Source organism: Onychostoma macrolepis, chromosome 13 (assembly GCF_012432095.1).
Source record: "Onychostoma macrolepis isolate SWU-2019 chromosome 13, ASM1243209v1, whole genome shotgun sequence".
Lineage (NCBI taxonomy): Eukaryota > Metazoa > Chordata > Actinopteri > Cypriniformes > Cyprinidae > Onychostoma > Onychostoma macrolepis.
The window spans coordinates 7,476,217-7,548,305 of NC_081167.1; the positions used below are offsets into that span (position 1 = coordinate 7,476,217).

General features: G+C 36.8%; 4 protein-coding genes and 2 long non-coding RNA genes across 7 annotated transcripts; 2 read left to right on the top strand and 4 right to left on the bottom strand.

Annotated features, from left to right (window-relative positions):
* Positions 1–2,432: 2,432 nt before the first annotated feature.
* On the bottom strand, positions 2,433–6,400 carry LOC131551723 (cytochrome c oxidase subunit 7A-related protein, mitochondrial-like). Its single transcript, XM_058794807.1, has 3 exons — positions 6,225–6,400; positions 5,020–5,154; positions 2,433–3,037 (listed from the first exon to the last, which is right to left on the bottom strand). Exons 1-3 carry the CDS (start codon positions 6,294–6,296, stop codon positions 2,894–2,896), a joined length of 351 nt encoding a protein of 116 aa, XP_058650790.1. The 5' UTR covers positions 6,297–6,400; the 3' UTR covers positions 2,433–2,893.
* A 3,863-nt stretch (positions 6,401–10,263) lies between these two features.
* On the bottom strand, positions 10,264–18,439 carry LOC131551740 (potassium voltage-gated channel subfamily G member 3-like). 2 transcript variants are annotated; one of them, XM_058794833.1, is made up of 2 exons: positions 17,349–18,439; positions 10,264–14,131 (listed from the first exon to the last, which is right to left on the bottom strand). In XM_058794833.1, the coding sequence occupies exons 1-2, from the start codon at positions 17,954–17,956 to the stop codon at positions 13,486–13,488; spliced, it is 1,254 nt and encodes a 417-aa protein (XP_058650816.1). In that variant the 5' UTR covers positions 17,957–18,439; the 3' UTR covers positions 10,264–13,485. The 2 variants fall into 2 exon arrangements, with proteins under 2 accessions (XP_058650816.1, XP_058650815.1); XM_058794832.1 differs by having other exon boundaries at positions 17,319–18,439.
* A 20,425-nt stretch (positions 18,440–38,864) lies between these two features.
* On the bottom strand, positions 38,865–43,674 carry LOC131552626 (uncharacterized). The gene is made up of 3 exons (XR_009274021.1): positions 43,227–43,674; positions 40,919–41,036; positions 38,865–40,666 (listed from the first exon to the last, which is right to left on the bottom strand). It is a non-coding gene; the product is annotated as an uncharacterized LOC131552626 (long non-coding RNA).
* Positions 43,675–43,792: 118 nt separating this feature from the next.
* Positions 43,793–45,104, top strand: LOC131552640 (uncharacterized). Its single transcript, XM_058796547.1, has 2 exons — positions 43,793–44,106; positions 44,494–45,104. Exons 1-2 carry the CDS (start codon positions 44,004–44,006, stop codon positions 45,102–45,104), a joined length of 714 nt encoding a protein of 237 aa, XP_058652530.1. The 5' UTR covers positions 43,793–44,003.
* A 271-nt stretch (positions 45,105–45,375) lies between these two features.
* Positions 45,376–48,137, bottom strand: LOC131552641 (uncharacterized). Its single transcript, XR_009274024.1, has 3 exons — positions 48,076–48,137; positions 45,762–45,879; positions 45,376–45,508 (listed from the first exon to the last, which is right to left on the bottom strand). It is a non-coding gene; the product is annotated as an uncharacterized LOC131552641 (long non-coding RNA).
* Positions 48,138–48,851: 714 nt separating this feature from the next.
* LOC131552591 (serine/threonine-protein kinase pim-2-like) lies at positions 48,852–52,884 on the top strand. Its single transcript, XM_058796459.1, has 9 exons — positions 48,852–48,954; positions 49,410–49,778; positions 49,902–50,090; positions 50,543–50,637; positions 50,809–50,859; positions 51,087–51,468; positions 51,570–51,749; positions 52,317–52,467; positions 52,691–52,884. The coding sequence occupies exons 1-8, from the start codon at positions 48,852–48,854 to the stop codon at positions 52,421–52,423; spliced, it is 1,476 nt and encodes a 491-aa protein (XP_058652442.1). The 3' UTR covers positions 52,424–52,467; positions 52,691–52,884.
* Positions 52,885–72,089: the final 19,205 nt, after the last annotated feature.

Below are 72,089 nucleotides of genomic sequence, written 5' to 3' on the forward strand. Positions count from 1 at the left end.
TTTTTTATTTTTTTTTATTTTTGTCATTTTTATTAGGCTGAGTATCTTACACAATAAAGGAAAGTTTAAAAAAAAAAAGAAAAAGAAAAAAAGCATAATAGATGTACTTTAAGGTACCTGAATTATGAAAGAACTCTCATTTAAATCCACTAAATGTCATCCCTGGTTTTTATACTGTTGCATGTGTTAAATTCTGCAATGTACTTAAAATATTGGACACTTTTTATACTGCACTGCATTCCAACCTCGTCAGTCACCAAACACATTTATTTTGGAGAGTACTTACTCAAAGTCCTCAGTGGTTAAACTGTGTTGGTGATTGTCACATAAGAGTCTCCACAGGGACTTTCTGTGCTAAGCACTTCTGCACTTACACTGGCTGAGAGCTTCTCCAAAAACTACACACAGGAGACAAATTATCATTAGGTAATAGCGTTCCCTCTGGGTGTCCATCAGGAGCCAATCATTTCTGTGAGGGAACAAATGAGAAGGTCTTGAATCGACTGGAACAGATAGTCTGTACTTAACAGGAGGTACAGACCTGCTTTTGCCATTTCTGCCTTTATTTATAGTACAGAACAAAGAATGAAGTGGGCAACCATGCCATAAGTCAAAATGCTGGCTATGAGGCTATCGGCTCAGACAGGAGATATAGATTTTTTAATGACAGGCCTGTAAAACAGCTCAATCTTAGGAATAAGATCCTCAGAATAATCTAAGTTTTCAGTGGCGTTTAGCTGATGCTATAACACTTATTGACAGCCTTAGCCACTAAGCTGATAACAGAACAACTTGATTTTCTCATAATCTTGACATTGACAACTTTTCTCATGGTCTTGTCATACCAAATGTTGTTCTCTTAAGATCAAGTTCCAGTCCTGTTCACAAGGTGCTTCAAAATATAGACCAAACCTGTTGGACTTTCTCTTCTCTGGAACAGCTTCCTGAGAGCACATGCTTTTAATGAATCGACCCCAAGGACACATTTTATTAAAAACCGTAAATTCTTTTCACACAATGCATCACAAGGTTGCTATTTAATAAATACACCGGGGAGCAGAAATGCAGTGATTACTAAAATAAGTCAGCTGATGGGCTTTTCAATTAGTGTGTGTCAGTTTCACCTGCATTAGCTTTCCATTGTGTAGGTGAGGTCAGCGTAGTTGTTTGTTGGGGCTTTTGGTTATCACCAGGCTAGTTATCACACCCAGTCGGTTGCTATGAGAACCGCTGTTGCTGTAATCCTTCAGTAAATAAATGATCATGTCTCATAGGCATTAACAAATATGCAATTATGCTGTATGGGTCGATAGCAAACAGATAAGATGGCATAAACAACGCTAATGACGCTGTTGTCTGGAAGTTCCAGACTGTCGGTCTAATGGCAACAAAGGCCTGTGTGACCAGGGCACTGTGTTCTGTCCAGCTGTAATCACTATCTGGAGAGATGGGTCCATCATGCCAGTCTTAGCTGTGTGATTACCCTGTGGCCTTCAGTAACTGCAGGCGGCGGCAATGTTGAGCACCAGCTCTCTGTGCACCGCACCATTATTCAAACAGAGATAAGAGATGGCCAGCTGACATACATGTTAGGAGAATGGATATATTGAAAATGGCTAAATGAGAAATGCAACCTTTAACATTTGTTCGTATAGAGATTATCCTTATTTGTAATGCGATTTTTGAAGGTTTAGAACTTGAAAGTGTCCAGATGTTTTACATGTTTTCGTCCCATTACTTTCCCAGTTGTTTATCATGCCTACACACACTCATTTTAGAGAGATGACCGCCATGAAAATAATTTCTAGAAAAAGTTATTTTTTTTACAGAAGTGTCTTATGGTCACCAAGACTGCATTCCATTGATTTTAAAATAAATATATATATATATTTTTTTTTTGCTGCTTAACACTCTTCAATGAAAGTTTGAATTCAGCCCAGTTTGTATGTTAAGTAGTTTGGGCTAAATTTAAATGGCATATTAAGGATTCTGGGTTTTAACCAAACCTTAAGCACAATGTTTGACGAAAAATCAATACAGCACTGCTACAGTAGAGGATGAATCCAAGACTGAAGCTCATTTCACATTTTACAAAAACAAAACAATAATGGGCATTATGCAGCACTGTTAGATTGCAGTATATTGCAATCTAAATGTCAAGAATCAATAGAAATGTTAATTCTCTATTTACCTGACCCAAAATGCATCTAAATGTGACTGATAACATTGTAGCCCAAGGAACTAATCTAATATCAGTGAATTATAGGTTTTGAAATGCTTTTATGTATCGATTAACACTAATAACACTTGCAATCCCATCAGACTCATATCCTGTATGATGAGACGGAGCCGAAGACCACAGGATGTTGTTGCTAATAATCGAAAGCCATCCGGACTGTTCCAGCTCAAAGATGACACACAAGGAGGGTTCATTGTTCACTTTTTACAAATAAAATATTTATTCTGCTAGGTACAAATTGCAAGGACTTCATTTACAGGCTGACAAGCTTGCTGTTATTTACTTAAAAGATACAAAGGGATGCAAATAGATCAGTACATCAGTGTGTGCATTATTTTAATTTCCCTGATTGTTAAAAACAGACCATTAACTGTCTAGAAAGAGGGACCCATCAAACGACAATGAGAAGATAATGATTGACCAAACCAAATACCATAAACTCTCATGTAATAAATGTACATATGCAATGAAATCAGATGGCGCTTCTCAGATTGATCAAGACTTGTGTAACCAGTGAGTGAAATCTAAATACTGGGGTAAATAAAATAATTCTGTCACAGTCTTTTAGAGCAAAATGACAAAAGTCTATGTCATCACTCCAACCATAATAATTACAATATATTTAATAATTACAGAGGGCACAAGCAGGGCGGGTCACTCTGGTTTTCGGGGCTGGGCAGCGATATAGAGGGCCATTAAACAGTAGAGGGTGCCGCCAATCGTCAAGCCCATCGTGGTCCTATACAGCATTTTGTCCATGACTCCACGCTTCAGGTGAACCGGTGCTCCATCAGCTTTCTGTAACAGGTCATATTGTTTAATACACCAAAAAAAAGCTTTTTGCTGCTTGTTCACTTCAGAAATACAACACTGAGTACTATTGGCCAGAACAAGACCTGCATAAATCCAGAACCAGATTGAGATTTTGGCAATTGATTCAGTCTAGGACTTGGCTGACAATAACGATTAATCGATTCTGATCAATCTTCATTTTGATGAACAAAACCTCTCTAAACATAGCTTGTTGTGTGCCTCCTGTCCAATAGTTGCAGTAAACTTTGTGCTTTGTTAATTTTCACAAAATAATATAAAATAAATAAATATAAAAATAAATATCATTTTGATAGTCTTTTCATCATCTCAGTTTAAGTAGCAGCACGGAGATGAACCGATCATCTTTTCCTGTTTATGACTAGTTATAGTAAGAAAAATATGAAAAAACAAAGGTTTGTTGAAATAAACAGTACAAATGACTGAAATCATGTCTCATGTATCGCTCTGTATTTCAACCTTGGAAAAACATCAATTAAATAAGTAAACAATGTCATGTAATGTTACATTTACCTCAGAAAACACATTCAATATCCATAATCTCGTTAAAAATCTAGATGAGCATTTTGCTAAACATATGCACTATATCAGCGTTTCCCAATTTCAGATAACCAGCTCGTTAGAAGAGATCTACGTGCGTGAACTGTGTTCCGATTGATATGATCCCTACACAGTGTTCATTGCTCCCTGAGAAGGGGAAATCTGTTGAAGTTTAATTCACTTCAGAACATTAACTCATGGATTTGCGCTGTGCAGCGTCTTTACACACAAACGAGTGGACATCATATACGTCTGTAAATAAATACAATTTAAATTCACGTCTCGCAAACTTTAATGCCCTTTGAATGGAACATACAATCGTTTCGAACTGGAATCATTGTGGAATATCCGGTGATGTCCACTTCGTACGTGATAAGAGATGCATACGAAATATGCAGAGCAGGGGGTGGGGGGCGCAAGGCCTGGGATTGGGAAACGCTGCATTATATTTTTCATTAACCTATTAGTGACATCGCATTTATTGAACGTTTAAATATACCTATAATGAAAACAAGTTATGACAGCCACCTTTTAATGTTTATAACGACAGATTAGAGTAGATTTAAATATCATTCAAAAAAAGTTTATGAAAACTTTACAAAATAATGTATTCATACAACTCATTTTTTATACGTGTAGATTATTATATCTAAAAATAAACACCAGTTGAATTTGAATGTTAATTTGAACCTTTAATATTAGTGTGCCAACTGCAGAGTTTATCTCCAACTTGCTTTAACACACCTGCCTTGAAGTTTCAAGTACACCTAGCAAGACCTTGATTAGCTGGTTCAGGTGTGTTTGATTAGAGTTGGTTTAGATTTTTTTTTTTTTTTAACATCAATGTATATAGTTTATTAATTTAGAAATCTTTTTTATTCTACAGACTCAGTTAAGGACTGAGAGTGTCTGTATAATGTGATGGGAGAAGTTTAGTTTTATTTATATATATATATATATATATATGAGCAGTATAAACTATATATTTGTGCAGCTATCAGTGTGGAGGACTGCTTTAGTATTAAACTACTAAATTACATATGGCAGCAAAAACTTATTTATAACAACAATGCAACTTCTTGCATTAATGAGTGTCTAAAGACACATCTGCCCTTTTACCATGAACCTGAATGTGGCTTTTCCAAATACAATTTAGAGTTTGAATTTATAATGTTAGTTATACTATTCTGAGTCTTTTGTTTAACTCATGTGTTGCAAAATGTGAAGGTGTTTTGGGACAGATGCCAGATAACTGATCATGTTGTTTTGGTTTGTGTCCAAGATTCAAAAAAAAAAAAAAAAAAGAAAATTGTCAAAGGAGAAGAATTTTTTCTGACATGAAATATCTAAATCGCTGGATTGAAAAAAAATTCACAAATCAAAACAAATAATAAAAATCAGTGCAATACCTGGAAAATATTCTGCAGCTCAGGGACTTTGTTGATTCCCATGTAGTGAGCCACTGACCCGGTCTCTGAAACAACCTTGGTTGGTACAGCAAAGATCATGGGAGGAGCTTGAGAGGGAACCGTGGGCTTCAGCCCCTGTCAGGACAAACACAATGATGTATGAGCTGCAGAGACATTACGGCACCAAACAATGACTACTGCCATTATTTACTCGTTTTAACATCAGTCCAAACCCCTATGCTGGCACCGTCTTCCTCTGAACTCAAAAGGACACCCACACCTCACAAAGGTCACTCGTAGTGAACCACATCATTATCCGATTCCGAAAAGGACCCAAGAATCACCATAAAACAGAATCATCTAAACCTGGATACACTAACATAACACCCAAAAACTAGTCAATTAATTACCTTTCATGACTATCTAACGCTCTTATAGTGTTCCACCCTCTTTGGAGCTTAAAGTTACGGTCAATATGAATTGTTGTATTAGGGAAAAGAGCTGCATGAGGATTGTTCAAAATGTTTCCTTGTCTGTTTGATGGAAGAATAACAGCATGTAAGAAAATAATGAACGACAACTGTTCTTTGATCCAAGTTACAGACTGAATAGACAAGGTCATGGTGGAAGACTGAACTAAACAACCTCTTAACCTTGGTCTAAAACAGGGCTGGGCAACTTAGGTCCTGGAGGGCCGGTGTCCTGCAGAGTTTAGCTCACACCTGAAGAAGCTAACCAGTGTCTTCAAGATCACTAGAAAGTTACAGGCAGGTGTGTTTGAATAGGGTTGGAGCCCTGGTCTAAAAGAACGAAGCACTTAACTCTACAGCTGTCCTTGACATTAAACAAACGGTACTTAACTTTTTCATTAGTTGGTATAATTTCTGTTCTGTTCCCTTTCAACAGCTGGCTTTCAGGAGCTCAGAGGAATCGTGTGATATGAAGCTATAAAATCCGGCTGAGGCCATATTGCAGCTCTAGTGTCGGTCTTTAATCACTCGGATTCATTAACGTTAATGACAAACTTAGACTGCATTACTTTTTAACAAAGGCAACAGTGATAGTAAATCAAGGGTAGCTGAGAGTGTTTATCAGCACAATAAAAAGGCAGACTTGCGCGATGGCTGAGTGTCTGTGAAGCGCTTCCTGTGAAGGTCACTCCAGATTCTCGCTTCTCATAAAACAGCAGCGGAAGGTTTGAGTACCTGCGGGCTGTAAGCGGACGCTGCAGTCGCTCCCGTTAATTTCCCAGTGACTCCGCTGACCTTATAGTACATTTTTGTTGATAATACTGTGAATCACACCGCAGACAGGATCGCTTCCCACCACCTGCTCTCTGTGTCCGAGAGTGAGAGGACCCCGCCGGAAATTACGTCACTTAGCAGACCGGTTCTTGCCCGATTAAAAAAGCGTCAACCCTACCTTCAGCCAAGTTCAGACAAAATGCTATTATTAAATTGTGAATAAAATAATTTTCACTACCGCTCAAAAGTTTGAGTAAATCGTAAAAAATATTTCCCAACAATACTGTTTTACTGCATGTTTGATCAAATAAGCTTAAAGCAACCAAGCAAGCATAAAAGAAAAAAAAAAAGGAAAAATAATCAGACATGAAACTTTTAAACAGAAGTGTACATAGCCAAAACACCAGCTATTCAGTTTAATGCATAAAGGGGATTAGCATTTTTGTTACCTTCAGAAATTTACCCTTCTTCTTCTTTCTCTCCACTATAGCCTATAATAAGGTCTTAACATTATTTAGAAACACAAATTACACTTCTTAATATAATTTAGACATTTTTGTCTTCTCTTAATATGGCTGCTCAAAAAATACAGTGTCAAAAATGTCAAGTTTACATAGAATATCGAGCTTATTATGAAACAGAATTTTGTGTTTATTTGGAAGAGCAAAAAGCAAGAGGTCTTGCTTTCCCAGCGCGCGCACACACATCTTTCTGTGTATCTGCATTATTCAGCGAGCGGCTGTGCAACACATTCAGTTAAAACACATATTATGTTGCTTCTCTAATTTTACATGCAAGTAGGCCTATAGCCGAAATCACAGCACAGCTATTGTCTTTATCTTATGTGTAGGCTAGCCTATTTTATTTTATTTTATATATTTTTTATTTATTTTTATTTTATCAGACAACGGCTCGATTATAAATCATAATAACATCTTGAAAGGGAGAGCTATGTAGTCTTAATGGGTCGCCTTTCAGGCACTATTTCATATTCATTCCATTGTCTGACAACAGAAACAGTAAAATATATAAATGAAAACAGTTTTATTGAGAATTTATCTGCATCAAAATACAGTAGGCTATGTGGACACATAAAGGCAAACAAATGTAGGCTAATAATAAATAATAAATGTGTATTTTGCACGTTCAGAAGAAGTGAGCTGCCCTTTCATGTGAAAATGTAAACAGGTTTAGTTACATTTCTAGTCTTCATGCTCTATGTTAACTGGTTTCACTAATAATAAACATATATTGCATAAAGCATCCATATTTGTCCATGCCCATGTTGATTAGAGTATTAAAAACTTGAAAAGTATTCATTTAATAGGGTAGACTGAGAACATTTGAGACATGTGTACAGTTGAAACACCTTAAATAACTTGCGTACACAAGAACCCCAAGCCGTGATTTTTGCTCCACACATGTGTATTAGTGTTCTCTTTGAAATGTGTGTGTCTTTCCACTCCGAAGATATCGGCAATTTTTTTTTTTTTTCCAAGGTGAGATTTTCATTTCACCATGTCCCTTCCACAGTGAATAGCTTATTATTCTTTTATGATTGTTAAACGTGACATATATCATTGCAAACGTTACTCTGTGCTCTAAAAATAGACATATTTCATGACATTGTGCCATGCAAGGTCTTTTCATAATCTAGAGAAATGTGCGAGCATGTCAGTGGGGTACGGTTGAGACACAGTCTATCAACTGTACCCGGATTGGTGTCCTATTGCTTCACATGATGTTTAGTTGTAAAGTGTTATAGATAATAGGATAAAAGTCACATTTACACATATGCTACACAAATTCTGTTAACAAAAATGATATTTGTGATATTTCAACTATTATTAATGGACATATTTTCTAACATGAATGTTAAAAGGATTACATAGCATTTTAAGAAATATATAAGGTGGGTACAGTTGAGACACCCTTTATAGGTTGCTATATACTGTATACAGTAACAGTCCAATCATAGAAAATAAAATGCATAAAGAGGCTGTTTGTGTACTGGTATTACCTGCATTATGGGGACCAAATGTCCCTACAAGTATAGTAATACCAGTAAATTCACTTTATGGGAATATTTTTTAGGTCCCCATGATGAAACAAGCTTATAAATCATACAGAATGATTGAAAATGTAAGAATGCAGAAAGTTTCGAGCGTAGGTTTAGGGGTATAGGGTTATAGGTTATACAGGTATGTATATTATTTTTACTGTTTACATTTTGTACTGTTTGCCAAATATTTTTGTAGTGTTAAATATTTGTTCCTGTTGTTTAACTGAATCTGAATTAAATAAACTGTAATTATTTAAAACTGTAATTTTGTAATTTATTTACAGTAATTTATAGCCAGCTTTAGAGCATTAAGAATGGGTGTCTCAACTCTACCATGCTACTGTTTCAACTGTACACCATATGGGTACAGTTGAGAAAAAAATGCACCTCATGTTTATGAGCTAATTGTGAAAAATGTAAACTACTTATGGCTATTATCAATCTATGATATTTTAGTACACAAGCACAAGAAATATCATGTGAAAAATCACTTCATTTCAGCATATAGTTTTTGTGTAGTGATGAAAAAGCAGAAAGTGTCTCTATTGTACTCAGTCTACCCTACATTTAACAGATAAAAATGTGCGATTAAAGGGATAGTTCACCCCAAAATGAAAATGTAATGTTTATCTGCTTACTCCATGTCACGTGTTTGTTCCATTTTGCCCATATTTGGTGTTTCCTGTTCCTGTCCTCGTTCTGTGTATATATACACTGTGTCATATAATTGCAGTTAATGGGATTCACGGCTTTGAGAGAAAAAAAAACATACACAGACAAAACCCTGCGGCTCATGACGATAAAAACACGAAATGATAGGTCTGTGCAAGAAACTGAACAAATGGACCATGGACACTCCTAATTGAGATTGTAGATAGAGTGTCAATGGTCCATTTGAGAGATAGGTGGCGGTAATTCACTTATAAGTCTGCGATCTGCCATAAAGCAAGAAGACGCGTCATGCGCCGGTTGTGAACGCACTCAGGACAGTTGGACAGTGCGGCGGATCAGAGGTAAAAAAAAGATATACTGTTCAGTTTCTTGCACAGACCGATCATTTCGTGTCTAAAGACCTCAATGTATCGTCACGAGCCGCAGGGTTTAATTTGGTTTTGTCTGTGTATGTTTTTATTTTTTGACAGACTGCAACGGTTTGAGTTAAAAATCTTTGTTTGTATTCTACTGAAGAAACAAAGTCACCTACATCTTGGATGCCCTTGGAGTAAGCAGATAAACATCAGATTTTCATTTTTGGGTGAACTATCCCTTTAAGTTGCAATTAATCACAAGTTAACTCATGACAATCATGCGATTAATCGCGATTAAATATTGTAATTAATTGACAGCCCTAAAATAAACAAATAAATAAGACCACAAAACAGTACTTTATTTTTGTACTATTTATTAATATTCAGTGTTAATGAATTTCATCAAGACCCGCTTTAGCTAACACAGAGGCAAATTCTAGTTTATTCAAAATAGACTTTCTATTTAAAAAATACATTGAAAGCTTACAGTACTAGTGAATGCAGAAAAAAAAGAGGAAAAAATAGCCTAACTGTTGTTTACAGCAGGATTTCAAACACTCTTCTATAACTAAACATTACTGGGGTATAAAAATCCCTACAAAAAGCTCAAGCCATGTGAAATAAGCCCAAGCTATTATATCAGTGATACACAACATATGATCATAATGCACAACTGTCTTTACAACTCTAAATGTTAAAAATAAAAAATAACTAACAAGTTTAAATGGGTTGTGTCAGAACTGTGTATGTCAAAAGCTTATTTATGCAGAGTTAACACAATAGAGAAATATTAAAAGTATTACAGTAAACATATATATACAGCGGGTAAAATAAGTATTGAACACGTCACCATTTTCTCAGTAAATATATTTCTAAAGGTGCTGTTGACTTGAAATTTTAACCAAATCTCGGTAACAACCCAAATAATCCATACATATAAAGAAATCAAAACAAATAAGTTCAGAAATTAAGTTATATGTAATAAAGTGGAATGACACAATGAAAAATTATTGAACACATGAAGAAAGCGGGGTGCAAAAAGGCATGGAAAGCCAAGACACCAGCTGAAATCTAACAGTAATTAGAAAGCAATCCTGCCCCTAGTCGGTGGAAATTAGTATTAGCTGGTTCAGTCCCAACACCTCCAGTACCAGGATGATGAAGATGAAACGAGGGTGGACATTTCAGCAAGACAATGATCCCAAACACAGCCAAGGAAACTCTCAACTGGTTTCAGAGAAAGAAAATAAAGCTGCTAGAATGGCCCAGCCAATCACCTGACTTGAATCCAATAGAAAATAAGAACTAAAGATCAGAATTCATAGAAGAGGCCACAGAACCTTCAAGATTTGAAGACTCTGTGGAAGAATGGGTCAAAATCACACCTGAGCAATGCACGTGACTAGTCTTAGACGAGCTATCATTACCAACAAAGGCTTTTGTACAAAGTATTCAATAAATTTCAGTAGTTTAATACATTTTCTCTGTCCCATTCCATTTTACTGTGTCATTCCATTTTATTTCACATAACTTATTTGTTTTGTTTTTTTCTTTGTATTTATGGATTACTTGGGTTATTACAGACATCTGGTGAAAATTCCATGTCAACAGCACCTTTAGAAATATATTTACTGGGAAAAATGGTGACGTGTTCAGTACTTATTTTACCCGCTGTATGTCCATTGAGACCACTTTTGGCAGCACTGTTTTGCAAGTGTCATATGATGGTGTACAGTGTCAGATATGAAAATTATAAAAACTGTTACACGTTCCTCCAGGAGATCTCGTGTTGCTGTTGTGAGATTTTAGTAGGGACTGAAGTGAAACGGATCACATCCTACAGACAAACTGATAGATCTGTTGGTTTAAGAGATGTTATTATCCACATGTTCATGGCTTTTAGCTGTCATGAGCTTTTCATTAGAGCACTGATGTATTTGCATGTAAAGTAAACAGGTTCCCTTATGTTTACCATGATTAATGAAGCAGGCAATAGAGATAAGCAGTGGGATGAAAGTGTATTAAGAACAAATGAGTGGCAGCTGACACCTGCGGCTTGCAATTCATTTCAGGCATTTTGCTTATTTTCACTTTCACATTAATTTCTGGGTGTTGTTGTGTGTACATGTGAGCCAAGGGAGTCTGTGTCTGAAGTGATCTGTAGGCACACTAGAGAACACCTCAGCATGATCACTTCAGGAGGTTTAATTAATGAGGAAATCTTAGCACATTTTGGTCTGACACATTTTTCTTCCAGAATGCATCTATTTCCAATCACACAAACTTCCGTTTATTAATTCACAAAAGCCAGTGCTGCAGTCGGTGACTGCTGGTTTCCATCCATAAATTGCTGTGAGGAATATGAATAAAGATGACGATGATTAGTGAGAATGCGGTAATTACAGAGGAGAGAGGCACCGCACCTTGCACAAGAGGAATTATTCTTAGAAAAGGTGAAATTTTGTTGCTCACTTCTTTAAACAGGCATTTTGGCAATCTTATGTCAATTTTTTGTTCCGTTTAAAAAAAAATTATAATAATAAAATCTAATGGGACAGGATAAAATTCTGTAGTTTGCAGCCAAGTATGAAAATGAGGCAGATTTCTAAAATATAAAATGTTTTCTTTTAAAGTCAACATGGATCCGTTTTACTTCTGTGCTCTGAATATTTACATGTGTAACAGAACAGCATATTCAGTGAGGAAAAATGTAGGATAGGACTTTGTTATATCAGGTATTAGGAACTGACTGAATGGTGAAAAGTGTATATTACGTACCATGATGGACTAGGTGGTTGGAAGGGAGGAGTTAAAAACAAAACAGGTCATTTCAAATGATTAAATTAAGACTTTTTTAATCTGGAATAATATGCACAGTTCAATGTGCCCCAAGAAAATAAACAGGGTCAATTTTCACGATGACTTTTCCTTAATTGTTGACTTCCATTCAACAATTTAAACAGGCCAACATTATTTGCATGTTATTTGACATCAAATAACTCTTTTGTTACAATTTTACACACAGTTGTTTTTTGTTCCTTTAGCAGCAGCCCTCCTGTGATCCATGATGTGTCGAGACAAAAACCCAGATAGCAGCACAATCGCTGAATGTTCCCCTAAGAACATTAAGGAACATAAGAGCCACAACAACATAGAGACAGCAGTGAGTCGGGGAGAAGTGGGTGGCATGGGTGACTCCATGGGAGGAGATGGCCTTGAGGTAGCTGTGTCAATAAAGATCTCCAGAACCTTCCAGAACCTCGCTTTCTGTGCAACCCCAAGGGTGCACAAGCCTCAAGGCATCTCACTCCTGTGTGAAAACTGGCAGGGCGGTAGAGGACATTCAAAGGTAGAGGATTCGGGGAGAACTCTACACGCTCTGCGTGGTGTCATCCAAAACACCCAACTCTCCATGACAGCACTCTCTCTCCATGGCCCGTTATGTTCCTCTCAGTATAGCTGCCCACACAGCTCTCACTTTATCCTTGTAATTCTCAGTCTATTCCGCTCATTATGTCCCACCACCTCTGGAGGTTTGCTGTCACACTGAATTAGGTCTACACAACAATTTAGCCTGGAAAGAGTATTCAGAAAGTGGAACAGATTGATTAAAATTCATGTTTTTGTAATCTATTGTCAGTAAAAAAAGAGAGGCTCTCAATATTTGAAATGCTGGAAAAGTGGTACTGCTTTAAAACTTCATTGCTTATAAATGAAGGCATCTTCAAAGAGACAGGTTCCTGGGCGACAAGATGATTAAATTATTTATCTCGTATCTTCTTGCCAACACTGTGGGCTGCCTAAGTGGCATTCAAAAGCTAAATCCTTTGGAGGAACGCCACATGTATAAGGTAACGCGCAGATCTCTGAGAGAGCGAGGGCTTGTTGAGTCTTTTCAAGGCCTCTGAAATTTTCCCTCCAGCAGTGTGTACCTGTCAAGGACACCTGGCCTCTGTGATACCGTCACCATGGTAGCCTCCTCCAGCCCCTTGAGTAGCAGATACAGCGCTGAGAGAGCCTGTTCTGGAGATGAATACGGCAGATGGAAATGCCTCGGGAGATCTTTGCACTATAGCCATTGATTTCTCTAGCAGAAAGCGGTCCCGTTATTGGCCACAGCCAAACCTCAGAGTTAATTGAGGAACTCGGCGGATAGGCTTCGTGTGCAGCGAGCCGAGCGGAACTTGAGTTCGTGGTAGCATTGCACAAAGCTGTGGTAGATGAAGGTGATCGGAAGAGCCAGCAGCACTATTCCGCTCACGACGCACAGGCCACCAAGCACACGTCCCGGCACAGTGATGGGGTACATGTCTCCATAGCCGACAGTGGTCATGGAGATAATAACCCACCAGCAGGCAGCAGGAATGCTAGCGTATTCCTCGTTCCCGGACTCTAGATCCAGGCCGTGCTCTAGAAGTTGCGCCAGCGCTCCGAATATGGCCATGGCCACGCAAATGAAGACCAGGAGCATGACCATCTCACGGTAGCAGCGCTTCAACGTTAACCCTAAAGTCTGGAGCCCTAGGAAGTGACGCGCTAGCTTGATGACCCAGAAGATTCGCATCATGCGCAGCACGCGCAGTGTCACGCCGGCCCTCTGCAGCTGAGAGTTTTCTCCGGTGAGAACCGTCATGGTGACAGAGATGTAATAGGGGGTAATGGCCAGCAGGTCTATGATGTTCAGCGGACGTCGCACAAACTCACACTTGTCTCGGGACACAATGAAGCGCACGATGCACTCTGCCGTGAACCATCCGATGCACACCGCCTCAATGATCCTGGACAGGTGCGCGGTGATGGGGAAAGAACAGAAAGACAGTTTGAGAGAGAAAGAACGGGATAAGGAACATAGTCTCATTAACCACATCAGATGTTTAGTTCAAGGTGCCAAAGTTTGAAAAAATTCAAAGCCATTTTAAAGCTTTCACTGAGACTCATCATCTTGTTTGCTAAGCTGTTGAATGATTTACACATTGCTATTGCTGCTCGCTCACAGATCCTTTGAAAAGCTGACTGGAATTTTCTGAGGCAACAAGTAGTAAGGTCAAAAAGCCAGCAATCGCTTTAGGAATGAGCTGACTTCCTTCAGAATTCCCTCTGTTCAAGAACGCAAGATTGCGCCTACAACTTTAATAATGGCTTAGAATTAATGAACTGATGAAATTACACTAGCAAATAAAGAAATGAACAGCTCTTTTATTGTCTTGTGAGCCAAACTAATTGCTAATTGAAACAAATGCACAGTAAATTTATATTTTCATTATGTGAAACTGAAATATTACTCTTGAAGCATTTTGAAATGCACTCTGCTACTTAATCCATGCAGCCGCTTGGAATCCTATAAGGCCTAGCAACACCGTTTATGGAGTAATGCCAATATTGATCACAATATTTTTATTCCTCTCAGAGTCTAATGATAACAGTAATGATGTCTGATGAAAGCCAGACAGTAACATGGATTGAATTGTGTTCAAAGAACGCTAGTAATTGTTAGTGACTGAGTAAAAAAAGAACACTAATATTAAGAAGATATGTCAATGCTCATTGTCTTTATCTGTTTTGGCATTTTGTTCAAACGGTTGCTGGGGCTTAAAGGGTTGGATAAATAAATAAAGGCAAACCATTCCAGTTCAGAGCCCTGTCAATTTCTCTTTGTTTCAAAAACAAAATCAACATGATTTCAAATTTGATTCTGAAGATGAGATTAGAATTTGTGAGCTGAGAACTGGAGGAACAAATCTGGCAACAGATAGCGAAGTTTATTTCTCTTTGGTTCTCTGAGAGAGAAACAAGTTGCTGTTTCAAATCCACTTGACAAGTTGGACATAGAAACTGTTTTTCCATTTTAGACAAATCCAGATTTTGTCTTTTATCAACATCTGTTATACTGAAATTACGTGTGTAGCCTATTTCTGTTCCCATGTTTCAAAACCCCAAAATAGATGCACAAAATGTCCCATTTTACATCAAGTGGAGTGAAACTCTAGTTTATATGCAACAAAATTGCCTGACGTTTTCACATCAGACATGCTTTTCTGACAGAAGTCAACTTTGAGCTGGAATAGAAGCACAGCGGAGAAAGAAATGGAGACATTGACAGTTGTCCCCAAAGACATAATCACTCATACTAATGACAGCTGAAAAAACAAACCTGATTTTTCAGCAACATAGACCATGTTATATTTTGTACACACAAACACACACAGTATGGAAGTTTGCTCCTCAGGTACCAGTACCTTCAGAACAGTCCACGTGGCAGTTATGAATACGGAACAGACAAACACAGAGGTTAAAAGGATATTAAAAGCAAAGAAATTTGCGAACATACAAATTTTGACACTGTTTGTTGCATGTTTTGAACTATGTAAATGACTAGTGGCACCAGTATTCGACTCACCTTTTGCTCTTTTATTTATTAGTTTTATTGTCATCTATAACAATAATTAGCTTTATGTTTAAAACAGCCTTAAATAGGGCCAGAAAAAAACAGTCCAGCTTAAATGATTTCAAATAGCTGACATGTTTTGCTGTTTTGAATCCATTCCTCCACATGACCTACAAACTGCTGGCTCTCAACCTTCAATCAGCACCTTGGAGAGAGACAGCTCAACCTTCCTCACAATAATGCGCTTTCCAGCTTCGCTTCAGTTTTAGCTACGCGCACTGTTACCAATCTCACAATCAGTGAAAATCGAGGAGCTCTTAACTTCGAGACGCTTGAGTAGGCTATTGGTTGACTAGACTATGAAACTTTATGACGACTTGTCATGCTGAAAGATAAAAGACAAACATTTAAGAAATATGATAACATGACAATATACACATGATACAGAAGACTGTAGACAAGTGTGGCTGCAGACGCGTATATTTATAGGCATTGCTTTATGAGAAATAGGCGCACATACACACTTGATGTGTTCTTGTATTAAAACAGCTGGACAAACAGCTTGCATTAAAACAACTGAGACATGTTTTTAGAAGTTGAATTGATTTTGACTGCTCATGAGACACCACGCAGTGGACATCATCTGACTCCTTTTTAGGCTAGAACAATTAAAAATAGTGCAGACCGAACACAGCCTAGAATAAAATTCATAAAATAACTGGAATTAATTAGGTGATTCCAGATATTTCAAGAACAATGTTCTTGATTAAAATAGAAGAAATATGTTGTTTTTGTTTGCTAAGCTTGCACACTACACATTTCCTCAGCACACAAGTAACCAAATGTCCATGTTGTGGTCAGGAGTGGATAAAGAGTAACTTAGGAGAAAAGCATCTGAAAGTAAACGATTTGTCATATAATTATTAATCCATACAAAACACCAACTGCTTCTAATGACCTATATAAAACAATAAATTATTTTAAAAAATAATAATTTAGTCAGGACTGTGAGAGCATAAATTTATGGAAAATTTCAAGGCAGTGGGATGGAAAATCAGAAGAGAAAATGTCTAAGTGAGTGCTCAGTGGTGGATTATTATAAGCAGGTTAGACGGCATCTGTGATTCATTTCACTGTTCTTTTTTTCTCAGCATCCCATGTGATGAACTTTACATTTTTAAGACACTGTGCTATGTTAAAGTTATAGACACTACATTTTTATTTATATTGTATTGTGGGCCCCCTTTATTTCAGGGCTTGGGGTAACATTTCAACATTTTTTTCCCCCATGAACTAAAGTAGGCCTATTCAGTAGTAAAGTTATTTAGATAAAATGAGAAGCATTTGGCTGGTCATGTGATTAAGAGTTAAAATTGTTAATTGCACCTTTAAAAGACATTCAACGTTTAAGAACAAGTCGAGAAGCCTATGCGAGCGGTTTCATTTCCTCTGCGTGGCGTCTAGCTGTTTTTGAACACAAGAACGCATCCTGTGTCAACGACCCCCCATGTGGGATATTTTTACAGCTGAAATCTCACAAAAAAGTTAGGAAGTTTATTCAAGAAAGAAGACATAAATACCCGGATGGATGCTCTAAAGAGTCTGTGTACCTGTGCTCTTCCTCTATGTTGCTCTCGGCAGTTTTCCAGTCAGGAAGAGTGCTCGCGCAAAGTATTACCATGGACACAATGACAAAAATCACCGACACGGACGCCAAAATTTGCGCGGCCAGGGAGGAGGTGGGCTCCTCGAAAGTCCTGCGCATTCGCTCCAGCCACTTTGAGTCCCGCTTCTCGTTTGACGATGCATCCGTCCTCAATTCATCGGCCGTTCTCTGGTGCTCCTCGGTGAAGTGAGTGTACGTGTCGGACATGCGCTCGTCGAGTCTCCGCTGGCAGCAGAACTCCAGATGAGAGCTTTCCAAACCCCAGTAGATCATCTCGTTGTAAAACGACAGCTCGCACATATGCGGGACGAAGCGCAGTTTGCCGTACTTCACGTACAGCATAATGAAGCCGAAAGCTTCTGAATGTCTGTCAAAGAAGAACTCGTTCCTCTCTCTATCGTAATCATCGCACACTTCCAGCACTTCTCTCTCCGAGGCGCAACTGTGGAGACGACTCACTCTCCTCAAAGGGAAATCCTTGATTACGTCCTTTGGAAAAGCATACTTGGTGCCACCCACGTTTATGATACAGACGCTTTTGCCGAACTTCATTTTTGCGAACTTTTAAATCCTAGAGTGCAGATGAAAGTCATGTTCAGTGGGTAGCGTCAAATACTCCCAGATTTAGCTTCAAAGTTCACGCTTCACCCTTCTTCAAGTGTCCACCACGAGGCGTGGGAAGCGGCTGGAGATAACGCCGTCTCTCTTGGCATCCTCGGTTTGGAGAAAACTTGCGCGCTCGCGGTGCGCTTGTACCTGCGCGGCGGCTGCGCCCCCCCGATCTCCACTCCACACACGCGGCATCACGAGGGGACTTCGGTTTCCGCGATGCACCGAATAAATCCAACCTGCGACTGATGCACCGGGCGCGAACAGTGATGTTATGCGTGCGCGCACACGCATGCACGCACACACATAGCTCCAGAAGTACTCTCAGGTCTCTCCTCTCGATATTCTGCTGTCTATCCACAGATTCCAGGAGACACTTATCTGTCGTTAAGAGTCTACTTCAGTATCTAACTACTTACACATTCATCTTGCACAATCTTCATAATGTCCTAGTTCTAGTTCTTCTAATCATTTTGAAAGAGAACATAGATCTTAACATTACTACCTTAAAATGACATAGGAAAGATGGTTAATACATAGTAAAATGTAAAGACACTTCAAGCATCATTCGTGGTTTCTCAGATCACTGGAGTGACTAAACCTTCTGGAGAACCTCCAAGTAGGCTACGTTTTAAATGTGCCTCACATATCCTATTGTGCTCAACTTCATAATTCATATTTCAAGTGCATTAACAGATTTCCCTTATGATACAATTCCTAGAACTGTTGACAGTCTCGCAGTATGACTCCCCATTTAATTTATGAGAGAATGGGCAGAATTCCCTGTGCAAATCACATTTGTACGTATTTTAAAAGTTAGTTTCTTGTTACTTTTGGTAACAGTGTTTTACAATGGAATGTTTATGATAGATTTAATTTAGTTTAGTTAATGTATTATTTTATTCTTGTGCATTACACATGATGTTTTGTCCAACACACTCTAATGACAATTATGTCCTCATTCCTGTGTTTTCATACTGCTTGGCTGCTTTCTTCTCTCTAATGGTTAGGCTTAGGGGTGAAACAAGTTGAAAAGCCACATTGCTAAAGAAACAAGTTCTGATTATCAAAAGTCATCTTTTCGCTAGTATGTGACATCAATTTTGTAAGGTTACTTGTTCATATATAATCTTTGAAAACTGATGTGACAGTATTGCGAAAGGCTGAAAATTATTTTCCACAGACAGACAGACAGATAGATATATATATATATATATATAGATAGATAGATAGATGCATGCAGATCCTTCAAACCTTGAGCATGCTGTTCTCTGAGAAAAAGAGTAAAGCAGAACGAAAAGGCATGACAGCTAGAGGGCGCCTCTTCTCTTTATTTATTGAGTAAGGTCCCTGCTTACATTGTGAGTGACATTTACTTTTGCAGGCCTTCGACCTGTGCATGAACATGAATATAGGGGATATTATCCCTCATTCAGTTCAGTATTTTGATACAGACATCAGATTATGAACTATGTGCAGAACACTATTCAATTTCGAAGCAATGATTAAAGACTGATAATTACAGTTCCTGCCATGGGTTTTAATTACCCATAGCAAATAGAAAGTCCTGATTATAAATCTACTTTAATTAAAAAGCGATTTAGTGGGAGAGAGCTCGGAAAAACAGGTTTTAGTATGGTCTTGTGCTAAATGAGGTCCTCATCCAAAGAGAATAAAATATTATAAAAACAATGCCTTCCTGCTCCCGGGCAGAAAAAAACAACACCACATCATTGTTTTATTTTCCATAACCCCTTACATTATGAAAAGCTCATTCCCGGACACATAAAAAGGAGTCATGCACACAAATGCAGATATAATACATTTTTAAAGTTAATTCAAATTCATTCAATCAGCCAAACTGTAATGAAGAAAATAAAGATGTCTAGGGGATAAATAGCACTTTTTATGGCGCAAAATATGGAAGTGAGAATGAAAGAGAAAGGCCACAATTCCTCTAGGGAGAAAACAAGAGAGGTGGCTTTTATAACCGACAAATAAACAAGCTAATTAAGAAATTATCATCGCCGTCAATCAAAACTTCCACATAGGCCTACTGACTGCTACCATAAAACAGGCAGGGGCGTAGAGTGTATTGTAACCAGTGATTGTTAACTAAAACTAGAACTATTAAACATTTCTTATGGAAATCGAAATAAAGCTCAAATAAATTAAAATATAAATATTAACTTTAACTTAAAAAAAAAGAAAGAATAATAAATAGAATAAAAACAAATAGGTGTAAGTTAAAACAATAAATTAAAGCACAATTACTAAGACTGAAATATAAATAAAGCTATATGTAAGTGGTTAAATAATGACAAAAGCACATAAAATTACTAAAACTTGAAACTAAAATGAATATATATACTGTATATATATATATATATATATATATAAAACATAAGAGCTAATTAAAAATGAATAAATAGGCATACTATAATTGTCAGGGAGTCTCTGTCACCACAGTCATCAGCCACCACTCACACCAGATCACACCTGTATTCTCATCATCTGCACCTGCCGTCTCCAATCAAGCCACATATAAAGTCACGCTCCACTCAATCACAGATTGTCCAGTCTACCATTCACTACCATGAACCTACCAGACTCCTTGCACGCTACTAACTTGTGTTTACCCAACCGTAGAGCCTCTGACGAACCGCCTATGTTACTCTCCTTCATTCTTGGTCCCCCGCTCTCCCACGAACCTGCAAAGACATCACAGCTCAGTATTCAGCTAAGATGCATTGAACTGTTAATTGTGCTTGCTACTCGCCTGCCATTGCTCCTCCGGTCTGCATCTCCACTCCTGTCAATAAACCTGTCTTAGCATTCGCTCAACTGTTGTCTCTGGCGTTATCTGTGACAATAATAGTATGTTGCTACCCATTCTGGGAAATTCTGCTTTACTTGAGTATATAAATACGTGTTGACTTTTTCGTTCAATTGATACTTTTGGCATTTCTCCACAAATACAAAGTGCAAAAAATAACAGCAGGAAAAGATATGCTGATCAGTCATAGCAGTATCCCATTCGCTAATGAATCTTTTGATAAATTTGGTTCCTTTGAATCTGTCAAACCTGTTCACAAAGAGATATGAATGATTCATTTCAAGAATCTTAATCTAGATCTTGAGAAGCACACCAAACAATGTGTAACATCACTTGGGGATCTCAGACCGTGCATCTAAATAATTGTATTGTGTCATATCGAGACATGAAGCTGGAAGTAGGGCTACACTGTAAGGTAGGTAGGTGGGTGGGAAGAAGGGGGTGCTGTAGATCATAACCAACATTGTATTACCATTTCCAAAAATAGACTCACGTACACCTTTAACACTATAGGCTACATGTCACGTACAACAAAGTACCAGAAAGTACCATGTTTTTACTATAGTGTTTTGAACATGACCCAGAGTGAAGCAGGTAGTATTGCATGATGTTCTAGGACAGTCTATTCATGAAAACATGGTATGATATCTGTTTATTCAGTGTATCTGTGACACTGGAGTATGGTTACATACACTTTCCCCCGGCTCGAGCCCCGCCCCTTTTTCAAAATTATTCAAAAGTGCCCTTCTCTGACAAATAGCAATGATATCTTGGTCAAATAAAACAAAATGCATTTGAATTCTAATTAACATGACAATTTGTACAAAACAGTAACTAATCGCTCAAGTCGGAAAATTCCTGTTTATTTTTTACATATCTGTCAATCTGAGGCGTAGGCCTATAGCCTATGGTTCTTTCGGTGAGTGGGTCGACGGAAGGAAAAAATAAAAAAAATAAACCAAACAATAGGCTATTTTAAACATTTTTCATCAATAATCAAAGCTAGTGTGTAGATTTAATAAAAAATCCATATATTATATATTTTAGAATAGGCTATTACATAATGCCCGTTTGTCATGTAGCCTATAATACACCAGCCAAGCATGATCTGGCCCAAGAAGTTCACATTTCATTGGACAATAATGTGAAATGGAGCGGTTATTTTCCGTTCTTATTCATAAATCGGTTGAAAATTACATGGGACAGACGAGCTTATTTGTAGAGCGATCTGGATCTGCGGTTTGTCTCATTTTATAAATCAAATTACATCGCTGAGAAAATAGCTGACTACAAAAGCACTGCACAAAACCGTGCAGCGCCAAAAATCACAATAATGGTATTCAGGTTATTCAGTTCACTTATATTTATGTATGACATACACTATTTGATGAAACTCTCATAGTTATTTAAGCCCAAGTGCCACCTACAGGCCTATTATGTGAAGTGTAGGCTGGCTGAATGGTGACGTGAAAGGACTTTAACTATTACAATTTTTGATATTTATGCAGCATTATGATTGTGTCTTATGCTCATCAAGCCTGCATTTATTTGATCAAAAATACAGAAAAAAAAACAAAAAAACTGTAGCCTAATATTGTGAAATATTATTACAAATATATATATATATATATACACACGCACACACACACTTTTATACTATTTTAATAAAATATCATTTATTTATGTGATTCAAATCTGAATTTGCAGCATCATTACTCCATTCTTCAATGCATGGTCCTTCAGAAATCATTCTAATATGCTGATTTATTATCAATGTTGGAAACAGTTGTGCTGCTTTATTTTAATTAATTTATTTATTTATCTATTTATTGGAACCTGTGATACTTTTTTGGGGTTCACTGATAAATAAAAATGAAAAAGAACAGCATTTATTCAAAATAGAGATGTTTTATAACAATATCAATCTTTACTATCACTGTTTCTACACTCTCGGAAATAAAGGTACAAAAGCTGTCACTGGGGTGGTACCTTTTCAAAAGGTACACTTTTGTACCTATTAGGTTCAAATGTGTACACTTTAAGTACTAATATTTATATTTAAGGTACCAAAATGGAGCTTTTAGGTACAAACATGTACCTTTTGAAAAGGTACCGCCCCAGTGACAGCTTTTGTACCTTTATTTCTGAGAATGTATCAATTTGACAAATCATTGATGAATAAAAGCTAATTGCTTTTAAAAAAAATAAATAAATAAAAAGTACTGACTTCAAACTTTTGAATGGTAGTGTATATTGGTACAAAAGTTATATTTTAAATAAATGCTGTTCTTATTTAACTTTTTATTCATCAAAGGTTTCCAACATTACTAATATATCAGCATTGCATAAAATGCATTAAGTAAATAAAGTAAATGCATGAAGTATATTCAAATTTTGATCAAATAAATACAGCCTTGATGACTATAAGTGAGTTCTTGCATAAATATAAAATAGTAATGTATCCAAACTTTTGGCCTATAATTTTATTCCCTTCATATTGCCCCTTTTTACATTTGAGCCCCTGCCCCTGAGGAACTCTCTGCATGTCCCTACATGCCTGTAATGTTTTCTTCTAAGGCATTTTTGTAAAAACTGCTTAAATCTCTTAATTTAACTAAACCCTAGTCCTGGCTTAAGCTAAACCCCGTTTGTGAAACCGGCCATTAAATATTAACCTATAATAACACCAAGATATATATATATATATATTTTTTTTTTTTTTTTTTTTTACTCTGCAGAATAAATAATTACAAATTTCCTTTAAAAAAAAAAAAAAAACTCCAGCAACCCATCACTGCACCTATAGGCTACTGTTGATAGAGTTATTGCATTATGTTAATTATACCTGCACTTTTTGATGGGAAGTTTTATTATCTTTTTTTACTTTATATTTTAACTATTTTTAATGTGCTACTTAACTCACATATTTTACTGTTATTTAAGTATGATGATTCAACACAGTTCACTATCACTGGGCAATACGTTTTCCCATTGAGCTTTGCTGCGGTGGGGGAAATATTTCAAAGCAAGAGCAGACCACCAGACATACCAGAGGAAGCCACAATATAAGCACTTTTTGTTTGTGAATATTCATACATGACACAAAGTCTTTTCACCACAGGGAATGTTTTGGTAACATTTTACAATAAGGTGTCATTTGTTAACATTAGTTAATGTATTAACTAACATGAACAAACAATAAACAATACATTTATTACAGTATCTATTCATCTTTGTTAACATTAGTTAATAAAAAATACAGTCATTCATTGTTAGTTCATGCTAGCTCACAGTACATTAACTGTTAACAAACACAACTTGTGATTTTAATAATGCATTAGTAAATGCTGAAATTAGCATTAACTAAGATTAATAAATGCTGTAGAAGTACTGTTCATTCTTAGTTCATGCTAACTAATGAACCTTATTATAAAGTGTTACCAATGTTTTAAGCTCTCAGAATGTTGAGTCTGTCCTGAAGAGGTCCATAAGCAATCTACCGCAGATGTATGCAATAAAATCACCAAGCAACTGTGCACAATATGAGAGGATAAGGTCAATGAGCCTTCCTTAATTGAAATCCCCTTGTATTTTTGTTTATGTCTCTTTCACAGATTAAATGTAATGAAAACAGATCTGGACAGCAGAACTAATGATTTCACTGTTCACCGTGCTGTAAAGATAAATCATCTTTGCTGTAGGGACCATTAATCTGTTCTCGGTGTGTCATGTAGATAGAGAGAGATATCAGATTAAAAAATAAATAAAAAATACAGATCTGAAAAAATCTTTTTTTTTTTTTTTTTTATTCACCCTCATGTTATTCCAAACATGTGAAACACAAACAAATAAATCTGGAAAAATCACTCTTTTCTATATTATGGTGCTTTGGTGTCTCAGACCTTGTTCACTGTAATTGCATTGAAAAGGAATATTCCTTTGGAACAACATGAGGGTGAATAAATGATAACAGAAGAGGCTAAACTGTCCTTTTAACCGTTCCTTTCTTTTTATAATTTCCTTCTTATATAAGCACTCAAGAAGTTCTTAAAGGTTTGTTCTTAAGAGAAATGAGTGTTTGGTTTCCTCCCCATGTAAATTTGCTCATAAGTATAGCAATTATGCTCATGGATGTTCTACATGCATAAATAAAAATATTAAACAAAAATTAAATACAGAAAGTAAGATCCTGACTGTGTTGTCAAATTTCACAGCTGTATAAAGACCAAAGAAAGTGTTATAATTTTCATCCCAATGCTTATAATAATAATATTTGTTGATTTCATCTCACAATAATGCTGATATTACTTAATTACCATTATCATGTGCTCATTAGATTTGAGCGGTTTGACACGCTCAGCCTGGCCCTGTAGATTACTCTCGGCATGCATTCAAACTATTTCATAATTAATATTCCAGCCTCATTTATTCACATACGTCTGGGCCTCTCATGATGAAAGTACTTTGTAATTATTCACGCTGAGTTTTGAAATGGACTTTTTCCTCACATTCTCCAAATCCCTTTTGTGATTGAGAGAAAAGCACAGGTTGCACTGACATGTCCTGCAGGGGTGTAACCTCCTACAAGTCTGCGCTGTGTTCAAAAGCCGAGAGCTCCTCTTCATCTCAGCAATCAGTACCCTGTTTGATAAAAGTAGTGGGTTCTGGCATAAAAAAAAAAAAAAAAAACACAGACTTCAGAAGTAAGATTTAATTCAGCATTGAAGCACAGTTTGTGCCAGCAAATACATCAAAACAAACAAAAGTTGAAACTGGTACTTTTTGGGTGTGTGTTTGTTCTCGGCTTGCATGATCACATCTCGCAGTGTCCTCCACAGATTGTTACTGTGGGGTTAAGAGTCTGGCCCTCGCTAGATAACTGTGTGTCTGTCTCCACAGGGGCAGCTGGAGTGGTGGCGTGTGGTCAGTCAGACTGGTGCCCTGAACACTAATTAGGCTCATAACAGAAATCCATGAGGATTCGTCATGCCTCTAATTACCTCCTCACCGTGCCTGGTGGGTACACGTCGCGGTGCTGTCGCACATTAATGAGCTACGTCTCAATACGAGCTTGTTCCAGATCGAAATAATTAAGACAATGTTATACATGGCTGTGTCCACTCATCTCTGCCCTGTCTCTAGCCAGGTTGTGTAGGTGGTTAAGAGTCAACCTGACCTGAATGATTGCCAAAAATATTAACTTGGCTTATGGCCCTTTGCTTCTTTTTTGATCACTCTGTTCTTCATTTTTATTTTATACTTTTGGCTTTATGCTTTATTGAGTCAAAGATATCTGGGTTGCCTGGGGGAGATTTAAAAATTGATGATTCTTAAGCCTTGATTTTAGATCAGTGATCAGCATAATGCTAATCCATTAATGTTCATTAAAAATACAGGATGAAACTCTCCATTTTGAAGAAGCCCTGCCCCCAGGCACAGGACCCCTCAAATATGAGATTTGAAATCTGCCATCTTTGTTCATGGGAACTTATGTCAGAAACCATAAACACTATGCGAAATATATAATGACATGCTGACTGACAGTCCCAAACACTTCACCAGCAAATATGTCTTAATGCTTTTAAGAGGCCTTTAAAAAAAATATGTCGCTGATAAAACATTCACTTTAATATATAGAATTATTATCAATAGTCTATATAGCATTCAAATTCTTGGGGTTAGTAAGTTCTTTTTTAATGCTTTTACTCAGCAAGGATGCATTAAATTGATCCAAAGTTGCAGTAAAAGCATTTAAATTCCTCCAAAAAATGTGAATTTCAAATAAATTGCATTCTTTTGAACTTTCCATTAATCAGAAATGCATGAAAAAGTATATCACAGTGTCCACAAAATATTAAGCAGCACAGCTGTTTTTAACATAATAATAAAATATATACAGTATATTAAGTAAAATAAGAAAATTTGCTTGAGAATATTAGAATGACTTCTGAAGGATTATGTGACACCATAGACTGGAGTAATGGTGCGCCATCACAGGAATTAAATACAACATTGTTTTCAATAGTATTTCACAATATTACTGGTTTTGATTAGATAAATGCAGCCCTAGCATAATAGACTTCTTTCAAAAAATCTATTAAAAATATAACAGACCCCAAAATGAATGTCAATGCATTAACCAAATAGTGTAGTTATGACATCTAAATGAACTGTTGTTTATGACTTTAAATGCGGGTGAGATGCTCTGTTTTTCTGTAAGTGGGTGGTTCTTTGCCAAAATTAGTTGCAACGACCAAACTTTAAGTTTAAAACAATCTTTTAAAAGTAGGGCTGTTTCTTTGGATCTGTTTAATGTTTACACTGTATAGAAAATACAATGACAATAATTACCAGTTAGCAATATTCTGTTCCTCTTTGAGGTAAACTTTCTTATGTATGAAAGCAGAAGTTGGTTCCTTGTAAGGGCCTCTCAATATTCCACAGTAATATGACTAGCAACATTAACTCTGTGAATTTGTTGTCTTGGTTCAAGCTGCCACTGCTGAATTTGTTGTACTTTCATATCCGAGGAATTACATTTACTTTAAGAGTGCTGGCAGTTGCTGCCATTTGAGCCCTAGCAGCTTAAATGGGATGTTAGAGGGACAAATAACGCTTGTCCACATTGAAATGTGGCCTTAGATAACCAATGGATAGAGAAAGAGGAGAGAAAATCAGAGACATACTGCTGGGCCACTCTGAGCGACAACCAAACTCTACCATAACACCACTAGTTATCTTCTCTTTTGTCATCATTTATTTTGATTGAAAATGTTTGTTATTTTCCAATTTTACCCTCTCAGTATGTTTATTTGTTTGCAGGTACAAGGCTCTCTTCTTCCATTCCCTTCCCTTCCCTTCCCTTTATCTACTGCTTCTTTAGTTTAAATGCCTCCTCCATCACTTAGGCCCACAAGCAAGCTGCTGTCTCAACTGAAAGTGCAGAGTGCTCAATATGTTCTGGAAAGTCATCAGATAGCACAGTACACAAATAGATGCACTTCCACTAACTCAACCATCTTCCATCCTACAAGAGTGTGCCTTTCAATGGTGGAATTATATAAACACACTCAAGTACTTTCAGCAACTTCAGACATAAAATCGTTACATGTATAAACCTGAAGAGAAACATCTGCTAATCAATTGAAAAAGTCTGACCTTGCAAGCAATCAGTAACACAACCAAACCTTGAACAACATGTGACATTAAGGCTGCGTTCCACTCCACTTTTAGACACGCACTCAGGAACTTCCCTAAGCACTTCCCCTCGGGGGAATCCCCGCTGCCATTTTGAAGTGCGTTCCACTTCGTGAAGTGAACGAGGGAAGTTTATATGGACAGTAGGGTGACCATACGTGCTATAGGTGCAGACCCTCGACCCCTCGGTTTTGACCGAGTCTGCTTCATATGCACACTTCAGGCCACTCCACAGACCACAATGCAACACGATTGTGACGTCATCGCAGATCGGGTTTAATTTATCCCCACCCCAAACAACTCAATAATATATAAATTATTATTTTTTTACATTTATAACAGCCCAAGCATACCTATATAGAATGATGCATCAAACAAATTCGTAAGGGAAAAAATGTAAACAATAAACCAACTCCATAGTGGATTCTAAGTGATCAAGGGCTCTTAGGACGTTTCAGTTCAGCCCATTGCAAGGGTTCTGCCAGAAGTGGGCACTCATGCAACGTAGTCAATGACATACATCCGAGTGAATGAGACGGAGGGAAGTTTGCGAGTGGTCTGGGGGAGAAGCTGCAGTATACTATTGCAATAAACTAAAGAGAAGCCTTCAATATAGTGTGTTTTCTCCTTATTACTTCAGCAAAGCCAAAATCACAATTACACGTGTATACAATGACAAAATGTTTTTGAAGGGGTCATGAACTTCCTTTTTTTTAATTATTTTGTATTGTTCTCTGAGGTCCACTTATAATGTAGTTTTGGCAGATTTGCTTCAATATAAGCTGTTTTTAGACTAAGTTTTTAGTTCTGAAACTTACAGGATGTTTTTATAGTACAATAACCTAATAACATAATGTCAAATGATCAAGGCAATTTCTTAGTTCATGACCCATTTAAACGAGCACATGAAATATCTGGCACATTGCATACTCTTCTTTGTGAGACGTTTTGAATGTGTAGTAAAAAAAAAGAGAGACATTTTCAAGGAAAGCTCAACCTATACAGGCACCTAAAATGAAAACTCTCTCTGGAAAATGGGCCACATTTCCCTTAAGGCCGCTTAAGTGTTAATAGGTTATCCACAAACCCAGACTAATTAAAATAGACACCTGTCGTTCTCTTAGAGATCATTTAACAATATATATTCCACAGTCACGTGTCTAAAACACAACTGAAGCCTGACAACAAGCGACTATGACAAACAAGCCTGCATGCTCATCCATTACAGCTCTCATAGAATAAAATCTAGAGTGTCAATATTCCACTGAGGCCCGATGGAAAACAACTCCTGGCTCATGCCCTCAGATAATCTGAATCTGAAACCCCTTCTCACACAGTCCTCAAACCTTTCATTTCTGCCTTGAGCCATTACAGTCATTAAAGTGTACTTTCAGAAGAGAAACCGTTTGTGAAGCTACTCCTCAGTCTGCCTTTAAAGTGTTGTATCAACCTGCATCTTAACAGGAAAACTTGTTTTGGGAAGTCCAAGTCATTTCAGACAATCAGTTGTTTAGAACTGTTGAAACACTTCTAAAATTGGTTGTGTCAAGTTTGGAATGAACTTTGCAAGGGCCATCCCAGTAAATCTCACCACATCTTTTTGCTCAATAGGGTGAGCATTTTCTGATTGCCTCGATTTTGCTCGGAGCAGATTTCAAGTCATCTGGCCAAGTTATTTCATCTTCTCAAGGGCTGTTCAGCATTTCTTTAGATTTACTCTGAAATTCTTCGATAAAGTTCTCAGTTCATGCTGCTTTTTAGATTTTGCTCAGACATCCTGAAGGCCATTGAATAGCTGTCTTACCATCCTATTACAGACTTGTTGAGGTTATCCTACAAGGAAAACAAAAGAATTCTGCATTTGACAGACTGTGAAATGTATAAAGACCAAAGCTGGCTTTGTCTAGTTTGAGATGCCAGAAGCAAAAGCATTTTATTTTGATTCATGGGATTTCTTTCACCGTAGCTGTTAATGTTCTTTCCTCACTGCTGTGTTCAGATCATACAGGTCAAAGCAAATTCATGTTTGACTTTCCAACAATCAAAAAGGGCTTGATCCACAGCGAAGGTACCACTTTTTCATTCTGATTCATTCTGCTTTCTCATTCAGTTCAGTTATATATATATATATATATATATATATATATGGGTAGTTGACATATCAATGTGTCCTATGGTGTGACGGAAAAATGTAAAAAAACAAACAACTTGGGTTATTTAGAAACCCAGCGCTGGGTAAATATTGAACACATGCTGAGTTGTTTTATTTAAGTCATCTATTGTTTAAAAATTATGTTGCTGGCTTAAAATGGACTGAAAAAAAAAAAAAATTACTAGAGGCAACAGCAATTCACGAGTTCACACTTACATATAATAAACTGAGTAAAGGTTATGCGTATTTGGCGTGCTGTCCAGGGAGAGGGCTCCGAGCTCGGTACTTACCCCCGAGCCCAGGGTACTCCCCCTGTACGGGGAGAGGGGTCCGAGCTCTGCATTTAGCCCGGACCCAGAGCGAACTGCTGGAGGTAAGACTGCTTTGATTATTTATAGGGGTTCTCTCTCGAGCTGATTGGATAGATGGTGTGATTGCTGATGATGAATTGGCTGCGTTAATTATCTGCGCGTGCTCCTCCCGAAATTTGTTAATAAAACATCACTAATCAAAAGATGGACATTTATTTATAAGCAAGAGCACATGGACAAAATGCAAGACAAATTTGATTTATTTGGGTGAATACACACTCTAAAAATGGCTGGGTTAAAAATAACCCAATTGGCAACCCAGCACTGGGTAAATATTGGACAGAACACATATGCTGGTTTACACATTTTGACCCAGCAGGTTGGGTTGTTGAGAAAACCCAAGATATAGTCATTTTTACCATTTATGTGTTTGCATTTTTTTTTTTTTTTTTCTGTGTTATTCTTGCCGGGTTATTCTCATAAATTTGCCTATGCTTAACAAGACAATCATGGATTAATAATTAATGAAGAATACAGGTTATTTAGACTGTTAAAAAATATTTTTAATGCCAACTGACATTCACAAATGTGTTAACATTTGTACCAATGACAAACATGCAAATTTCTTTCTTTTCCAGAAAATGCAAAAATCACAGAAATACAGTTGCAATAAATAGGAAAATGAGTTCTGAATGACATGTGTCCATTTAACTGTTTAACTATAACATTTTGACATGTTTAATTATTTAAATACACAGTGAAATGACATTGACAATTAAAATTGAAAAAGAAAGAGAATGCAAAATCATTTAAAGATGTCCTAAAATTTATATCAAATATATAAAGACTCCTAGGTAGATGCGCACTGCTTAGGGTAGTTAAAGGTATAGTCCAAAAATTATTATGAAAATTATCTCATTAATTACTCACCCTCATGTCGTTACAAACCTGTAAGACCTTCGTTCATCTTCAGAACACAAGTTAAGATATTTTAAATGAAATCTGAGAGCTTTCAGACCAGGGTGAGTAATTAATGACAGAATTTTCATTTTTGGGTAAACTATCGTCAAACACTTAGAAAGCTCTGAAGCAAAGATCTACAGCTGAGAGCAGTGTGCTCTGCTGTAGAGCCTGTCTATGAAAGGATATTCCAGGCAATTTTCAAAAGGAATTGCAAATTATATTTTCAAATAGAAAAGGAAAGTCCATTTGAAACTGTATTTTACATGCATTATGAGTATTGAGCCTGTCATATTTAAAAAATACAGCGTCAAAGCAGCTTTACAGTATTAAATTGGAAAATAGTGTGTAAATGCAAAAGGACAACAGTAAACACTCAATTTTCAGTTAAAGTCAGTTCATCATTGATTCAGTGATTTATTGCTCAGTTCAGTTCAAATAGTATCTGTGCTTTCAAGCTGACGATATCGTTGGAAATTAAGTGTCCCCAACTAAACAAGCCAGAGGCGACAGCGGCAAGGAACCAAAACTCCATCGGTGACAGAAATGGTGAAAAAAAAACCTTGGGAGAAACCAGGCTCAGTCAAGGGGCCAGTTCTCCTCTGGCCAGACGAACCAGCAGTTCAATTCCAACTGCAGCAGAGTCAGATTGTGCAGAGGACTAATGGAACTCACATGGAAACCTGTCAATCCATGTCAAGAGTGGGGCCATATTATGGGACGTGTTTATATTGGGAGGTGACGTCACTCACAGACGATTGTGCCAAATGCTTTGAACAATGGAGGTAAATTGTTACCCCAAATGCAGCGACTATCCCCTGCTAACAGTGGGAGCCACAACAGTACCCACTATTGGTCAATATTCACCATTAACCACATGCTTTTCACCTACCTCAAGAAGAGAGGAATAAAATATAGGGTAAGATGCAAATAGGCAAATAAGAGTACAGTCGCAATGTTGTTTTGCTGACGTGCATCAATCAGAGTGCAAACAGTGAGATATTTGGGGTAAAAACAACAAAATTATTTATGAATTATTTTATTTGGTACAGTCGTCTGTTAGTGACATCACCTCCCAATACAAACACGCCCCATAGTATAGTCCCACCCCTGACACGGATTGACAGGTTTCCATGTAAGGCATCGGAAATTCAAATGCTTAAGAAATTGCGGTTCCATTTGAGTTTTGGCATATTGCATGCACAACGAGAGAGAGTGAAAAAGCAGATGTGGTAATTAATATTACTATTTAAATATGTCAGGACCATTACTTGTGAGACAAGAGAAATACAGTTACAGTTGCTTTTCCATTTGAAATGTGACAGTCACTGTGAGCTCACGAAAGCGAAAACGCAAACGTTAATGCAAGAAACGCATTGCTATGCGTTAAAAATGATCCAGCAACTTAGTTTCAGATAAACTACCCAGCACCTGGGTAAAAATATTAAAAATAACTCAATAAAATGACCCAACAAGTTGAACCCAGCATTTGGGTTAAAAAAATAACCCAGCATAGTCATATTTTTTACTCAAGATAAACACCCTTTTCAGTTTCAATGGATAACACTTTCCGATAAGTATAAAAAAATGCACTAACAAATTAATTAATATAATCAATGCATTAGGCCTAGCTATATAGCATCATGAGTTCACAATCAAAAATACTTTTACAGATTCTATTTAGGTAATCATATACAAATACAGAATTTATGTTAGTTAATGCAATATGAATGAACATTAATTAACAATGAATAGTATTTTCATAAATTAACATGAACCTAGATTAATTAATTAATTGCTGTTAGATAACTATTGCATTAAATAATGCTAATGAATTTAATCTTTTTGTGTAGTGTTACCCAGCAATTTGTTTGAAAAATTGAAGGTGGTTTCCTAGAAGACTGTAGAAAGTTTCAAATTTCACTATTTGTTTCCAGTTGCTGTGTACAGTAATACTATAATACTGTAGTGTATAGGTCATTGCACACTGAGTCCGAAGTGTTCGTCCAAAATCTTTGCATGTTGAAAAATAAATACGACCTCACGTCTCAATCAAATTTACACACTGCCTCCGAAACTTTCATCTGTCATAAATCGGATCAGGTTTCTTGATTCTACTGATTCTTGATTACTGGCTCTGCCATGTGGATAAATGCTGTAAATCTCTAACTACTGATTTTTGACAGTCCGACAATATTTTTTTCATTGTTCCTTTCATTGTTTTATTGTCATGAGTTTGCATTCAGCTAAAATGTGCCTACACCAAAGAACCCCAACAACGCTCTTATGTCTACAGTGCAAAGTAATTGAAGCAGAAACAAGAGAAAAGTGCCTTTTACAGGGATCTGGATGAAGAGTACAACAAAACAACTTTGAAAAAAATAATGATAGCTTTTGCTGTGCCATTATCTGCTGTAGCACCAGTGGAGCAGTCAGGTAAATTGCTTTGGATGGAAATAAAGGTTCAATAAAGCAAGCCCCTCTGGCATTTTCTGAGATGTGCATCTTATTTAAAACATATCAGATGGCTTGATGAGCCTCTATGTCTGTTGGCTCATGTACGGTATGACTGATGTGATGTGATGTGATTTTAGGTTAAGGTAGGAGACAAAACAAGGAAGGGTGAAAAGTTACAAATCAGGTTAGGCAAGAATTGGCAATTGATCAGTAGACAATACCTTAACAGTATCCTTCTTAAAACCTTCACACCATACTGCTTTGTTTCAAGAAACTGACATGTGGATCGGACAATTCAATATTAAGAGTGAGATGAGTATTTGCATGCAAAGTTAGATTTAAGATCTACTCAATGTATTCAATAATGTGGTGGGCCAGAGTATTCGGTCGAGTATTTGGCCGTACTTTCATCCAAATGAGCAATTATATCAGGGCTGAGAGGAAATGAGAGATCATACTCTATTACGCTGTCCACTTTGTGCACCCTCTCAGAGAATAATGAACTTTGAAAATGATAAATGCCCTGATGATTTAGTTGCATAAGAGTGCAAAGCATTAATAGGATACAAGCCATCTTTTCTCATGCAGTCAACCCTCTCAAATGTTTAATTCTGCTTTGAATTAATTCTCTTTTGGTCTTCTAGGAGATCACTCAAGATACTAGATTTTCATAATGGTGTTAGAGATTTTTACCAGAATTGACAATTGCCAGTTATTTTAACACAATTATCACACAAACAGGGAACTCTTCTAACTGATTGCATCATCTCCCATTTTCTCATTTGGTTTGAAGACACAAATTAATTGAGGGGGGAAAGGCCTAGTTTTCCATATGGTATGCAAAAAGCAATGAGTGGTCAATCCAAATATGTAGTATTCATAAGATAAAAAAAAAAAAAAAAAAATATATATATATATATATATATATATATGCACCCAATGGACACTATAATCACAATTAAAGTTTATTTTTAATTATTTTTAATTTCACAAGGTCAGTGCTAATGTTAGGGTAGATTGTGTACAGTCGGAAGACTTTTTTACATTATCACACAAAAACTACTAGTTAAAACATTTTTTTTTTTCATGTAATATTTCTTTCATTTCTTTACTAAAGAAATAATGATCAATAATACAAATACATGGTTCATATTTTCCATAGTTCACAAAGACAAGACTTTTGAGTGTCATCTTTAAAGTTCTGATTTCAAATGTTAAAATGCCTTAAATATATCATTCTACAAAAATAATTTTACTTCATCTCTTCTTTTTATTCCTCTTCTTTATTATATACAGCTGATAATTTGCTGTTCAGTAGCAGAACATCTAAGAGGTAAACAGCCCACTATTTCATCAGTAAAATCACTGAACAATTATAGTTCAAAAGGGATAGTTCAAAAATGAAAATTCTGTCATTAATTGTTCACCCTCATGTTGTTCTAAACCTGTAAGACCTTCGTTAATCTTCGGAACACAAATTAAGATATTTTTGATGAACTCTGAGAGCTCTCTGACCCTGCGTAGACAGCAGCACAATCATTAAAATAGTCCATGTGACATCAGTGGTTCAACCGTAATGTTATGATGCAACGAGAATACTTTTTGTGAGCAAAGAAAACAAAAATAACAACTTTATTCAACAATTTCTTCCATGTCAGTCTTTGACACACATTCACAAGAGTACCACGACGTGAAGACATGAGGGTAATTAGTGATAATTTTTATTTTGGGTGAACTATCCCTTTAAGAGTTTTAATTAGGAAAATTTAGGGTTCGGTTAGGGTAACAAGTTTTAAATTACACAAATACTAAAACAATAGTTAAAACAAACTGCTTTAAACCAGTGCATAACTCAAATAACATCGCTCAGTCAGTAATTGAGACACTCATTCACACACTCATTAATCAGCTTACTCTTATTTAATTACAAATTGTGGTGTCAGATGCAGTTGTGGCTCCATCAGTTCATCCCAAATTTCTGGGGCTTGGCAGCATCTGACACAATAAGATTCTACTGCAGGTACAGTTGTTAGAGTGTGTTTCAACTTTGCCCCACTGACCACCCCGCACCCCTCTAAATTGCATGATAACACTGAAGGGTACCTTGTTATGAAATGTGGCAGTTTTTAGATGATAGAATAAGGATCGTAAAGATCAAAGTTCCATTTTATGGTCATAAAGTGAAAATCTTACCCCTAAAAATAGACTTAAAAAAATAGACTGTTCCAACTCAATCTACACCCTACTATCTCTGACAGAAATGAAAACGAGGCTGTGAGGGATAGAATCACAGTATGTTCAACGGACTGTACTGTTGTTTAAACAACATGCCAGTCGTTCTTTCCAAAATCCTTTCAGCAGACAAAAACATAAAAGTTCTGAGTTTTGAAAACTGCTTGCATGTCATTGTAAAGACTATAGGTCTATTCATCATAGCCTTATTTTCATCCACATGAAATTGAATATTGTGCTTGCTACAACTTAGGCTCTTTTGATTTGGGTCAGTAAGCAATGGCCGAGCCAGAACAACCTCAAGCTTCTAGCAACACCTTAGCAACCACCCTCAATAACCTAGCAACCATATGCCAGCAGAACAAAATACACAGAAAACACTTTAGTAACTGCACTGCCCTGGAAACCACTTACAACAACCTATATACTGTAGTAGCATGTGCAAACAAACTAGACGACCTCTATTTGACCTCAGCGAATGTGAATGAAGAATGTCAAAATAAAAGCACACAACATATTTTATTTATTATTTTTCTATCCACAGCATTAGATCTATTAAATAAATATTACTTATGTTTTGAAGCTTTAAAGGGGTCATGACATTGCATACAGAGATAATGAAATGTTTTTAATAATAATAATTATTAATTAATAATAATTTTTAAGAAATATATAATTTCCTTGAGGATCACTTATAATGTTATTCAAGTTTTTTTTTTTTTGCCAATATATTCAAAAAAATAAAATAAAATAAAACCTCATGACACTGTCAAGGAATAATGCACGGCTGGCTGTACATAATCCCATTTACAGTGTACCATACAATTTTAATCTATTGCTGTTTTTTATATTCTAAATAAAGTGTTTATAAGATCAAATTTATTTGAATAAATTGTAACATTTATTTGAATTAATTCTGTTGTTTCATCTCCTGTTTCTTTTTTCTTAAAACAACAGTCATGTCAGTAATGTTACTTGTTCACCGCTGCTGGGTCATCTATGGAACTGATAAGGTAAATTAGGCATTGATGTTTTGTTGTGGAGGCAGTCAAATGCAAATATCTACCATGTTATGATATCACAATGCACAGGAAGTGGAAACTTTTTTTTATATATTAGTCCTTTTATGTGTCAAAAGATCAAAGGGAATTTGATTTCTCATGTCATGATCTCTTTACGGCACTATGAGTTATTCAAGTAATGCATGCCAAGGACTTTAGGAAGTTAGAAGTTTCTACTGGATCCTCATGGCAGAGCTGCCTTCAGGCCTGCTGTTTCTCATTTAATGCCTTTTATATATTCATAGGCATGGATCACAGGGTAATGGCCACTTTACCTAGGTGACATCTGTAGCTTTTTCATATATGCGACTCTCTGCAGTAAATCTTCAAACAACTTGCTGCATACACTCATGCACACTCTCTTTCATGCTACCATTTTATCTTCATTTTCACAATTTTCAAACACACTACTCTAAGTAAACCATCTGCTGAGTCGCACTGGCTCCGTGTCATCAGAGGATGATTTGGTTTATGGATTTGCGTATCTCTATTGAGCACTGGCCAAAGGGTATGATGGAAGCGATGAAGTGCAAATGGATTCCATTATCCTGCACTTTCCACTGATAACTCACTATTGAAACGAGTGCCGTACTTGCACCAAGCTCATGGATCCTACAGGCTGACAAGAACAGAAATACCACAGCCATCTTAAAGGGGGTCATAGCATCAATTTTAATCATTTTTGTTTTGCAGAGGTCCACTGATAATGTTAGACAAGGTTTCTTGAACACACACAAATGTATTTTCAAAAGACCATTATCCACCATCTTTCTGTACATTTTTGTTTTTAATTTCTTTACAAATGTCTCTCATATTTCATTCACTGACACCGTTTTCACTTTGGTAAACTAATTCTTGACAACACTTTATCGTGGTCAAAATATTTAGTGAAAAAATTTAAATGAGGGGTTGAAATAAATCTTTCACACAACAAATATTAATATTGATACTCATCATTGCAACTTTGCAAAATACGTCATATTTTTAAGATGAATTTTCAAATTAGTTTGGATCTGGGACAAGGGTAATACAATAACATCTATACAAATAATATTTAAAAAGATACAAAATAAACGATTAAATAAATAAATGTTAGAATTTGTAAGCTTTAATAAAAACCAAACAGAAGAAGGACCTGATGTTAAAGAAACACACATTTGTGAAGCTAAACTGTGAACATCAATTCAGCTCCTGTTTAAAAAGTGAGACTCCCCCTCTGTAAGAAACGCGTCCCGGGCCCCCTCTCCCTTGCCGGGCCTTTGGAAACGTCCTAACCTTCCCCCCATTACAGTGCCCCTGCTCCTTCTCAGACTCTATGCTCACACGGGTTCCCAGATTGCGGAAATGCAACAGGAACGAGCGCAATTTGTTTATGAGTTGATTTATATGCATTTTAATATGCCTGCAGATGGATGCAGAGGCTTTAAAGATCGGTTTGAATCTGCGTTCTCTGACCCAGTGCTTTTTCTGGCTTCCATGGCTGCAATACGCTGTGTTTCCCACCGACTGGCAACCTGGGGTGTCGAAATACTTTTGGGGTGAACGTGATTTCACCAAGTACAACATGTTCCTGGATCAACATCTTTGTTGATCCTGGAACAACATTCCGATCAACCAATCAGAATTGTGGGATAACTTTTCAGGAAATGTCAGTTTTAGGCTTACTATCTGGGTTAGATGCTTCTACACTCTTGTTAATCATCATTTCCCTCTGATTTTAGGAATAAATTATGGGTAGGGTTAGGGGTATGGATTGGGTTAAGTCTATATTTTTGGACAGTAACCCAGGCACACAACATCATAAGATGTTGATATTTGGTTAAATTTCGGTTACGATGTTGGGTGACCAAAATTCAATGTCAATTCAGCGTCTAATGTCAATGTTAAATTGATGTCCAATACCGATGTCAGCTGACATTTGAGATTTTGTTGTTTTTATGTTGTGTAACCAAAATCTAATGTTAAGTCAACGTCAAAGTGACCCGATTTTCATTTTCAGCCGAAATGCAACGTCTGTCCGACGTCATGTCCAACGTCAACCGGACGTTACATAGATGTCTGGTGCCTGCTGGGAATGTTCATCCAGGATCAACAAAAGATGTTAATCCAGGAACATGTCTTACTTGGCTAAATCACGGCAACCTACTTTTAGGCGGAATCACAAAGACCAAAATAAAAACAAAAACAGACATTCCGACACGGAACCATCTTTCAAGCTGTAACTGACTGAATCTCGTTTGAGAGTTAGTTTAGCTTCAGTCTAAAGAGACAGCATAAGTAAAATTGTCTATTGATGAAAGTCTTACGTAAAAGCACAGTGCAGACCATACAAAGTCTTCACAGTCTACAGATCGTTCAGAGTCTACACACAACACAGAATTACAGATACAGAAACACAATGCACAAATTTCATAAATCTACACCAGATATTGTCTTCAAGATTATCGTCCATCTCTGAGGTGAGTGTAGTGAGTCAATTCAGCCTCGGCACTCAGAGTGTCAAGGAGGCTCCTCCTGTGGAGAAGAGCTCACAGTGGACTGTCTACCACAGCTGGACCCACAGTTTGACAACTCTACACCGGACGTCAGTTTGTCCATCTCTAAGGACAGTGTGGAGAGACTGGAACTGTTGAGCCTCAGCAGCCAAGATACACATTGTCTTAGCGTAGGCACGTGCATTATTAAGATAAGAACTATGGATAGCCTCGAAAGGTGGAGCGATGCCGATTTATTCAATTCGGATAGCTTCCGAGAGCAGTTCAGCTTTACACTTCCAGGTGAAGTGCCTGTTGAGCCAGTAGGGTCTTCAGCTTGCCTGAACCTGAAGACAGCATCCAGATTAGATGACTCTACACATAACGTCATCTCTGAGGAGAGCATAGAGAGACTGAAATTGATTGATATGTTTTTTTTTTTGTTTTTTTCCAGAATCCATTCACTCTCGCTATATAGTGAAAAAGATTATTGGAGAAGGAGGTTATGACAAGGTGTGTGAGAGAATCCATTTTTCCTCTTACATTGAGATCTGCATACACTTGTCTTGATCAATACATTTTTAAAGCACCTACAATACTTAATACTTAAATACTCAATTCTTCATGGTCAGGTTAAGGTCAGGTGTTCAATATACTACTTAGTAGTAATGGCTATGATTGCAGGCAATATAGAGGTGAGCTGGCATGTTGAGTAACAGAGTGTGGAAAACATCATGTAGTGACTTATTGTTGATCATGTGATGCTTCTAAGAATTGCTCAATGCTGAAAATGTCTTATTTACAGGAATAAAGGTTTACTTCCTGAACTCTTCGCCTATGGCAAATTCCATGCCATCTCCACAAACATCTGGGCTTTTGGAGTGTTGTTGTATAAGATGATAAACGTGCTCTCCATTTCACAATAGAATGGAAATCATGCAAGTCAAAGTTTGGTTTGAAATCCCATATTTATCTAAAGGTGAGAGAACAGCATTGATAACACACACATACAGCTTCTGCACAGAATTAACAAACATTGGAAGAGAATGTCTTGTCTAGTGTAGTAAAGCACAGAGATTAATATTTACCAACTGATGTTAGAGGTTAGAATTATGGGTTCAGAGATATGTTTATAATAATTGGAAATTCCTTAACCTTAAATTAACCACGTTTCAGAAGCTGTTTTCGTACATGCCAACATTAGTGTCACATGGTCACGACTAACCGACTCTCTCCTGAAAACAGAATGCCGTGATCTGATTGACCAGTGCCTAACACATGATCCAACCGAACGGCTGACCCTCGAGCAGATCTTGCAGCATGACTGGTTTAAAACAGTGGCTCTAAAATGAAAGAAGTAAAATGATCAAAACATCATTGGTTTCAGTGCCAGTGTAACTGACAGTAAGAGATATTAATTTAAAATATGAGTTGTGAACAGAGTTCATTTCTGTCATAAATGTATGTATTTTTGGCATTAACAATTTAATTAAAAATAAGCATTTGTTTTATGTTACATTCAATGTTGTGTTCATATTTATGGTCATGTTATTAAAAAAAAAAAAAGAAGTTTGAAAAAAAATGCTAAAGTGGCAAAAACAATATATATATATATACACACACATATATATTAGTGCTGTCAATCGATTAAAAAATTGAATCGTGTTAATCACAGTCATGGACTGTGATTAATCATGATTAATTGCAAATTTAAAATACTAGGATTTACCTGTAAATGTGTTGAAAAAGAAATGCATGACAAACTAGTTTAAGGAAACACAACCCTTCACACTTCCGCCAGGTATGAGACATAATCCTTATTATTCTTTTATCGTTATTCTTTTTGTTTTTATTCAGCCGTTATCAGCCTTTATACTGGCAATAAAACGTTTACCAAGCCACATCGCTTCAATCCCAGTATACATTTACCCAACTATTATCAAACGTATTTCTAAATAAATACAACAAAACATTTCTTGCGACCTTACATGAAGAATTATGACAAAATGCATTATGAAGAAGAATTGAACCTGTTCTGCAGGTGCATTAGAGCTAATATTAGCGTCATGCTACATAAATTTATGAGATTAATAGTGCACTTTTACTCAGAAGTCACTTCAAACCACCATCGAGTGTTTGTAATAAATTCCTTTGTGATCACGTGGAATTTGGTCGTTTACTGTTGTTAAAATATGCTATTTATAGCCTTTTATATGGCTGCACAAGTTAGCATTTCAGATATACACATTCAACTCAAGAAAATCACATACAAACCATATATATCGTAATTGTGTTTATTATCTAATATAATCTATAGTGGCTGTTGTCATGTTTATTTCTGCTGTGTAAAAGCCTTAACATGTGCTCCGGCTGAAACTCGCGTTGTTTGACAACCGCCTCTCAGTTCTTAAGCTGCCAGGTATACATTCCAAGTATAATACACATTAGTGAAAGGATCTATTTTAATTTTTATTTGTCTATATACACTTTGGGCAGCAGCGGTACATTATAAAAGTAATCCAAAACCGCAATCCACGGCTCTGTAATTTTTCCGCGCAGTGTCTTTTCAAAATAGCCCACTTACCCGTTACCCTGGCAACACTGGTTCGCTGTAACCTAATCACACAATGATAGATAACCTTCCGGCGCTGCGATGATGGGAAGAAGTTGGGGTCAAACCTTATCAAACGATTAATTTGCGTTTAAAAATATTAACGCGTTATTTTTTTTGGATTAATCACATGCGTTAACATTGACACCCCTAAAAACAAACAAAAAAAAAAAAATATATATATATATATATATATATACACACATACATACACATATACACAAATAACATAGACAATAATAATTAATAATATAGAATATGGATAATAAAGAATTAAACCAAAATATAATCTCTTTAAATGTTTTCATGATAAAAGCCTATATAAAAATTAGATCCTAAATTGAATCTAGTGTTAATGAAAACTACCTTAAATCTTTATAGGTAGCCTACAGTCGTTTTATTTAATGGAGAAAAACATCACTTACGTGTAAAATGAACGACGGGCAATGTCATTATTATTTATTTATTTTTTTTTACCACAGTTAAAAGAGGTTTGTATGTGACAGTTCTGTAAAGCTTTACGGACGACTTTTACCGAAAATTGGCGGACGAAACAAATCTTCTCAGCGCAAGGATTTGTTTTGCGCACGAAGGTACCTCCCGAAATTTAATGATCAACAATAGCGAGCTTTGGCGATTACTAAGCGAATATTAATTACTACAATACTAATTTCTCACTAGGAATGACTTCAAAAAGTGGAAAAAAGTTTGTCAAAAACATACATTTTCACTCAAAGTAACCACCAAACGCAAATTTCAGAGGTCATTTTAATTTTTAGCAGGGAATTGAACACACAGGTAAGCGCAGGATATATCGATCATCGGATGGATGCATACCTTGTGCGTGGTTTTTGTGTGGTTCGCAAACTTACGATGACACATATCATTTTTTTAGGCTGGTAAATTTATTCAGTAACCTTACATTTAAGCTCCTCCGTCAGTCCGCAGTTTGGATTCAAATGCTTCGATAGATTTGATTCGTCGGGGTTGCCAGATCTTCAAAACAACCAATCCCATTCTATTCAAAACTATCCAATCCTCTTCCCCCCCCTCGAGGTGTTCTTCTTCCGTTTGGAAATAAAAGCGCGGACTTGGCAACACTGATTACGCGTCGCCATTTTAAAAAATAATAATATTTACTTTACTTCAGTCACTGTCACTATGGCTACAGGTGATAATATTCGCGTGAACGGGATTATGTCGTTTAATCTTTCTTACAGAGAAAACTCAACAGTTTTAGAGTCACATCAGTTTTTAAATCGCCAGTCTCAAACCTTAATTTGGCCATTCGCGTACATCCTTGCCTCGCGAGACTTGCATTTCAAAGGTAAACAGTGCTTTAATATTTAAAAAATGCACATTGGGACTCCTTCATTCTAATCCATTATGCAAATTACGTTCCATTTCCATGACGTCACATAGCAGCCGCTACTGCATATTGCTGAATTTTTCTGATAATTCATACACTAATAAGAGTATCATCTGTGACAGATGCAATACTGAGTCTCATGTGAGAGTTAGTCTAGCTTCAGTCATAGAGACTTCACGATTGAAATTGTCTTTTGAAAAAAAAAAAGTCTTCATATCGAAAAGAAACTCAGTGTTTAGACTTTACAGTCTACAGAGTCTACCACACAAAGTGCAGAACTGCAGATGCAGAAACACAGTGCACAAAATTGATAAATTTACACTGGACAATATGTCTTCGAGATTATCGTCCATCTCTAAGGAGCTTGTACAGAGCCAGTTGAACCTTGGCCCTCAGAGTGTCATGGAAGCTCCTCTGGAGAAGAGGTCAACAGGTGAGAATGAAATTAAATTTGAAACTGTTCAACTGTGATTTACACACATCTCACAAATTCAGGAAAACAATAGATGGGTCATAGTTTTTAGGTCATGTTTGCTGGTGATTAATACTAGTGGTCGACTTGTGATTTTTACAATTTTTGAATTTACTAAATATAAAAATGTAAGAAATATTCATGAAATAATGTAGGCCCATCTATTTGGAAAATGGAAATAATTCCATTAAGTTCCATTAACACCAAGAGTTAATGTTTCAGGGGGGTTTTTCCAGTAATTTTAGTGCTTTTCAGTTAGTTGCCAAGGCAGTTAAAAATGTTTTAGTTAATGATGATAACCCTGGGTCAAATTTGTCGCTAATAGTACTTTCTATTTGTTTTTCTTAGTTACAGAAAAACATGCCAGCAGGAGGAAGAAGAACACAATTTCATCTTTATTCAAGAAAGTACGTAAGGCTGTGAAGCTTCCCTTCTGCTCCAAGAACACAGTGGACTGTCTACCACAGCTGGACCCACAGTTTGACAACTCTACACCGGACGTCAGTTTGTCCATCTCTAAGGACAGTGTGGAGAGACTGGAACTGTTGAGCCTCAGCAGCCAAGATACACATTGCCTTAGCGTAGGCACGTGCATCATTAAGAGAGGAACTGTGGATAGCCTGGAAAGGTGGAGCGATGCCGATTTATCCAATTCGGATAGCTTCCGAGAGCAGTTCAGCTTTACACTTCCAGGTGAAGTGCCTGTTGAGCCAGTAGGGGCTTCAGCTTGCCTGAACCTGAAGACAGCATCCAGATTAGATGACTCTACACATAACGTCATCTCTGAGGAGAGCATAGAGAGACTGAAATTGATTGATATGTTTTTTTTTTGTTTTTTTCCAGAATCCATTCACTCTCGCTATATAGTGAAAAAGATTATTGGAGAAGGAGGTTATGACAAGGTGTGTGAGAGAATCCATTTTTCCTCTTACATTGAGATCTGCATACACTTGTCTTGATCAAAACATTTTTAAAGCACCTACAATACTTAATACTTAAATACTCAATTCTTCATGGTCAGGTTAAGGTCAGGTGTTCAATATACTACTTAGTAGTAATGGCTATGATTGCAGGCAATATAGAGGTGAGCTGGCATTTTGAGTAACAGAGTGTGGAAAACATCATGTAGTGACTTATTGTTGATCATGTGATGCTTCTAAGAATTGCTCAATGCTGAAAATGTCTTATTTACAGGAATAAAGGTTTACTTCCCTGAACTCTTCGCCTATGGCAAATTCCATGCCATCTCCACAAACATCTGGGCTTTTGGAGTGTTGTTGTATAAGATGATAAACGTGCTCTCCATTTCACAATAGAATGGAAATCATGCAAGTCAAAGTTTGGTTTGAAATCCCATATTTATCTAAAGGTGAGAGAACAGCATTGATAACACACACATACAGCTTCTGCACAGAATTAACAAACATTGGAAGAGAATGTCTTGTCTAGTGTAGTAAAGCACAGAGATTAATATTTACCAACTGATGTTAGAGGTTAGAATTATGGGTTCAGAGATATGTTTATAATAATTGGAAATTCCCTTAACCTTAAATTAACCACGTTTCAGAAGCTGTTTTCGTACATGCCAACATTAGTGTCACATGGTCACGACTAACCGACTCTCTCCTGAAAACAGAATGCCGTGATCTGATTGACCAGTGCCTAACACATGATCCAACCGAACGGCTGACCCTCGAGCAGATCTTGCAGCATGACTGGTTTAAAACAGTGGCTCTAAAATGAAAGAAGTAAAATGATCAAAACATCATTGGTTTCAGTGCCAGTGTAACTGACAGTAAGAGATATTAATTTAAAATATGAGTTGTGAACAGAGTTCATTTCTGTCATAAATGTATGTATTTTTGGCATTAACAATTTAATTAAAATAAGCATTTGTTTTATGTTACATTCAATGTTGTGTTCATATTTATGGTCATGTTATTAAAAAAAAAAGAAGTTTGAAAAAAATGCTAAAGTGGCAAAAACAATATATATATATATACACACATATATATTAGTGCTGTCAATCGATTAAAAAATTGAATCGTGTTAATCACAGTCATGGACTGTGATTAATCATGATTAATTGCAAATTTAAAATACTAGGATTTACCTGTAAATGTGTTGAAAAAGAAATGCATGACAAACTAGTTTAAGGAAACACAACCCTTCACACTTCCGCCAGGTATGAGACATAATCCTTATTATTCTTTTATCGTTATTCTTTTTGTTTTTATTCAGCCGTTATCAGCCTTTATACTGGCAATAAAACGTTTACCAAGCCACATCGCTTCAATCCCAGTATACATTTACCCAACTATTATCAAACGTATTTCTAAATAAATACAACAAAACATTTCTTGCGACCTTACATGAAGAATTATGACAAAATGCATTATGAAGAAGAATTGAACCTGTTCTGCAGGTGCATTAGAGCTAATATTAGCGTCATGCTACATAAATTTATGAGATTAATAGTGCACTTTTACTCAGAAGTCACTTCAAACCACCATCGAGTGTTTGTAATAAATTCCTTTTGTGATCACGTGGAATTTGGTCGTTTACTGTTGTTAAAATATGCTATTTATAGCCTTTTATATGGCTGCACAAGTTAGCATTTCAGATATACACATTCAACTCAAGAAAATCACATACAAACCATATATATCGTAATTGTGTTTATTATCTAATATAATCTATAGTGGCTGTTGTCATGTTTATTTCTGCTGTGTAAAAGCCTTAACATGTGCTCCGGCTGAAACTCGCGTTGTTTGACAACCGCCTCTCAGTTCTTAAGCTGCCAGGTATACATTCCAAGTATAATACACATTAGTGAAAGGATCTATTTTAATTTTTATTTGTCTATATACACTTTGGGCAGCCGCGGTACATTATAAAAGTAATCCAAAAAACCGCAATCCACGGCTCTGTAATTTTTCCCGCGCAGTGTCTTTTCAAAATAGCCCACTTGTGCCGTTACCCTGGCAACACTGGTTCGCTGTAACCTAATCACACAATGATAGATAACCTTCCGCGCTGCGATGATGGGAAGAAGTTGGGGTCAAACCTTATCAAACGATTAATTTGCGTTTAAAAAATATTAACGCGTTATTTTTTTTTTTGGATTAATCACATGCGTTAACATTGACACCCCTAAAAAAAACAAACAAACAAACAAAAAAAAAAATATATATATATATATATATACACACATACATACACATATACACAAATAACATAGACAATAATAATTAATAATATAGAATATGGATAATAAAGAATTAAACCAAAATATAATCTCTTTAAATGTTTTCATGATAAAAGCCTATATAAAAATTAGATCCTAAATTGAATCTAGTGTTAATGAAAACTACCTTAAATCTTTATAGGTAGCCTACAGTCGTTTTATTTAATGGAGAAAAACATCACTTACGTGTAAAATGAACGACGGGCAATGTCATTATTATTATTTTTTTTTTTTTTACCACAGTTAAAAGAGGTTTGTATGTGACAGTTCTGTAAAGCTTTACGGACGACTTTTACCGAAAATTGGCGGACGAAACAAATCTTCTCAGCGCAAGGATTTGTTTTGCGCACGAAGGTACCTCCCGAAATTTAATGATCAACAATAGCGAGCTTTGGCGATTACTAAGCGAATATTAATTACTACAATACTAATTTCTCACTAGGAATGACTTCAAAAAGTGGAAAAAAGTTTGTCAAAAACATACATTTTCACTCAAAGTAACCACCAAACGCAAATTTCAGAGGTCATTTTAATTTTTGGCAGGGAATTGAACACACAGGTAAGCGCAGGATATATCGATCATCGGATGGATGCATACCTTGTGCGTGGTTTTTGTGTGGTTCGCAAACTTACGATGACACATATCATTTTTTTAGGCTGGTAAATTTATTCAGTAACCTTACATTTAAGCTCCTCCGTCAGTCCGCAGTTTGGATTCAAATGCTTCGATAGATTTGATTCGTCGGGTTGCCAGATCTTCAAAACAACCAATCCCATTCTATTCAAAACTATCCAATCCTCTTCCCCCCCCTCGAGGTGTTCTTCTTCCGTTTGGAAATAAAAGCGCGGACTTGGCAACACTGATTACGCGTCGCCATTTTAAAAAATAATAATATTTACTTTACTTCAGTCACTGTCACTATGGCTACAGGTGATAATATTCGCGTGAACGGGATTATGTCGTTTAATCTTTCTTACAGAGAAAACTCAACAGTTTTAGAGTCACATCAGTTTTTAAATCGCCAGTCTCAAACCTTAATTTGGCCATTCGCGTACATCCTTGCCTCGCGAGACTTGCATTTCAAAGGTAAACAGTGCTTTAATATTTAAAAAATGCACATTGGGACTCCTTCATTCTAATCCATTATGCAAATTACGTTCCATTTCCATGACGTCACATAGCAGCCGCGCCTGCATATTGCTGAATTTTTCTGATAATTCATACACTAATAAGAGTATCATCTGTGACAGATGCAATACTGAGTCTCATGTGAGAGTTAGTCTAGCTTCAGTCATAGAGACTTCACGATTGAAATTGTCTTTTGAAAAAAAAAAAGTCTTCATATCGAAAAGAAACTCAGTGTTTAGACTTTACAGTCTACAGAGTCTACCACACAAAGTGCAGAACTGCAGATGCAGAAACACAGTGCACAAAATTGATAAATTTACACTGGACAATATGTCTTCAAGATTATCGTCCATCTCTAAGGAGCTTGTACAGAGCCAGTTGAACCTTGGCCCTCAGAGTGTCATGGAAGCTCCTCTGGAGAAGAGGTCAACAGGTAAGAATAAAATTAAATTTGAAACTGTTCAACTGTGATTTACACACATCTCACAAATTCAGGAAAACAATAGATGGGTCATAGTTTTTAGGTCATGTTTGCTGGTGATTAATACTAGTGGTCGACTTGTGATTTTTACAATTTTTGAATTTACTAAATATAAAAATGTAAGAAATATTAATGAAATAATGTAGGCCCATCTATTTGGAAAATGGAAATAATTCCATTAAGTTCCATTAATACCAAGAGTTAATGTTTCAGGGGTTTTTTTCCAGTAATTTTAGTGCTTTTCAGTTAGTTGCCAAGGCAGTTAAAAATGTTTTAGTTAATGATGATAACCCTGGGTCAAATTTGTCGCTAATAGTACTTTCTATTTGTTTTTCTTAGTTACAGAAAAACATGCCAGCAGGAGGAAGAAGAACACAATTTCATCTTTATTCAAGAAAGTACGTAAGGCTGTCTACCACAGCTGGACCCACAGTTTGACAACTCTACACCGGACGTCAGTTTGTCCATCTCTAAGGACAGTGTGGAGAGACTGGAACTGTTGAGCCTCAGCAGCCAAGATACACATTGCCTTAGCGTAGGCACGTGCATCATTAAGAGAGGAACTGTGGATAGCCTGGAAAGGTGGAGCGATGCCGATTTATCCAATTCGGATAGCTTCCGAGAGCAGTTCAGCTTTACACTTCCAGGTGAAGTGCCTGTTGAGCCAGTAGGGGCTTCAGCTTGCCTGAACCTGAAGACAGCATCCAGATTAGATGACTCTACACCTAACGTCATCTCTGAGGAGAGCATAGAGAGACTGAAATTGGAGGCTTCAGGTGAGAATAAAATTGCATTACAAACAGGGACATCCATGTAGCTATAACAGTAAAATGTCAACTGTTTTCATTTAATTCAAGGTCAGAGATGTCTCTAATAGTTATTACATTTGTTGATCTTAGTTACAAAAAAGGGTACAGAAAAACGAAGGAAGAGGAGAGTAATCCACTCTTTCTTCAAGAACGTGCGGAAGGCTATGAAACAGCCTTTCCGCTGCCAGAACGTAGTGGAGCCTTTTGTGCCTCTGCCAGAACTGGATGATCCTGAGCTGTCACATGTCCCAGAGTCCTCAGACTGCGTCCCAACTAATGGTAAATTTGTGATCATTATAACAAGATAAATGTCATTCAAGTAATAAACTGCTTTTAAATAAGTTTATTTAAATGTGCTTAAACTTAACTGAAGTTAGCTGGCAGCTACTGTCTCTTGAACATGTTTGAGCCTTATTTTATTTTCTATATTAATATTGTTTATTGTCACAAGGCACCAATTGTATAAATTAAGACTGTGCCTTTTAAGAATTAACCAACTATCACTTAGCCTTGTTGATTTTTTTTATTTATTTCAGTTTAAACTAATTTTTTATGCATATGACTTTGTAAGTTATTACAAATCTTGAAGAAAAAAAATAAAATAAATTGTTATACTGCTTTAAGCATTTAATGCAACTTCAAATGATCTAGCAAGCTTTTACAATATATAATACATAATTTATTTTTTATTTATATATGTATATAATTTATACATATTTATTTATTTTCAGAATCCATTCGCTCTCGCTATATAGTGAAAAAGATTATTGGAGAAGGAGGCTATGGCAAGGTGTATGAGGGAATCCGTATTACTGATGGCAAAAAGGTAGACAAACATTTCACTCTTACATTGAAATAACTGAAATCTGTATACACTGCCTTAATCAAAAACAATTAAAGAACCTACAGATAGTTTTATTCTTAAATACTTGATTCTTCATGGTTAGGTTAAGGTTAGGTGTTCAATATGCTCAACTATGTTCTTTACCTTTTGCAGGTTGCCATCAAACGTATTCAAAAGACTATACGGGATCAGTATCTTCAAACTGTAAGTTGGCAAAACATGTTTTAAGTTGTTTAAGTGCTGATTGCTGTAGTTAATTCACTTGAAAGTAATATTAAGTATAAATTCAATAGACAATTAAGCAGCAAAAAAACTTTGACTCTGTTTATTAAATCTACAAAGCTCAAAGCAATGTAAAGTACAGTACATTTAAAAATGATACATATTCTTCAGAGTCACCAAAGTAACCTTTTAAAGCATCTTTTCTGTAGGCTGGGCATCCCAAACCTCTCATTACCGAAGTTGCACTGATGCTAATGATGAGGCAAGGACCCATAAGCCCCCACGTCATTCAACTATATGAGTGGTTTGAGCACCCTCAAAAAATCACCCTCATTATGGAGTATCCGGATCCCTGCGAGAGCTTGTTGGACTTCATCAACAATAATCCTAACATGAATGAGACAACAGCACGGCTCATCATGTGTCAGGCGGTGCAAGCAGTCCTGCACTGCATTGAGTGCGGTGTTTTTCATAACGATATTCATCCAGAGAATATCCTGTTGAGAAAACACACTTTGGAGCTCAAGTTGATAGACTTTGGCTGCGGTCATCTACTTAGTAGTAATGGCTATGATTGCAGGCAATATAGAGGTGAGCTGGCATTTTGTGTGGAAAACATCATGTAGTGACTTATTATTGATCATGTGATGCTTCTAAGAATTGCTCAATGCTGAAAATGTCTTGCTTAACAGGAATAAGGGCTTACTTCCCACCTGAACTCTTCACCTATGGCAAGTTCCATGCCGTCTCTACAAACGTCTGGGCTCTAGGAGTGTTGTTGTATGAGATGGTGAACACGTGTTCTCCATTTCGCAATATAACGGAAATCATGCAGGCCAAAATTAGGTTTGAAAACCCAGATTTATCTAAAGGTGAGAGAATAGCACTGATAACACACACATACAGCTTCTGCACGGAATTACCAAACATTGGTAGAGAATGTCTTGTCTAGTGTAGTAAAACACAGACTTTAATATTTACCAACTGATGTTAGAGGTTACAATTATGTGTTTAGAGATATGTTTATAATAATTCCCTTAACCTTAAAGGAACACTCAACTATTTTTGAAAATAGGTCCTCATTTTCCAACTCCCCAAGAGATAAACAGTTGAGTTTTACCGTTTTCGAATCCATATGGAAATAGGAAAAATATCGAAACGCTTTGGTCATTTTTGAGCGAGATGCTAATGGTCTAATCAGATTCAATGATCTATGCTAAGCTGCAGCTAAAAGTGCTACCGCCAGACCCGGAGATCAGCTGAATGGATTCGAAAACGGTAAAACTCAACTGTTTAACTCTTGGGGAGTTGGAAAATGAGCCTATTTTCAAAAAATAGTGGAGTGTTCCTTTAAATTAACCACGTTTCAGAAGCTGTTTTCGTACATGCCAACATTAGTGTCACATGGTCATGACTAACCAACTCTCTCCTGAAAACAGAATGCCGTGATCTGATTGACCAGTGCCTAACACGTGATCCAACCGAACGGCTGACACTTGAGCAGATCTTGCAGCATGACTGGTTTAAAACAGTGGCTCTAAAATGAAGGGAGGATTGAGTCAGAGGATTGAAACATCACTGGTTTCAGAGGTGAGACAGTGTAACAGACAGAGTAGGAAACTACATTTGTGCAGTCATCTTCAATTCTGGATCGTATGTGATGTGATGATATGATGATGAATTTAAAATATGATTAGTGAAGTGAGCTCATTTTAACAATCTTGTTGACTTGTTGAATATGATGACTAGAAAAAAAAAAAAAAAGACTTGAGTGAAGACAGTCAGTGTGAAGAATCCTCTTTCTCTTTCCCAGGCTTGGACACACACCTTTCAGTGAAAAAGCACTATGGATTCACATATGCTGATGGAATTTGGAAACTCAAGCCCTCACGTAAGCCCACTACAGCAGAACTAGAGAGCTCAAAGCACCACGTACTTCAGTGCCTGCCCTGTCCACATCCTCACAGTCCCGTCTGAAAATGAGCATGGAAATGAGAGCATTAGTAGTTCTAGCCATAAGTGCTTTGTTTTAAAGGCTTAGTTTTGGCTTTTTTTAAAGCTTAGTTTTACCTTAGTTTTAAAAGCATAGTTTTAACTTTGTTTTTAAAGCATAGTTTTTTTTTTTTTTTTTTTTTTTAAGTGCAGTTTTAGTTTAGTTTAAATGCATAATTTCGGTTTGTTTGAAAAGCATAGTTTGGCTTTGTTTTAAAAGCAATATATTATTAGAAAGCAATAAAAAGGGCTTTATAAAATGCATATCAAATAAAAATATAATACTACTAATAAACTAATACAAATATAATAATAATAAAAATAAACTAATAGTAAATATTTATTAAAAATGATTAAAATGTCTTAACATTTTTACTAATGTTATTTGGTGGATTTTTGATTTAAAAAAAAAAAAAAAAAATATATATATATATATATATATATATATATATATATATATATATATATATGATGATGATGATGAGATCTATATATATGGGTAGTTAACAAATAAAAATTGGACTGTGTCCTATGGTGTGACATAGTAAAAATGTAGAAACAAACAAACAAACAAAAAAAACCTTACAAATAACATGATAAAAATGTATCTTCATTCTTAGAGTTACAAATAGCATGAGAGAGGTTTATCCTCAATGTTAGAGGTTATTTTTTTTTGCATTTTTCCATCACACCATAGGACACATTGATACGTCAGCTACCTATATATATATATATATATAAAGTGTGTATGTGAGACCCTGGACCACAAAACCAGTCTTAAGTTGCACTGGTATATTTGTAGCAATAGCCAACAATACGGGTCAAAATTAGCGATTTTTCTTTTATGCCAAAAATCATTAGGATATTAAGTAAAGATCATGTTCCATGAAGATATTTAGTAAATTTCCTACCATAAATATATCAGTACTTCATTTTTGATTAGTAATATGCATTGCTAAGAACTTCATTCTATATAATTTTTAGATTGTTTTGCACCCTCGGATTCCAGATTTTCAGGTAGTTGTATCTCGGCCAAATATTGTCCTATCCTAACAAACCATACATCAATGGAAAGCTTATTTATCCAGCTTCCGCCAGGTATGAGACATCCTTATTATTCTTTTATCATTCTTTTGTTTTTATTCAACCATCATCAGCCTTTATACTGGCAATAAAACGTTTACCAAGCCACATCGCTTCAATCCCAGTATACATTTACCCAACTATTTCTAAATAAATACAACAAAACATTTTTTGCGACCTTACGTGAAGTATTATGACAAAATGCATTATGAAGAAGAATTGTACCTGTTCATTAGATCATGCTTCATAAGACCATTTATGAGATTAATAGTACACTTTTACTCAGAACTCACTTCAAACCACCATCGAGTGTTTGTAATAACTTCCTTTTGCGATCACATGTGGAATTTGGTCGTTTACTGTTGTTAAAATATGCTATTTATAGCCTTTTATATCGCTGCACAAATTAGCATTTCAGATGTACACATTAATATAAAAATAATCACATACAGACCATATCCTATCGTAATCGTGTGTTTATTATCTTATATAATCTATAGTGGCTGTTGTCATGTTTATTTCTGCTGCTCTGCTGAAACTCAGGTTGTTTGATGTTACAACCGCCTCTCCATTCTTAAGTTGCCAGGGATACATTTCAAGTATAATACACATTAGTAAAAGGATCTTTTTAATTTTTATTTGTCTATATACACTTTGGGCGGCCGCGGTACATTAAAAAAGTAGCCCAAAACGGCTCTGTAATTTTTCCCGCGACTGTATTTTCAAAATAGCCCACTTGTGCCGTTACCCTGGCAACACTGGTGCTGTAACCTCATCACACAGTGACTGCGTTTACATGCGCACGAATATTGCGATTACTTCCAATAATCAGAGTAAGGACTTAATCGCATTTTGATGTTTACATGTCAAGAGCAAAGCTCTTACTCCCGTTCACATGCAATTTCCATTATTCTTATTATTCGCTAAGAATTGTGGTTAATTTTTTCACTGCCATTATTCACATACCCCACTGGACAGCACAAATGATGGACTCAGAAAGAGCAGTGTTACTGGTCGCTGTTTTAATCTATTTACGTCTAATGCATAATGATTTTGTATCGCTGTATTCCACGCTTTTTCGGCGCCATGATAGAAATATGATGGAATTTGTTGCCTATAGACGGTTTCAACGGCAACAACATAAACAAACGGTACTGCGCATGCGCGCTTTTGTGGCCCTAACTTAACTTCCGGTAGACATCCAAATACAATCAGTAACAACAGCTAAGTCCCTCTAGAGTAGAATATGTTTTGATAACAAGCAAAATGTGTTTGCTGCGTAAATCAGACGGACTGAGATGCAGCGAGATAACTACTTGGACGGACTTATTAAAAATGCAAATTCATTCTCTGCCAGCAGGAGGCGCTTTAAAGCAGGAGAACTAGAGGTTTCCCCGGAAACGGCTGTACCTTACACAAAGCAGCGCTGAGCTTACAAACGCTGCTTTATCAGGCATATAGCATGCCAGAAGAAATGAAAATGACATCGAACATTTTGTAAAGACAGTGTTCCTTCAGAAATACAGTGATATAAAAACACCTGCGCCTCGTTTTGATTTTTAAACATGCGTTACGTGCTCATGTTTATTCAACGAAGCCTTTTGGAAAATCGGTCAGTTTTGATATCATGGTGGGTCGCCACAAATAAATAAATGTATGTGAAACACATCCCACGGCACAACAACCTGAGCCCAACTACTCATCACTTTAACTTTAACTGTGTTTGTAGCCGGCGCCACTAACAAGACCTATAAACAAACACAGACCGGAAGTTAACTTTGGTCCAGGCGCGTGCGCCTGATGAAACCGTCTATACGCTGCCGTCGCGTTCTGTTCGTCCTTTCTGGATGAGGGTAAGGAACAGAGCAACCTGATCTCACAGAATTCCGTGTAATGTTCACGGACTTAATTAACCCCGAATCTATGGTGGCATCACGGAATCGCCGAAAATTCCGTGATGGGCTCACAGAAGGCATCAGCCGTGGTCCATGCACGGATTCACTGGAGCACGGCTGATGCCTGTCACTGACTCACATTGGTATCACTTCTGTGAGCCCATCACGGAATTTTTTCTGTTTCTAATCTCCTTATTATTACAGGTGCGTGTCACGTTATTCATATATGTCACAAGCGCATGCGCACTTTGGTCAGAGCGGCAATACTGCGATTAAGGTATTTACATGCCTGTATATTCCGATTAAAATCGGCGTACGCCACCTATGTTAATACGATTATGCTTGCTGCGATTATGAGCTTATTCGCATTATTTAGATCGAAGTATTGCGTTTACATGAGCTAAAGCATAATCGCAATATCGCCAAAATCTCATTATAATCGCATTAAGATGGTCCATGTAAACGCACTTAATGATAGCCTTCCGCGCTGCGATGACGGGAAGAAGTTGGGGTCAAACTTTATCAAGCGATTAATTTGCGTTAAAAAATTAACGTTGACACCCCTAATATATGTGTATATATATATATATATATATATATATATATATATATATATATAGATACAGATAGATAGATAAATAAATGAATAATAAAGTAGCATATACTGATTTATATGTAGTGGTGGAATGACTGCTTTGTCCTGTGTTATTTTATATCACTGAGATACAATTACAATTTTTGTGAAAATTTTTAATCGTTTTTTATATGCTCCATTTTCATAGTTATTTTAGTTGCCTTGGCAACTGGCTGAAGTAAAACGTTTTTTTTTTTTAATGTTAGTTAACGTTTATTTTATTTCAAGTAACAGCATTTTTCATGGTTTTAGTTTTACTTAACTATAAAAACCCTGTTGCCGACAAATTTAATTTATGAAATGTATAAATGAAATTTAGAGGGTTCAACGATTTATTACTCTGAGGAAGTAAATAACACTTGCTTCCCCTATTGTATGCAAATAAATATATGATATTAATACACTTAAAATGCAGCCTGTGTAAAGTAGATTCAAGCAAAGTTTAGCAAACTTGATTATTATTATGATATATAGACTATGATTATATACTAGTATAATGTAATTATAAATATTCTGAACCCCAGAAAAAAAGCTGTAAAAGCTGTTGCATAATTATGTCATAAAATCTCATGTCTGATTGTGGGGGGAAAATGGGGAGAAAAAATAAATAAATAAAAAAATCGATTTACTCTTCACCAGGATACAAAAGCAACTCACCAACTGTGAGAGATCAAGGAGAGGGACAGAAAATCATACGCAAATTGTGAAATGCAACAATTATATCCAACCTGCAATTTAGAGTCATACATTCTCAGCTTCTTCTGTAATTGTCTGCATTTGAAGAGGGAAGATTTGCAACAAGAAAAAACGCAATTAAGAGAATGAAGGAGACACTCAGCATTTAGTGCTTCTAAAGTTATCAGGGCTCAGATGCAACAACCAATCAGAGTAGACTAAAGAGGTGCAGAGGCGGAATGAAGAGGGAAGAAGGTGGGGTATGAGCAGACAAGGGGACATGAACTATCATGAATAAGAACTCGAGACTTTATTCAAACAACAGCAGCAGAAATCTGAATTTGTTGGCACATTCGTTCGGATCCATTTAAGAGGCAGCTCTATCAATGGGGCATGTGCTGGCAACTGCCACTCCAGTACTTGGTAGAAATCTTATAGTTATACATTCTTATCTTATAGTTATACATTTTTAGTCCAGTATCTCCTGGACTGCTTTTCAGTGGCAGTGCTTCACTGTAATAGGGGTGGTCGGGTGGGAATCAGAAAACATTATTGAGCGTGACTGATGTAAAAAAAAAAAAGAGTTTGAATCGGCGCGAAGAATTCTTCACTAAACAAACTCACTCAGATCAGTTACTCTGAAATCAACACTTGTTGAATAAACAGAACTGCGAAATGTTCTCTTGCTCTCTGTAAAAATGATAAATATACTGTAGCAAATTAGCTTGAAAGGGAATTGTATATAAATAATTACAATGAATTATGATTAATTACAATTATTCATATCGGCTGTGTCACGAATCCAGGCTATGAACTTCCGTTCACTCACCACCAGAGGTCACTCACTCACCACATTGACTCTCACAGCACACATCACACTGGACTCAGTTTCCCATCATCCATTGCACTGATTGCACACACAGCTGATTGCACTGATCACACACCCTACTAAAGCCATGGACTTTCTCTCCCTCACTGCCGAGTATTGTATGCACTTATCCCTCTCCTAGCGATAGCTACTCTACAGAGCCCTTGTTAGTGTCCTAGTCTTGCATTGCCTGTTTTCCTGTGTTCGTTTTCTAGCCCGTGTTTCCTGGATTAACCCTTTCCGTGCCATTCCGTGTTTCTGTTCAGTTCCTGTATTGTCCTGCGTTTTTCACTCCCCTAGTGTCAGCTGCTTTATGGAACGTTTGTTGTTTTCTAGTCTGTGTTCCCAGTATTTACCCCTGTCTCACTGTTCGGTTTCTGTTTATTCCCTTGCCTGGATTATAGCCTGTGTACCTGGATTATCTCTCTGCCTTGCCCTTTTGGATACTGTTCGCCCATCGTCGACCTTAGCTTGCCCTAGGATTACTCTTTGTCTTGTCCCTGCCATACCTGTTTGCCATTGCTTCGACCCTGCCTGTAAATATGACCATGTCTTTAAATAAAAGCTTGCACTTGGATCCACACGTCTCACGTCTCGTCAGCCCCGTTACAGGCTGACAGTAATACCTGTAGCAGAATTAAATTGCCATCAACTGATCTGTCCATCCAGCGAACATTCAGTGTAAGTTCATATCAACTCTAAGAAAGGATATTTTCTTGGCCACAGAAAATACTTTCCTAAGTATTAATACATTAGAGCATGTAGTAAGGATCAAAATCGTAAAGAGACATTAATTTGCACGGCAGAACCAGAAACTCATGTAATTTGTGCACAAGAGTTTTATTAACTAAACACTAACGCAAACTAGTCTAACAAACAAACAAACATACAATCACTCATACATGGGGAAAGGGCAAATGAAAGTTGATGGATGAAACCATCAGGAAACCAGAGAATGAAGCTATGAAAAGAGTCAGTTAACCACCTGAATAAAACCATCAGCGCCGTTTATAATGGGGTCTATAACTTATACTAAACCTCTGTTTCATTTAGGTTTGTGTCCGGATGCAGTCTCGGATGAAAGTTCTTCCGGGTTTGAAGGGTGATGAACTCCAAAAGATTTTATTCTGGCTCGGTGGTGATTGGGAGTTCCTTCCCAGGTAGAAAGTGAAAAAGAGATCATCTGAGGTCTGAGGAGCTTTGGTTGAATGGAAAGTCAAGGCCGCAAGGCCTGGCACAAAAACTTAAGGGTCCAGAAGAGTTCTAGCTCACATCCTTCTAGGATCTAACAGAACCTCAGACTGAGAGGCGTCACTGATGTGAGAGCTTTATCTGCTATAGAGGTCACACCTCTGGGGTGTCAAAGAGCCAATGGTGTCTTGAACTTTTGGAGGGAAAGTTTATGACTCTTTGTCTCTGAGCATGGTCATTTGCAAAGGGGTTGGATTGGAAGTTGATATACAAACTATTAAAGATTCTTGGGACACTAATATGTTGCATAGGTATCAACATGTAATATTCACTCTCAATTAGATCATCCGAAGTTGAATTGATAGAGACCAAACATGGTATGAGTTAAAGTGATATTAACAAGTGATCTATCATAAGCATGCATAAAACAGTATACAATACACAACAACATATACAAGAACAGTAATAATATACACAGTGACCTGAGTGATATGTGTGTTCATTCAAAGAAAGGTTTTTCTATGAATTAATTAGAGAAGAGTCCATTTTTATGGCATAATAACTTTCCTATAGGAAAAAGGTAGTGCGAGTTGCTCTGCTTGCATTCCTTTGAGCAATAAAACTAGTGTTATCTGATGGGTTGCCATGGGCCTGAAGTCATTGACAGACATACTAGCACTTTGGCCTCCCCAGTTTCTCGCTGACGATCGGTCAACATCACCTCCATTCAAAATGTGAACCAAACGCTCTTCTTGTTCGGGCTTAAGTTGGCAAATGCCGGGAATATTCTCCACAACAGAGCGAATAGCATCCCGTGTCTCCATGTCCGCTGTCGTGTTAGATTTCCCTAAACTAAACCTAAACTACAATCTTAAATTCGGCGCTTAGCGTCTACGTCACGGCTCTCAGCCCGCCCTCTGTTCGTTGATTGGCCCGGCTGCTTCGGAGCCGGAGATAAACTGACAGATGGTCTGTTATATCAGACTGAGTACAGAAGCGAAATTAAATTGAGCGGAAGTACGAAGTCTGATGTAGTCAGGCTAGCCCTAAGAACCCAACCTCCCTGCAAATCTCTTTCTAAAGCCACGTTTCCTTCAAAACACATGAACATGCACAGGCAGAGCAGAGGCTAATCAGTGACGTGATGAGAGATGGCGTTGTTGGAGGGTTGAATGTAGCGCTATCAGATTACCTCATATCTCATTCACCTGTGAGAAAACAGGGAATTACAATGCAAAGTACATAATATTACAATAATACCTGCCATTCTCGCTCGCTCTGCAGAAGCGTAATGGAACGTGCTGATGACGTATCATGTCTGCATGAACAGGGTGTGTGGCGGTATGCAAATACTTGCGTTGACAGGCAGGTAGGACAGCCTATCATAGTCTTCGGACCGAGGGATGTGATTGGACAGACATTTTATGGTCCTGCGCCTTCCACAGGTGATATAAATACATACAGTTAGGTCCATATATATTTGGACACTGACACAATTTTCATAATTTTGGCTCTGTATGCCACCAGAATATAATTAAAATAAAACAAACAATCAAGATGAAATTTAAGTGTAGACTTTAGTTATTACAACCATTTTTATACACTGCACCCCCCATTTTCAGGGGCTTAAATGTAATTGGACAAATGAATATAATCATAAATAAAATGTTAATTTTTATTATTTTGTTGAGAATCCTTTGCTGGCAATGACTGTCTTAAAGGGGTAATCGGATGCCCATTTTCCACAAGTTGATATGATTCTTTACGGTCTTAATGAAAAGTCTATAACATACTTTGTTTAAAATGTCTCAATGGTAGTGTAAAACAACACCATTTTTACCTTGAAAACAAAAGTAATCCACTGCGTCTTCAGCGGCTTGGAATAAATGACAACTGCTATGTTAATTATTACATCCAACAGAACACCTCAATCGCTTAGGAGCCATTCTTGTCTGCTCCGGCGTCGAAACAATGGCGGACTGATGACAGCTCACTCAAAAAATACACTGGGTGGATTTTTATCATAGGGTGTGTGTGTACAAACACTGTCAACACGCATTTATGTTCAAACAACATGTAAAAGTGAATTTTGCATCTGATGTCCCCTTTAAGTCTGGAGCTCATGGACATCACCAGAGACTGGGTTTCCTCCTTTGTGATGCTTGGCCAGGTCTTTACTGCAGCTGACTTCAGTAGTTCTTTGTTTGTGGGTCTTTCTGCCTTTAGTTTTGTCTTCAGCAAGTGAAATGCATGCTCAATCGGGTTGAGATCCGGAGATTGACTTGGCCATTGCAGAATATTCCACTTTTTGTACCTTCAAAAACTCCTGGGTTGCTTTTGCTGTATGTTTTGGTTCATTGTCCATTTGTAATATGAAGCGCCATCCAATCAGCTGCATTTGACTGAATCTGGGCAAAGAGTATATCTCTATACACTTCAGAATTATTCCGGCTGCTTCTGTCTTCTGTCACATCACCACTAAACACCAGTAACCCAGTGCCACTGGAAGCCATGCAGCTCATGCATCACACTGCTCCACCATGTTTCACAGATGATGTTGTATGCTTTGGATCATGAGCTGTTCTAAGCCTTCTCCATACTTTTCTTCTTCCCATCGTTCTGATACAGGCTGTTCTTAATTTCAGCCATCCAAAGAATGCTTTTCCAGAAGTGGTCTGGCTTTTTTTTTTTTTTTTTTAGATGTTTTTTGGCAAAGTCTAACCTGGCCTTGTTTGCACCTTGTGGTGAACCCTCTGTATTTGTTCTCGTGAAGTCTTCTCTTGATTGTAGACTTTGACAGTGACACGTCTACCTCCTGGAGTGTGTTCTTCTCTTGGCTGTATGTTAAGCCTAACAATTGTCTGTTTCACTTGTATAGAGAGCTCCTTTGACTGCAACAGCTTCCAAATGCAAATGGCACGCTTAGAATCAACTCCAGACCTGTTACTTGCTTAATTGATGTAGAAATAATGAAGGAATAGTCCACACCTGTCCATGAAATGGCTTTTGAGTCAACTGTCCAATTACTTATGATCTCTTGAAAAAGGGGGGAGGTACATATCAAATTAAAGCTCAGAGTGTGCACTTTAAGCCCATATTCATTATATAACTGTAACTTGAATATGTTTTGGTCAACAGCTAAAATAATAAAAATTGTGCCTGTGTCCAAATAAATATGGACATAATTGTAAATACATTTAGGCAACTTATCTTTGTGATTGCTGTCAGGATGTGAAAAGACTTTCAACCAGCATAACAAAAAAAATATTTTTGAACCAAATCACTTACCCAGCCTTAAATTAATTGTATACATAGTGTTAATTATTCATACAGTGGCTACGTTTACATGCAACCAAATAATCAGTTTGTAATCGGATTGATGGCTCAATCGGAATGAAAAGCCGATAAACACCTTAATCGATCCAATTGAGCTCGATCGGAATGAAATTTCGACTGGATTGAAGGGGGTGGTTTATTCCTTTTCTAATACGATTGAGAGTGCATGTAAACACTTGATCGGATTGAAAACTGAAAGGACTGCGCATGTGCAATAACACAGGAGTAGCATAATGACGTATGACTAGAGGAAGGGGCGGTTCTTCATTTTGAATTAAGTGTTGTATGAATGAGTGTCCTGTCATTATAAAACTCTCCTTTCACTCGGCAGTGAACTCGTCCCACCAGTTCTTGTTTCGGATTCTCATCCACAGGAAACCCGTTTTGTGCGCAGGGAGGGGCATTTTACTGCATGATAAATATGAGCAGCATGGCACAGCGGTTTATATAAGGCTATATTTATCCAGAAATGGATAAATATTCATTCTGCTGTTAAAAACAAATAAAGAAACAGTGTAGGAGAGTGGTTATTACGTGCAAACAGTGGGAAATTCTATATTTTGGCAGTGTGCGCATGTTAAAAAAAAAATAAATTCGATTTGAAGCTTGTGACATATAAACGCACAACATCAGCCCGATCACTTTATTTAGCATTCATGTAAACACTACATTCAGATTCATCAATAGGAATGAATTCAATCCGATTGAACCAAAAATGGTGCATGTAAACGTAGCCAGTGATCAGCCACAATAAAACCTACTGACTGATATTCTGTAGGTCATGCTGCCAAAAAAAGGTTCATGTTGTGAGGTGGGGCATATCACGTATCGGATGTGTTTGATCTGGGGAATCTGGAGGCCAAGATAATATCTTGAACTCTTTGTCATGTTCTTCAAACCATTCCTGAACAGTGTTTGCTGTGTGGCAGGGTGTACTGTCCTGCTGAAAGAAGCCACTGCAATCAGGAAACACCACTGCTATGAAGGGGTTTATTTGGTTTGCAACACTCTTTTGATAGTTGGTACTTGTCAAAGTAACATCCACATGAATGCCAGGATCAATGTTATTCATGTCGCCTGTCAGTGGTGTACCTGTCAGGCATTCACTTTGTACTGAGTGAAAGAGTGGATCTGGACACAGTACATGCAGTAGGTACAGGCCATGACTATTCAATGTAGTTATGTTGTGGCTTCATTGAGTAAATATTGCAGAGACATTTATTTATTTATTTATCATGCCATTTGTTTCAACATACTGTCTGGGTTGTTAAGCAACTTATTCAGAATTATGCCAACCAGATAACATGTGGCTTCTGAGTTCTCGTTTGCGAATGATGTGACTGACTGACTTCACAGACTGAATGGGTTCTTTTAAATGTCGAAAGAGCACTCGACTTTGGGCCTGTATAAATACCTGATTCGCAATCACTTGATCATACGTTTGGGATGGATCACTGGTTTTATGATCATTACAACATTACAATGTCTCTTTTAAACAAAATGAAGTCGCTCTGTAATGTTGACTGTGGTAGGCAAATACCCCTGACACATTTCACCTTCAAAATAACCTTATTATTAGGAATAGTAAAAATTTAAAACTGGCTGGTTTTTGGATATGATGGACTCTGATTAGATGTGTTTTTTTTTTTTTTTTGTACTCTTTTCACTGTAGGAGCTCAGCAAGGTGAGAGCTGTGAATTGTTGATAAGGATGTGTCTAAGGATGTGAGCTCAAGCAATTCTGGAGAGATGGTGTAAAAAAGCCTGTTAAAGTCCAAACAGTGGATGCCTCTAAGCTTGTTTTTATATATTGTAGGCAGCGTAGGTGAATTGTACGGTAACATTCAAGAAGAAATCAAGGTGCACACCCTAATTCTATTTTGGCAGCCCTACAACATTTAGCTAAATCATTTTTTATGTTTTTGTCATAAACAGATCTATAAAAAAAATGGCAGTGATAAATAATATGATAAATAATAACAATGTTTTTCGAAAATATTCCGTCCTACCACAAGTGCTCAAGCAGCCTACTGTTTCTATGGTTACCTCCTTAGTTGAACGAATTTCTGTTTTCAAGCAACTACACCGTAGATGAAAACACATGCCCTCTTTTGTAAGTTTTGTGGTTTTTTTTTATTTTATATATATTTACTCGTGTAAAAAATAGTATATGCACTTTCATTTTAAAACCCCCCTCAACTTGTTGTTTGGATTTCCTGTGATGGTTCAAGTGTTATAGTCAGTCTCGCCATATTTCGCACCACGATGGGGAAAGTGCATCTGTTTTTATTCTCTGACCCTCTAATTTTTCATTACATTCAGTACAATTACTTATAAGCACTCTCATGTCTAGCAGTATGATTGTGACTCAGTAATTCTGGTAATGCATAATAGATACATTATTGATGTCATTTCTGAATGTACTATAGAGTGCATCTTTCTGAGGTTTCTGTTTGAAACATGATCACCACAAGGTCTAGCTTGCACTGCTCTTATCAGCTTCAGCATGCTAGAGGGATTATCTGATTCACACCACCAGACTGTCAGCTCATCTATGTGGGTTTCTGTTTCCAGAACTGTGTGTGTGTGTGTGTGTGTGTGTGAGTTCTCACCTGTATGTTTTGGTTTCATGAGCTAGAGGGAGAGAAATAGAGCGCTTTTGTTTGTGTTCTGTGTTAGCCTTGCTTATGAGTCAGCAGCATCTCTGGTAAACACACAGTATGCCTCCGCTAGCCCTGAACAGTGAGATAAGACCAGCACAATAGATACACAGTGATTTCATTGCACTTAGCCTACTGAATGGATGCTCCTTCCTGTCCAAAAGGAAATTAAAGTCACTATATCCACTGCCAAAGTTCTGCCATCTAAACGCAATACACTGCGGCAAAAGCTAATAGAGAGGTGACAAACCATCTCAGTATGTAAATATTTCTGTGTGAAATGTGGAAGTGGTTATGGTGTGAAGCTTGAGAAAACCTTAAACTGTAAACATCTCAAACTACATATTCTAAATGTTTGGACTACAACATGCCAAACTAACAAGACCAAACTATAGAGACATAATTTTACCAGTACACAAATAGTTCACACAGAAATACTATATGCTATTATTATTTCCATATAACACAAAAGGTCAATGCAAAAATAAATAAATAAATAAAATGAATATGAATATTAGGTGTGATAAACGCCTTGAATAAACAGATCTTAATGCATCTTTTCACATTGACATGCACTCTTAAAAATACTGGGTTATTTTGCTACCCAACTGCTGTGTTGAGCCTGTTGGGTACAGTATGTTGGTTTTTTTTTTTTTGTACTCTTTTCACTGTAGGAGCTCAGCAAGGTGAGAGCTGTGAATTGTTGATAAGGATGTGTCTAAGGATGTGAGCTCAAGCAATTCTGGAGAGATGGTGTAAAAAGCCTGTTAAAGTCCAAACAGTGGATGCCTCTAAGCTTGTTTTTATATATTGTAGGCAGCGTAGGTGAATTGTACGGTAACATTCAAGAAGAAATCAAGGTGCACACCCTAATTCTATTTTGGCAGCCCTACAACATTTAGCTAAATCATTTTTATGTTTTTGTCATAAACAGATCTATAAAAAAAATGGCAGTGATAAATAATATGATAAATAATAACAATGTTTTTCGAAAATATTCCGTCCTACCACAAGTGCTCAAGCAGCCTACTGTTTCTATGGTTACCTCCTTAGTTGAACGAATTTCTGTTTTCAAGCAACTACACCGTAGATGAAAACACATGCCCTCTTTGTAAGTTTTGTGGTTTTTTATTTTATATATATTTACTCGTGTAAAAATAGTATATGCACTTTCATTTTAAAACCCCCCTCAACTTGTTGTTTGGATTTCCTGTGATGGTTCAAGTGTTATAGTCAGTCTCGCCATATTTCGCACCACGATGGGGAAAGTGCATCTGTTTTTATTCTCTGACCCTCTAATTTTTCATTACATTCAGTACAATTACTTATAAGCACTCTCATGTCTAGCAGTATGATTGTGACTCAGTAATTCTGGTAATGCATAATAGATACATTATTGATGTCATTTCTGAATGTACTATAGAGTGCATCTTTCTGAGGTTTCTGTTTGAAACATGATCACCACAAGGTCTAGCTTGCACTGCTCTTATCAGCTTCAGCATGCTAGAGGGATTATCTGATTCACACCACCAGACTGTCAGCTCATCTATGTGGGTTTCTGTTTCCAGAACTGTGTGTGTGTGTGTGTGTGTGTGTGTGAGTTCTCACCTGTATGTTTTGGTTTCATGAGCTAGAGGGAGAGAAATAGAGCGCTTTTGTTTGTGTTCTGTGTTAGCCTTGCTTATGAGTCAGCAGCATCTCTGGTAAACACACAGTATGCCTCCGCTAGCCCTGAACAGTGAGATAAGACCAGCACAATAGATACACAGTGATTTCATTGCACTTAGCCTACTGAATGGATGCTCCTTCCTGTCCAAAAGGAAATTAAAGTCACTATATCCACTGCCAAAGTTCTGCCATCTAAACGCAATACACTGCGGCAAAAGCTAATAGAGAGGTGACAAACCATCTCAGTATGTAAATATTTCTGTGTGAAATGTGGAAGTGGTTATGGTGTGAAGCTTGAGAAAACCTTAAACTGTAAACATCTCAAACTACATATTCTAAATGTTTAGACTACAACATGCCAAACTAACAAGACCAAACTATAGAGACATAATTTTACCAGTACACAAATAGTTCACACAGAAATACTATATGCTATTATTATTTCCATATAACACAAAAGGTCAATGCAAAAATAAATAAATAAATAAAAATGAATATGAATATTAGGTGTGATAAACGCCTTGAATAAACAGATCTTAATGCATCTTTTCACATTGACATGCACTCTTAAAAATACTGGGTTATTTTTGCTACCCAACTGCTGTGTTGAGCCTGTTGGGTACAGTATGTTGGTTTTTTTTTTTTTTTTTTCTCCAGTGTTGGGTGGTTTGTGTTACCCAGCTGTTGGGTTAGTGGCTGGGTCAATCTCACTGACAGCTGAAACTATATATACACTGCAAAAAATGCTTTTCTTACTTAGATGTTTTTGTCTTGTTTCCAGCCAAAATATCTAAAAATTCGTAAATCAAGAAGGATTTTCTAGACAGGTAAAAATTAGTGTCTTACTTTCAGCAAAAACAAGTGAAAAATATAGCTGCAAGCAGCGATTCCAGGGCCAAACCCACGAACGGCCCGTAGCGCAGTGCAAAGCGTGAAGTACAACAACAGCGGAAATAGAACGTATGTTGAAAAAGCAGATAGGGTCGGAAGTACAGAAGTTCAAAGTTGAACAGAAGTTCAGATGAGAACGAACAAAAACACGTTTCTGATTCAAGACGAATGCGCACGGAAGATCTGACGTCTACAACAAAAACAACGTTGGCACCACTTCTGGCCAAAGTACCTCTTGGGGTCTGGGCATGTGCCACCCTGGATTCAAACCCACAACCTGAAAGGTTCGAGGTCAGCGGTTTAGCAGAGTGCACCACTCAGTTGATGCATGTCTGATAGCCTACTGTGGAGAGGTTAAGGTGTGAGAATGAGATTTTTTGAACTGCTGGTGGCGCTATAGAGTTGGTCCTAGAGACCCCAAAATTGGTCAGATCATTAATCATTGCTATCACTACAAGTGTGCCAATTTTCATCATTTTCCTATGTTCCCTTCATTGGCAGCCATAGACTCCCATAGGCCAAGAAGAAGAAATTAGACAGAAACAAGGTCCAAAATTCGGCATGACCCAAGGAATTGATAGACACAAAGATTATAATTTTCTGAGTAACTGTTCGAAAGTTAAGCAAATGTGTGCATTTTTGGTATCTCACGACCCATAGGTAGCGCTGTTCCCAACTTTGGCATGGTCCCTCAGATCATGGTTTTGATGAAGCATACCAAGTTTCGTTTCGACTGATCAAAGTTTGGACGAGATACAGCGTCTGAAACAGTTTTGGGTTGACCTTGTTAACTTCACAGCATCATATCTTTTTTTTTTCACCAGTAGGTCAAAAAATTCTGTTCAGTCATTTTTATGCGTCTCGGTCCAAAGATCATGTTGGCCAATTTTGGGAAGAATTGGTCAAATTTTGAAGGAGGAGTAGCGAAAAAACAGTTTTTCCATTTACTTCAATTTGGCGGACAGACACCATTTTGGAAAATAACAAATGAGACATCGTCAGAATTGGCATAACCCAGAGAACGAAACGACATAAAAATGACACATTTTGGACAATATTTTCAAAAGTTATAAGTGTTTTTGCAAGAATCGTTATATCTCTGGAACACTAGGTGGCGCTGTCTTCAAACATCCGAGGTACCTCCAGGACATGGTGTTGATGATCCCTACTGATTATTGTGCACATATGTCAAATGGTTCAAAAGATATTGCAATTTATGACAAATTTCAAAATGGCGGACACGTGGTTCAGCCAATCCTGGCAAAATTACATCTTCTGATTCGGCATGACCCAAGGAATCCATAGACACATAGATTATAATTTTGATAGATTTATAATCCTTGCATAACAAGCTGATTTTATTTTCTGACTGACTGTTCAAAAGTTATAAACGAAAATGTGAATTTTGGTATCTCATGACCCATAGGTGGCGCTGTTGCCAACTTTGGCATGGACCCTCAGAACATGGTGTTGATGAAGCATACCAAGTTTCGTTTCGACTGATCAAAGTTTGGACGAGATACAGCGTCTGAAACAGTTTTGGGTTGACCTTGTTAACTTCACAGCATCATATCTTTTTTTTTCACCAGTAGGTCAAAAATTCTGTTCAGTCATTTTTATGCGTCTCGGTCCAAAGATCATGTTGGCCAATTTTGGGAAGAATTGGTCAAATTTTGAAGGAGGAGTAGCGAAAAACAGTTTTTCCATTTACTTCAATTTGGCGGACAGACACCATTTTGGAAAATAACAAATGAGACATCGTCAGAATTGGCATAACCCAGAGAACGAAACGACATAAAAATGACACATTTTGGACAATATTTTCAAAAGTTATAAGTGTTTTTGCAAGAATCGTTATATCTCTGGAACACTAGGTGGCGCTGTCTTCAAACATCCGAGGTACCTCCAGGACATGGTGTTGATGATCCCTACTGATTATTGTGCACATATGTCAAATGGTTCAAAAGATATTGCAATTTATGACAAATTTCAAAATGGCGGACACGTGGTTCAGCCAATCCTGGCAAAATTTACATCTTCTGATTCGGCATGACCCAAGGAATCCATAGACACATAGATTATAATTTTGATAGATTTATAATCCTTGCATAACAAGCTGATTTTATTTTCTGACTGACTGTTCAAAAGTTATAAACGAAAATGTGAATTTTTGGTATCTCATGACCCATAGGTGGCGCTGTTGCCAACTTTGGCATGGACCCTCAGAACATGGTGTTGATGAAGCATACCAAGTTTCGTTTCGGTTGATTTGGCCGAGATATAGCCTCTGAACCCATTTTGGGTCGACTTTGTCAAGTTCACAACATCATAACTTTTGAACAAAGATAAATAAATAAAAAAATCTGTTCAGTCATTTCTGTGCGGCTCAGTCCAAAGATCATTTGAGGAAATTTTCAGAATAATTGGATCAATTTTGAATGAGTAGTAGCGAAAAGACAGAATACTGTACTTTTCAAAATGGTCGCTACTGTAATGGGTGGAGTCTTAATGTAAGCTATTGAATGTGATCAGCATGATGAGAGTACTCAGGTGTACTAAGTTTCATTTTTCTAGAAATAGGGGTTCAATTGGTAATAACTCACAAACCCCTAATTTTAGAAAAATGAAACAGTACACCTGATTACTCTCATCATGCCGATCATATTCAATAGCTTACAATAAGACTACACCCATTACAGTAGCGGCCATTTTGCACCACCTAGGTTTCCAGAGATATAATGATTATTGCAAAAACTCATAACTTTTGAAAACATTTTTCAAATGATATTGTTTTAATATCATTTCATTCCCTTGGTTATGCCGATTCTGATGCTGTCTCATTTGTCATTTTCCATGAATGTGCCTGTCAGCCATATTGAAGTAAATGAAAAACATTTTTATTGCTACTCTTCCTACAAATTTTGTTCAATTTTGTCCAAAATCTGATCATACGATCTTTGGACTGAGCCACACAGAAATGACTGAACAGATTTTTGATATTCACTACCGTTCCCGAGAAATACCTCTCGAAAGTTGACTGTGCCCGTGTTTGTCGTCTTTTGCTCGTAAGCTTAGCATGCTAATAAGTTACAGGCTAAACAGTTACCATACTATTTAATGTGACTCTTCAGCTATCAAGTTAACCATAAGCTGCGTTACAATTAAATTAACTTTGCATATTATGCTGGTTAAAATGCTAAAGAACTATATTGGGGAGCTCATTCTCACATCTAAACCTTTCCTCTGCAGCCCAGTAAAAGTGTGTCAACTGAGTGGCGCGCTCTGCTAAGCCACTGTTTTTCGAACCGTTGGGTCATGGGTTTGAATCCAGTGTCACACATGTCCAGACCAGCATGTTTGCTGTGGCAAGAAATGATGCTGAAGTTGCTTCTTTGAAAAGCACAACATCTGGAAAAGTATGATCTCATCTAAGCTTATTAAATAGTACATATTTATATACAAAATCTTAATTTTGAGTTGAGTCACTTGAATTATGGAGCTTCAGAATCTGTGTAAATCAAAAGGCCATAGCTTTGAAGATTCTATACAAATTCAATGTATAGCAAGTCCCTTACGAAAATTAACCATGGTTTTACTATAGTAAAACTGTAGTTAACCATGACTGTAGTAACCGTGGTTTTTTGGTGCAAACCATGGTTTTAAAAAACCATGGTTCTGATACCATGGTTTTACTACAATTATATAAACCATAGTTCATTTTGCAATTATGGTTTTCTACAAAAACTATAGATAAATCATGGTTACTGCAGTAAAACCATGATTAATTTCGTAGTTACTATGGTTTTACTATGGTTTTACTACTAAAACCATAGTTAAACCATGGTTTATTATGTAGTTGCTATGGTTTTACTACAAAAACCATAGTTTAACTATGGTTACTGTGGTAAAACCATGGTTCATTTTGTAGTTACTATGGTTTTACTACAAAAACCATAGTTAAATCATGGTTTATTATGTAGTTACTGTGGTTTTACTACTAAAACCATAGTTAAACCATGGTTTGTTATGTAGTTGCTATGGTTTTACTACAAAAACCATAGTTTAACTATGGTTACTGTGGTAAAACCATGGTTCATTTTGTAGTTACTATGGTTTTACTACAAAACCATAGTTAAACCATGGTTTATTATGTATTTACTGTGGTTTTACTATAAAAACCATGGTTCATTTTGTAGTTACTATGGTTTTACTACAAAAACCATGGTTCATTTTGTAGTTACTATGGTTTTACTACAAAAACCATAGTTAAACCATGGTTTATTATGTAGTTACTGTGGTTTTACTATAAAAAACATGGTT

What these genes read in the sequence shown, in the direction of transcription:
- LOC131551723 (XM_058794807.1), bottom strand. Translation starts at nt 6,296, where the DNA reads ATGTACTATAAGGTCAGCGGAGTCACTGGGAAATTAACGGGAGCGACT. An exon ending in CGTCCGCTTACAGCCCGCAG is followed by an intron (nt 5,155 to 6,224) that starts GTACTCAAACCT and finishes TTGTCCTGACAG; the next exon opens with GGGCTGAAGCCCACGGTTCC. An exon ending in AGCTGCAGAATATTTTCCAG is followed by an intron (nt 3,038 to 5,019) that starts GTATTGCACTGA and finishes GACCTGTTACAG; the next exon opens with AAAGCTGATGGAGCACCGGT.
- LOC131551740 (XM_058794832.1), bottom strand. Translation starts at nt 17,956, where the DNA reads ATGAAGTTCGGCAAAAGCGTCTGTATCATAAACGTGGGTGGCACCAAG. An exon ending in TCTTTAGAGCATCCATCCGG is followed by an intron (nt 14,132 to 17,318) that starts GTATTTATGTCT and finishes GCACCTGTCCAG; the next exon opens with GATCATTGAGGCGGTGTGCA.
- LOC131552640 (XM_058796547.1), top strand. Translation starts at nt 44,004, where the DNA reads ATGTCTTCGAGATTATCGTCCATCTCTAAGGAGCTTGTACAGAGCCAG. An exon ending in TCTGGAGAAGAGGTCAACAG is followed by an intron (nt 44,107 to 44,493) that starts GTGAGAATGAAA and finishes TGTTTTTCTTAG; the next exon opens with TTACAGAAAAACATGCCAGC.
- LOC131552591 (XM_058796459.1), top strand. Translation starts at nt 48,852, where the DNA reads ATGTCTTCAAGATTATCGTCCATCTCTAAGGAGCTTGTACAGAGCCAG. An exon ending in AGACTGCGTCCCAACTAATG is followed by an intron (nt 50,091 to 50,542) that starts GTAAATTTGTGA and finishes ATTTATTTTCAG; the next exon opens with AATCCATTCGCTCTCGCTAT. An exon ending in GGGATCAGTATCTTCAAACT is followed by an intron (nt 50,860 to 51,086) that starts GTAAGTTGGCAA and finishes TCTTTTCTGTAG; the next exon opens with GCTGGGCATCCCAAACCTCT.